This window comes from Giraffa tippelskirchi, chromosome 7, assembly GCF_054371585.1.
Source record: "Giraffa tippelskirchi isolate mGirTip1 chromosome 7, T2T-mGirTip1v1.2.pri, whole genome shotgun sequence".
NCBI classification, from domain to species: Eukaryota; Metazoa; Chordata; class Mammalia; order Artiodactyla; family Giraffidae; genus Giraffa; species Giraffa tippelskirchi.
In genome coordinates this window covers 65,477,323-65,547,352 of record NC_137281.1, presented here as the reverse complement: position 1 = coordinate 65,547,352, position 70,030 = coordinate 65,477,323, and the positions used below count along the sequence as shown (strand labels likewise).

The 70,030-nt window shown below is 55.0% G+C and overlaps 2 protein-coding genes and 2 long non-coding RNA genes across 4 annotated transcripts; 2 read left to right on the top strand and 2 right to left on the bottom strand.

Annotated features, from left to right (window-relative positions):
* Positions 1–29,055: 29,055 nt before the first annotated feature.
* Positions 29,056–61,655, bottom strand: LOC145514118 (uncharacterized). Its single transcript, XR_014059837.1, has 4 exons — positions 61,456–61,655; positions 46,180–46,291; positions 38,542–38,653; positions 29,056–31,015 (listed from the first exon to the last, which is right to left on the bottom strand). It is a non-coding gene; the product is annotated as an uncharacterized LOC145514118 (long non-coding RNA).
* On the bottom strand, positions 31,322–36,627 carry LOC145514124 (uncharacterized). The gene is made up of 2 exons (XR_014059845.1): positions 34,451–36,627; positions 31,322–34,355 (listed from the first exon to the last, which is right to left on the bottom strand). It is a non-coding gene; the product is annotated as an uncharacterized LOC145514124 (long non-coding RNA).
* On the top strand, positions 42,390–44,143 carry LOC145514100 (uncharacterized). The gene is made up of 3 exons (XM_081511189.1): positions 42,390–42,528; positions 42,928–43,240; positions 43,491–44,143. The coding sequence occupies exons 1-3, from the start codon at positions 42,394–42,396 to the stop codon at positions 44,117–44,119; spliced, it is 1,077 nt and encodes a 358-aa protein (XP_081367315.1). The 5' UTR covers positions 42,390–42,393; the 3' UTR covers positions 44,120–44,143.
* LOC145514098 (uncharacterized) lies at positions 57,644–59,419 on the top strand. Its single transcript, XM_081511187.1, has 3 exons — positions 57,644–57,804; positions 58,204–58,516; positions 58,767–59,419. Exons 1-3 carry the CDS (start codon positions 57,670–57,672, stop codon positions 59,393–59,395), a joined length of 1,077 nt encoding a protein of 358 aa, XP_081367313.1. The 5' UTR covers positions 57,644–57,669; the 3' UTR covers positions 59,396–59,419.
* Positions 61,656–70,030: the final 8,375 nt, after the last annotated feature.

The following is a 70,030-nucleotide window of genomic DNA, read 5'->3' as shown; positions in this document are numbered from 1 at the left end:
CAAATGGCCGGATCTGGGGGTTCTGTCTGGGTGCACACCTCCTTGCTGTGGCCAAGTTCCCCCCTTCTCTGAGCACCAGCTTCATCCTCTCGAAGGAGGACATCGATTGCTACCTTGGCACGTTACTCTCTTCATCCTGTGAAGACTCATTAGGCTTATCCTACAATTACTAGCTGGCCCGAAGAGATATCTCCTGAATCCAGATTAAGCTGGAGTCTCCCAGGCTCATCTGGCATGTCTTCCCTGAAGTCTGCCAAAACCCACACCCTTGCATTTCCAGGGACTCCCCTTAGCCAGCTGGGCAGAAAACCCAGCATGCTTCAAACAAGCTGACAGACAAGCGGGAGAGGACTCACGGGCAGACGGCCTCCCTCAGGTCTCGGGTGGAGCTCTGGGACCACAGCAGCAACGGGCCATCCCAGCCCCTGGGCTCAGCAGCGCCCTCATTCTCAGGCCGGCGGCTCTGCCCTGAGGGGAGCAGGAAGGTCACCAACTGCCGCAGGCGGACCTCAAGCCCCTCCCACTGCTGGAGCCTGACCTCCCCCGGCCCCACCCCTTCCCCTACCCCAGCAGGACGAGAGCTCGTCTTCCCCTGGCTTCCAACGTGAGGCCCGGCCCTGGGCCCCGATTGGGCACTGCCCCAGTCCGGAGCCAATCACAGTGGCCAGGGAGGTGGAACGCACCGATTGGCCAGGGCCAGGTCATGTGACCATGCTCCCCAGGAAACTCAGATATTACCAAGATTCCCTAACAAACCAATGAACAAAATTATCCAGTAAACGCAAACCGTACTTTTTAATGAGGCCAATGTCACAGAAAAAAAAAAAAATGCTTCACAATGAACTGCTCAAGGAAGCTACTAAATAAACTTTCAGAAAAGTTAAGTCGTTTTTTTTTTTTTTTTAATAGGGTGACGGAGAGCTATACCTTTCCCATCTATGTGAATTTAGGTTTAAACTAGATTTCCCTTGGCTATTATATAAGACAAAAAACCCCACATCACCCCCTTTCACTCCCCCCACCCCCAAAAAGTGTTTTAGTCTATTGAGTTTTTGTGTCCTCAGTTGTGTCTGATTCACGGCAACTCACGAACTCTACACAGCCAGGCTCTTCCGTCCATGGAATTCAGGGCAATTTTTTTCTGTCACAGTAAATGCCCACCCTGGGTGATCCAAAGGCAAGGGTTCAGAGGCTCCTGAGAGACTAACTCCTTTCAGCTGAGCACAGAGCTGGCTCCTCACTGGGATGCCTGTGGCCTGGGGCTCCCAGAGGGAACAGCAGCACTCGCCCCACCGTGTGGTCACTGCTGCAAGTGCAGGCTGCTCCTCACTCCCCCTTGACAGTGTCCCTGAGGGCAGAACAGTGTGAATCTACTCAAGGTGGAAATGCAAACTCCGATGCAACCAAACTTCCCACAAGGTCTCCAAAACCACTCAGGAACAGGGAATTGGAAACTGCAGGGCATGACATGAATGGAGATGGAGACTTGACACCTTACACCGAGTTCACTTCCAGTTATCCCTAGACAAAGTTTCCATGAAAACTTGTCACAAATCTAGAAGAACAATGAGCAGAAACCGGACACGTGCTTTGAGTCTTCACACACAAAACTAAAAGGCAGTCCACAAAACAACCCAGAGAATACAGTGGACTTTGCAAAATCAAAGATATCTACCGTGGGAAAGACCTCATTACAAAAGCAAAAGACAGGTCATACATCGCGAGACGAATGAGTGGAAACACAAAGCTTCTCAAGGACGTGTCTCCAAACAGACAAAGAACACCAACACAACAAGCCTGTGAAAACTAGGGAAAGGTCTGAAGGGACGCCAGACTGAGGAAGACACACACAGAGTATCCCGGATGATGTCCAGCACTGAGGGCCTGAAGAAACAACAGTCTGGTTGCACTCCCTCAGGCCTGTGTGACCCTGGATGAGGCCTCTGTTTCCCGGTGGCTCTGAGAGATGGACAGGGAGGAAGGGGAAGAGAAATCACTTGCACTTCTAATACTCACAGCAAAGTCTTCCAATGAGAAGGGAATTATCACCCCCACTGACAATGCCATTCACTGAAGTGATACCCACGAGTCCATCTAACCCAGAAGGGAAGGAAGGACCTGTTCTCACAAAACGGCGAGAGATGGAAGAAAGAAGATCAAGCCCACACCAATCACTGGAAAGAGAAGCTGTGCTCAGGGCTTGAAAGAATTCCTATTGGGAAAATGATGTCACAGCCCCACAAGGCAATCCACAGCTTCGATGCTATTCCTCCCAAAATGCCAATGCATGTTCGCACCGAACAAAGAATTGCAAAAGGGGTTACGGAAACAGAAAAGAGCCTAAATTGTCAATACAATCCGACGAAAAAGCCCCGATACGGACGTCCAAGGTTGTGTGAAAGGAAATTAGACGACCAAACTAGGATCCTCAGGAGAGTATCGGAGAAGGCGATGGCGACCCACTCCAGTACTCTTGCCTGGAAAATGCCCTGGACGGAGGAGCCTGGTAGGCTGCAGGCCATGGGGTCGCGCAGAGTCAGACACGACTGAAGTGACTTAGCCGCAGCGGCAGCAGCAGGACAGTATGCTATTGGGAATACAACAACACACACAGATCCAGATCGATGGAATAAAGTTGAGGGTCCAGAAACAAACCCCGGCATCCAAGGTCAACTCATCTCTGACACAGAAGGGGAGAATATCCAAATGGGAACAAGAAAGCCTCTTCAATCAATGTCCATGGGAAAACCAGACAGCTACATCTGAAGAACGCTATTGGTTTTGATCTCACACCACCTCAATATCGGGGAAAAACCTCACCCTAAAGACTGATGTCATGAGATAGCTAGAAAGAAGCGTAGGTCAAAGGCTCCTTAACATCAGAGTCTCCTTGCCATTTGCTGGGCGGAGGTAGAAATGGGTCTCTTCAAGTAAGGGAAAGAGGGAAACCAAGTACACCAATGGGTTTCCATCCAATGGAACCTCTTCACAACAGAGAAGCTAAGCATTCACAAATGCAAAAGATAGGAAACGGAACATGAGAGACTCCTTGCAAGTGGTGTATCTGAGAAGGGGTTCATATGGAAAGAGACGAAGAATGCACAGCACTCAGATTCCAAGAAACACCACCACCACCCTTGACCCTTCCCCCATGACCAACTCCGACCTAAAGCCTTTCTCTCCCTCTAACCTATCCCTAAAACATAACCCTCATCTAATCATATACATGTGCATTCCTAGCATCCATCCATCCACACACGAGAGAGAAAGAGGAAGACACAGACTGAATCGAGAAAGGAAAAGAGAGGGACACAGCCAGAGAGAGACACGGAACCAAAGAGAGGAAAGGAGTCGATGGTCCAGACTTTTCATCAATCTGTCTCGAAGGTAGAAGCAATGACAGCGCCCATCCACCCCAGAAGGGGGAAACGGACGGAAGGTTTGGAGAGGAAAACACAAGAACGCAGGGAGCCATTAGAAGCTCAGCCACCCGCAGAAGCCGAGCTGGGACACTTGAACAGAATCTCAATGGAAACAGAGGACCAGAAAGTTGGCTACTCTTTTCTATCAGAGAGGGAGACCTTCGAGTCTTCCTTTCGGTCCTCCAACTTGCATGCGGGGTCTCCAAACAGTCAGGAGGGGGAGTGCCTTTTCCTGGGTACCACGGCGCATCCAGGCCTCGTTCTGCCCCATTCTGTGCTGTGTCAGCCCTGGATGGAGTCTTTCTTTCTGAAGTCTCAGCGCACAAGCTCCACGTGATATCAGCCCCAGGTGGAAAGGCATGGAGCTGCTCGTAGGCCGACAGACCTAGGAAACAGATGGGAGAATGACCCCCACTCTGCAGATGGAGAGACCGGGGAAACCCTGAGGGGCATATGCTTGTCCAGGGCCACACCACTTACGAGAAGAAGGAGCCTGGTCTGAGAGCAGCGGGGTCCTCGGAGCTCAGGCCCTGGCTGCACCCAGGCCTCCCCAGGGCTGTGGGCTGGGCTGTGTGGCTGTCACTGTGCCTGCACATGGCCTAAGGGGGGTGGTCGAGCAGTCAGAAACCCAGAGATTCCCTTGCGAAGTTTTGGGGAAGGGACCTCAGCACGAACCCCAGGAAATGATGTCACCTGCCGGCAACAGAACCCAACAGAACCCGCAACCCGGGTATCCAGGCCTCCAGAGCGGAGAGGAGCCCCCAGCCAGATCACTTGCTGCCAGGATGTTCTGCTGTTTGCCCCTGCCCAGAGGCCGGGGCCTCAGGAGAGCTCACAGGCAGTGTGCGTGGGCACCCTGTCGACGTTGGCTCAGGGCACCCCCGAGAGGCCTCTGGCCCTTTGCCCGGAGAAACAGAAAGGTAACACGGGGAGCCCCAGGCGGGGCCAGGCCACCTCTCCCATGCCACCCGGAAACAGCGGGTCCTTTGCCTGTGTGTGTGGATGCGGGTTTCTCGGGGTGTGTCTCCCTCAAGGAAGCCCAGGCGGATGTGGGGTCAGAAGCCTGCGGACAAGTTGTGTCCACACCCCAGGGGAGAGCAGGCTGGGTGGGATGGGGAGAGTGCGGGCAGCGCCGGCCGCCCAGGCTGACCTCACACCCTCAGGTGGGTCTCTTTCCTCCCGGGTGGGGATCTGAGCAGACACACGTCTCTGACCCTTCTGGGAAGAGAAGTTCGAGCAGGCAGAAGCAGCGGCTCCACTGGCCAGGCCCAGCTCGGAAAACTCCCAGCACGGCTGGCTGACGGTCACTGTCGTTGCAGAGCTTCCCACGTGATGAGGCCGAGGACGGGGACACCCCGTCCACCTCCCGGAGGGAGGGGTCGGAGCACCACCCCCCCGCCCGTGAGGCCCAGTGCAGGCTCCAGGTGAGCGTGCCCACGGAGGCATCAGCCCCACCGGGGGCGAAGCGGAGGCGGGGAAGGCCTGCTGCCGAGACGCCGCCCAGGATACACCCGGCGGGCCAGTCTGAGGCGGCCACGGAGCTCAGCACACCCGGCTCCGACCCAGAGTCCCGAGAACCCCGGCCTCTGAGGCAGCAGGAGGACCTGGAGCCCAGCACGCCAGAGCACAGAGGTGAGGACGCTGGGGCTGGTGCACGGGAGTGTGTGGGGAGGGGGTGCTGAGCTACACACGGACGAGTCCCCGAAAGATGCTGCTGGGCCTGCAGCAAGCGCTGGCCTCACACCCCCACCCCCATCTTGCACACTTCAGTCCCAAAAGACATCCGACCCTGGGTACTCTTTGGGAATCTCTTGGAAGCTTTCTGTCCCGGGATACGCACATGCCAAGGCTGGCCTGTGGGCAAACTTTGCTTCTCCCCCAGCTCTAGCACTGGCCTCCAACTGGAACCAGGCTCTACTTCCCAGACCTGTCCCTACAGAGGTGGTGGCTCCAGGTGCAGGACCCAGGGATCCACCGAGGCCAGATGGAGAACCGAGACTTGCCCTCGCAGAGACACCAGGCCAGCTGGGTACTGGCCAGCACACCGGGCAGATCGGATCTCCGTGCCTGCAGGGCCCCCAGCCCCAGGCACTGACGTCCCACCCCCTCAGCCAGAACCTCCACCTCCACGTGCACCTGTACCTACTCGGGCTTTGGCAGGAGAACCCGAGGCAGAGGAGGAGTCACCGCCTCGGCAGGGAGAGCCTGCCCTGGCTCCCGCGCAACACCCAGACGCCGACGATGACTCACTCGCCCCTGCAGGAAGAACGAGCCCCCGCTCTGGGCAGAGACCCAGAGCCCTTGCCGGAAACACCACGTCCAGGGGAGCGGTCGGCTCTGCAGCCTCCATCCCTGTCTGCTCACCGTGGACGCCGGCAACTCGGTCTGCCCCCAGGGGACATGGAGTTCCTTTCCCCTGAACTGCTTTGCATTTGGTTTGTTTCCACCTTTCTGGTGATGTTTTATTTTGTGTATGGTTTCCTGTATTTCTCTTGGTTAAGTTGGGATTAGTAAACTTTTTCATCATTGTTGCAATTTGGGAACACTGTTGTGTAACTCTGGTGATACTGTGTTACCATCCCACTTTGTAGTTTCAGACCCGTTCGATCTTTATGCCCCACCCCCCAACAAAGCCTGGATTCAAGGCAAGCACGCCCTGTTCATCCCTCCCCCCGATCCTGAACACAATTTCATCTTTTCTTTCTGCATTCCTTCCTATATTCTTGGTGTCCCCAATCAATGACTCTCAGTGAAATGACTGAAGGAGTTTTTTTCGGACTCTCCACCTACTGTAAGACTCCATTGGAGAGTTCTCATTTGTATGTCATTTGAACTAGCCTTTGATAGCTGAAAGGACGGTGTACGTCCTTTCAAGATATCATGTGCCAAACGAAGCCCTTTTGGCAAATGCCATCATTATCTCCAGGCAGGCATTGCTGTTTGAAGGGTGACATCTCAGCCAGAAGGCAGAGGCTGAGCTCCTCTTGTTGCACCAGCTCCCAAAAGAAGCCAAGAAAGGGAGCTGGAACAACAAACCACCCCAACGCCCAGGAAAGCGTTCTTCACGACAGAAGGCTAGAAAATGACCCAACAACCTTGTGGCCCAGAACCCCTCTAAAAAATCACTGTTCCATAAAAAAGAGAAACACATGGGAAGTTCCAAGGAGAGGCAATGCCCATGGCCAGTGTACTTTAGAGACGGCCTGACCGCTCCGGGGAAGACACGCACCGACGGAACCCCTTGGGAAACAGCAGTGATAGTCCTCACCGTCGTAAGGGTTTCCTCTGGGGACAACCTGCCCTGGGCACCACATGAGGGAGCAGACCGGCTTCTCTTCCTCTGCCCCCACACCATTCACTCATGAAGGCAGCTCAGGTGTTCTCATGCCCTGCCTGCCTGCCTGCCTGCCTGGCTCATCCGTGAGCTGTGCCCACCTCCAGGGCAGGACTCCACCTTCTCCTCTCTGTGTACCGTGAATCTGCACACAGTGGGCTTTCAGAACCTTAGGAGACTTGAGCCATTCCCACTGGAGCCAGAACCCTCCCCAGGAAGGAAAACAGCTGTGGAGTCATTTTGGCCCCAGCACTGGTTCCCAAACCCTGGCGGCTCCTACAGCCTCTACGGTGTGATGAGGGAGGTCCCTTTTGACAGAGCTTTCCGGCTGTCAGATCTAAGCTGTTGTTTCCCTGTCAGCTGTGTCTCTTCCGTTGCAGCCAGGTGGGCCACGCTGCTCCAAAGGAGCTCACAAGCTGAGTTGCAAGGGAGGTATTGAGAGGACAGGGATGGCTACAACGTGCTGCAAACTGAGTGAGGGTCCCCACAATCCTCAGCAAAGGTCTGTGGTGTGCAAGTGGGGAGTAGAGGGCCCCCAAGTTCCAAAGGAAGGGAGGTACTCGGGAGCTAAAGCCCTTGGCTGCTGTGGTAGCAGCTGCAGATGGCAGCTCGTCCACAGCGCACTTCGAATGAGGTCATATGAGCGGGACTCTGGAAATGGCTCCGAAATCCAGAGAATGGGGTCAGGGTATGTGGGAATCCGGCGGGGGTGGGGGGTGGATGAAGGAAGGTGTCCTTCCTCTCTCCAGTGCAATTTGGTTTGGTGAGTCTCAAAGCTACCAGATGGCACTTCCCAAGTCAGGCCCCCGCAGGAATCAGGGTGGGCTGCGTGCCTCGGCCCCTGCCACAGGGACAAGCCACACCACTGGCCTCCCTGAGCTCAAATGGCCGGATCTGGGGGTTCTGTCTGGGTGCACACCTCCTTGCTGTGGCCAAGTTCCCCCCTTCTCTGAGCACCAGCTTCATCCTCTCGAAGGAGGACATCGATTGCTACCTTGGCACGTTACTCTCTTCATCCTGTGAAGACTCATTAGGCTTATCCTACAATTACTAGCTGGCCCGAAGAGATATCTCCTGAATCCAGATTAAGCTGGAGTCTCCCAGGCTCATCTGGCATGTCTTCCCTGAAGTCTGCCAAAACCCACACCCTTGCATTTCCAGGGACTCCCCTTAGCCAGCTGGGCAGAAAACCCAGCATGCTTCAAACAAGCTGACAGACAAGCGGGAGAGGACTCACGGGCAGACGGCCTCCCTCAGGTCTCGGGTGGAGCTCTGGGACCACAGCAGCAACGGGCCATCCCAGCCCCTGGGCTCAGCAGCGCCCTCATTCTCAGGCCGGCGGCTCTGCCCTGAGGGGAGCAGGAAGGTCACCAACTGCCGCAGGCGGACCTCAAGCCCCTCCCACTGCTGGAGCCTGACCTCCCCCGGCCCCACCCCTTCCCCTACCCCAGCAGGACGAGAGCTCGTCTTCCCCTGGCTTCCAACGTGAGGCCCGGCCCTGGGCCCCGATTGGGCACTGCCCCAGTCCGGAGCCAATCACAGTGGCCAGGGAGGTGGAACGCACCGATTGGCCAGGGCCAGGTCATGTGACCATGCTCCCCAGGAAACTCAGATATTACCAAGATTCCCTAACAAACCAATGAACAAAATTATCCAGTAAACGCAAACCGTACTTTTTAATGAGGCCAATGTCACAGAAAAAAAAAAAAAATGCTTCACAATGAACTGCTCAAGGAAGCTACTAAATAAACTTTCAGAAAAGTTAAGTCGTTTTTTTTTTTTTTTTAATAGGGTGACGGAGAGCTATACCTTTCCCATCTATGTGAATTTAGGTTTAAACTAGATTTCCCTTGGCTATTATATAAGACAAAAAACCCCACATCACCCCCTTTCACTCCCCCCACCCCCAAAAAGTGTTTTAGTCTATTGAGTTTTTGTGTCCTCAGTTGTGTCTGATTCACGGCAACTCACGAACTCTACACAGCCAGGCTCTTCCGTCCATGGAATTCAGGGCAATTTTTTTCTGTCACAGTAAATGCCCACCCTGGGTGATCCAAAGGCAAGGGTTCAGAGGCTCCTGAGAGACTAACTCCTTTCAGCTGAGCACAGAGCTGGCTCCTCACTGGGATGCCTGTGGCCTGGGGCTCCCAGAGGGAACAGCAGCACTCGCCCCACCGTGTGGTCACTGCTGCAAGTGCAGGCTGCTCCTCACTCCCCCTTGACAGTGTCCCTGAGGGCAGAACAGTGTGAATCTACTCAAGGTGGAAATGCAAACTCCGATGCAACCAAACTTCCCACAAGGTCTCCAAAACCACTCAGGAACAGGGAATTGGAAACTGCAGGGCATGACATGAATGGAGATGGAGACTTGACACCTTACACCGAGTTCACTTCCAGTTATCCCTAGACAAAGTTTCCATGAAAACTTGTCACAAATCTAGAAGAACAATGAGCAGAAACCGGACACGTGCTTTGAGTCTTCACACACAAAACTAAAAGGCAGTCCACAAAACAACCCAGAGAATACAGTGGACTTTGCAAAATCAAAGATATCTACCGTGGGAAAGACCTCATTACAAAAGCAAAAGACAGGTCATACATCGCGAGACGAATGAGTGGAAACACAAAGCTTCTCAAGGACGTGTCTCCAAACAGACAAAGAACACCAACACAACAAGCCTGTGAAAACTAGGGAAAGGTCTGAAGGGACGCCAGACTGAGGAAGACACACACAGAGTATCCCGGATGATGTCCAGCACTGAGGGCCTGAAGAAACAACAGTCTGGTTGCACTCCCTCAGGCCTGTGTGACCCTGGATGAGGCCTCTGTTTCCCGGTGGCTCTGAGAGATGGACAGGGAGGAAGGGGAAGAGAAATCACTTGCACTTCTAATACTCACAGCAAAGTCTTCCAATGAGAAGGGAATTATCACCCCCACTGACAATGCCATTCACTGAAGTGATACCCACGAGTCCATCTAACCCAGAAGGGAAGGAAGGACCTGTTCTCACAAAACGGCGAGAGATGGAAGAAAGAAGATCAAGCCCACACCAATCACTGGAAAGAGAAGCTGTGCTCAGGGCTTGAAAGAATTCCTATTGGGAAAATGATGTCACAGCCCCACAAGGCAATCCACAGCTTCGATGCTATTCCTCCCAAAATGCCAATGCATGTTCGCACCGAACAAAGAATTGCAAAAGGGGTTACGGAAACAGAAAAGAGCCTAAATTGTCAATACAATCCGACGAAAAAGCCCCGATACGGACGTCCAAGGTTGTGTGAAAGGAAATTAGACGACCAAACTAGGATCCTCAGGAGAGTATCGGAGAAGGCGATGGCGACCCACTCCAGTACTCTTGCCTGGAAAATGCCCTGGACGGAGGAGCCTGGTAGGCTGCAGGCCATGGGGTCGCGCAGAGTCAGACACGACTGAAGTGACTTAGCCGCAGCGGCAGCAGCAGGACAGTATGCTATTGGGAATACAACAACACACACAGATCCAGATCGATGGAATAAAGTTGAGGGTCCAGAAACAAACCCCGGCATCCAAGGTCAACTCATCTCTGACACAGAAGGGGAGAATATCCAAATGGGAACAAGAAAGCCTCTTCAATCAATGTCCATGGGAAAACCAGACAGCTACATCTGAAGAACGCTATTGGTTTTGATCTCACACCACCTCAATATCGGGGAAAAACCTCACCCTAAAGACTGATGTCATGAGATAGCTAGAAAGAAGCGTAGGTCAAAGGCTCCTTAACATCAGAGTCTCCTTGCCATTTGCTGGGCGGAGGTAGAAATGGGTCTCTTCAAGTAAGGGAAAGAGGGAAACCAAGTACACCAATGGGTTTCCATCCAATGGAACCTCTTCACAACAGAGAAGCTAAGCATTCACAAATGCAAAAGATAGGAAACGGAACATGAGAGACTCCTTGCAAGTGGTGTATCTGAGAAGGGGTTCATATGGAAAGAGACGAAGAATGCACAGCACTCAGATTCCAAGAAACACCACCACCACCCTTGACCCTTCCCCCATGACCAACTCCGACCTAAAGCCTTTCTCTCCCTCTAACCTATCCCTAAAACATAACCCTCATCTAATCATATACATGTGCATTCCTAGCATCCATCCATCCACACACGAGAGAGAAAGAGGAAGACACAGACTGAATCGAGAAAGGAAAAGAGAGGGACACAGCCAGAGAGAGACACGGAACCAAAGAGAGGAAAGGAGTCGATGGTCCAGACTTTTCATCAATCTGTCTCGAAGGTAGAAGCAATGACAGCGCCCATCCACCCCAGAAGGGGGAAACGGACGGAAGGTTTGGAGAGGAAAACACAAGAACGCAGGGAGCCATTAGAAGCTCAGCCACCCGCAGAAGCCGAGCTGGGACACTTGAACAGAATCTCAATGGAAACAGAGGACCAGAAAGTTGGCTACTCTTTTCTATCAGAGAGGGAGACCTTCGAGTCTTCCTTTCGGTCCTCCAACTTGCATGCGGGGTCTCCAAACAGTCAGGAGGGGGAGTGCCTTTTCCTGGGTACCACGGCGCATCCAGGCCTCGTTCTGCCCCATTCTGTGCTGTGTCAGCCCTGGATGGAGTCTTTCTTTCTGAAGTCTCAGCGCACAAGCTCCACGTGATATCAGCCCCAGGTGGAAAGGCATGGAGCTGCTCGTAGGCCGACAGACCTAGGAAACAGATGGGAGAATGACCCCCACTCTGCAGATGGAGAGACCGGGGAAACCCTGAGGGGCATATGCTTGTCCAGGGCCACACCACTTACGAGAAGAAGGAGCCTGGTCTGAGAGCAGCGGGGTCCTCGGAGCTCAGGCCCTGGCTGCACCCAGGCCTCCCCAGGGCTGTGGGCTGGGCTGTGTGGCTGTCACTGTGCCTGCACATGGCCTAAGGGGGGTGGTCGAGCAGTCAGAAACCCAGAGATTCCCTTGCGAAGTTTTGGGGAAGGGACCTCAGCACGAACCCCAGGAAATGATGTCACCTGCCGGCAACAGAACCCAACAGAACCCGCAACCCGGGTATCCAGGCCTCCAGAGCGGAGAGGAGCCCCCAGCCAGATCACTTGCTGCCAGGATGTTCTGCTGTTTGCCCCTGCCCAGAGGCCGGGGCCTCAGGAGAGCTCACAGGCAGTGTGCGTGGGCACCCTGTCGACGTTGGCTCAGGGCACCCCCGAGAGGCCTCTGGCCCTTTGCCCGGAGAAACAGAAAGGTAACACGGGGAGCCCCAGGCGGGGCCAGGCCACCTCTCCCATGCCACCCGGAAACAGCGGGTCCTTTGCCTGTGTGTGTGGATGCGGGTTTCTCGGGGTGTGTCTCCCTCAAGGAAGCCCAGGCGGATGTGGGGTCAGAAGCCTGCGGACAAGTTGTGTCCACACCCCAGGGGAGAGCAGGCTGGGTGGGATGGGGAGAGTGCGGGCAGCGCCGGCCGCCCAGGCTGACCTCACACCCTCAGGTGGGTCTCTTTCCTCCCGGGTGGGGATCTGAGCAGACACACGTCTCTGACCCTTCTGGGAAGAGAAGTTCGAGCAGGCAGAAGCAGCGGCTCCACTGGCCAGGCCCAGCTCGGAAAACTCCCAGCACGGCTGGCTGACGGTCACTGTCGTTGCAGAGCTTCCCACGTGATGAGGCCGAGGACGGGGACACCCCGTCCACCTCCCGGAGGGAGGGGTCGGAGCACCACCCCCCCGCCCGTGAGGCCCAGTGCAGGCTCCAGGTGAGCGTGCCCACGGAGGCATCAGCCCCACCGGGGGCGAAGCGGAGGCGGGGAAGGCCTGCTGCCGAGACGCCGCCCAGGATACACCCGGCGGGCCAGTCTGAGGCGGCCACGGAGCTCAGCACACCCGGCTCCGACCCAGAGTCCCGAGAACCCCGGCCTCTGAGGCAGCAGGAGGACCTGGAGCCCAGCACGCCAGAGCACAGAGGTGAGGACGCTGGGGCTGGTGCACGGGAGTGTGTGGGGAGGGGGTGCTGAGCTACACACGGACGAGTCCCCGAAAGATGCTGCTGGGCCTGCAGCAAGCGCTGGCCTCACACCCCCACCCCCATCTTGCACACTTCAGTCCCAAAAGACATCCGACCCTGGGTACTCTTTGGGAATCTCTTGGAAGCTTTCTGTCCCGGGATACGCACATGCCAAGGCTGGCCTGTGGGCAAACTTTGCTTCTCCCCCAGCTCTAGCACTGGCCTCCAACTGGAACCAGGCTCTACTTCCCAGACCTGTCCCTACAGAGGTGGTGGCTCCAGGTGCAGGACCCAGGGATCCACCGAGGCCAGATGGAGAACCGAGACTTGCCCTCGCAGAGACACCAGGCCAGCTGGGTACTGGCCAGCACACCGGGCAGATCGGATCTCCGTGCCTGCAGGGCCCCCAGCCCCAGGCACTGACGTCCCACCCCCTCAGCCAGAACCTCCACCTCCACGTGCACCTGTACCTACTCGGGCTTTGGCAGGAGAACCCGAGGCAGAGGAGGAGTCACCGCCTCGGCAGGGAGAGCCTGCCCTGGCTCCCGCGCAACACCCAGACGCCGACGATGACTCACTCGCCCCTGCAGGAAGAACGAGCCCCCGCTCTGGGCAGAGACCCAGAGCCCTTGCCGGAAACACCACGTCCAGGGGAGCGGTCGGCTCTGCAGCCTCCATCCCTGTCTGCTCACCGTGGACGCCGGCAACTCGGTCTGCCCCCAGGGGACATGGAGTTCCTTTCCCCTGAACTGCTTTGCATTTGGTTTGTTTCCACCTTTCTGGTGATGTTTTATTTTGTGTATGGTTTCCTGTATTTCTCTTGGTTAAGTTGGGATTAGTAAACTTTTTCATCATTGTTGCAATTTGGGAACACTGTTGTGTAACTCTGGTGATACTGTGTTACCATCCCACTTTGTAGTTTCAGACCCGTTCGATCTTTATGCCCCACCCCCCAACAAAGCCTGGATTCAAGGCAAGCACGCCCTGTTCATCCCTCCCCCCGATCCTGAACACAATTTCATCTTTTCTTTCTGCATTCCTTCCTATATTCTTGGTGTCCCCAATCAATGACTCTCAGTGAAATGACTGAAGGAGTTTTTTTCGGACTCTCCACCTACTGTAAGACTCCATTGGAGAGTTCTCATTTGTATGTCATTTGAACTAGCCTTTGATAGCTGAAAGGACGGTGTACGTCCTTTCAAGATATCATGTGCCAAACGAAGCCCTTTTGGCAAATGCCATCATTATCTCCAGGCAGGCATTGCTGTTTGAAGGGTGACATCTCAGCCAGAAGGCAGAGGCTGAGCTCCTCTTGTTGCACCAGCTCCCAAAAGAAGCCAAGAAAGGGAGCTGGAACAACAAACCACCCCAACGCCCAGGAAAGCGTTCTTCACGACAGAAGGCTAGAAAATGACCCAACAACCTTGTGGCCCAGAACCCCTCTAAAAAATCACTGTTCCATAAAAAAGAGAAACACATGGGAAGTTCCAAGGAGAGGCAATGCCCATGGCCAGTGTACTTTAGAGACGGCCTGACCGCTCCGGGGAAGACACGCACCGACGGAACCCCTTGGGAAACAGCAGTGATAGTCCTCACCGTCGTAAGGGTTTCCTCTGGGGACAACCTGCCCTGGGCACCACATGAGGGAGCAGACCGGCTTCTCTTCCTCTGCCCCCACACCATTCACTCATGAAGGCAGCTCAGGTGTTCTCATGCCCTGCCTGCCTGCCTGCCTGCCTGGCTCATCCGTGAGCTGTGCCCACCTCCAGGGCAGGACTCCACCTTCTCCTCTCTGTGTACCGTGAATCTGCACACAGTGGGCTTTCAGAACCTTAGGAGACTTGAGCCATTCCCACTGGAGCCAGAACCCTCCCCAGGAAGGAAAACAGCTGTGGAGTCATTTTGGCCCCAGCACTGGTTCCCAAACCCTGGCGGCTCCTACAGCCTCTACGGTGTGATGAGGGAGGTCCCTTTTGACAGAGCTTTCCGGCTGTCAGATCTAAGCTGTTGTTTCCCTGTCAGCTGTGTCTCTTCCGTTGCAGCCAGGTGGGCCACGCTGCTCCAAAGGAGCTCACAAGCTGAGTTGCAAGGGAGGTATTGAGAGGACAGGGATGGCTACAACGTGCTGCAAACTGAGTGAGGGTCCCCACAATCCTCAGCAAAGGTCTGTGGTGTGCAAGTGGGGAGTAGAGGGCCCCCAAGTTCCAAAGGAAGGGAGGTACTCGGGAGCTAAAGCCCTTGGCTGCTGTGGTAGCAGCTGCAGATGGCAGCTCGTCCACAGCGCACTTCGAATGAGGTCATATGAGCGGGACTCTGGAAATGGCTCCGAAATCCAGAGAATGGGGTCAGGGTATGTGGGAATCCGGCGGGGGTGGGGGGTGGATGAAGGAAGGTGTCCTTCCTCTCTCCAGTGCAATTTGGTTTGGTGAGTCTCAAAGCTACCAGATGGCACTTCCCAAGTCAGGCCCCCGCAGGAATCAGGGTGGGCTGCGTGCCTCGGCCCCTGCCACAGGGACAAGCCACACCACTGGCCTCCCTGAGCTCAAATGGCCGGATCTGGGGGTTCTGTCTGGGTGCACACCTCCTTGCTGTGGCCAAGTTCCCCCCTTCTCTGAGCACCAGCTTCATCCTCTCGAAGGAGGACATCGATTGCTACCTTGGCACGTTACTCTCTTCATCCTGTGAAGACTCATTAGGCTTATCCTACAATTACTAGCTGGCCCGAAGAGATATCTCCTGAATCCAGATTAAGCTGGAGTCTCCCAGGCTCATCTGGCATGTCTTCCCTGAAGTCTGCCAAAACCCACACCCTTGCATTTCCAGGGACTCCCCTTAGCCAGCTGGGCAGAAAACCCAGCATGCTTCAAACAAGCTGACAGACAAGCGGGAGAGGACTCACGGGCAGACGGCCTCCCTCAGGTCTCGGGTGGAGCTCTGGGACCACAGCAGCAACGGGCCATCCCAGCCCCTGGGCTCAGCAGCGCCCTCATTCTCAGGCCGGCGGCTCTGCCCTGAGGGGAGCAGGAAGGTCACCAACTGCCGCAGGCGGACCTCAAGCCCCTCCCACTGCTGGAGCCTGACCTCCCCCGGCCCCACCCCTTCCCCTACCCCAGCAGGACGAGAGCTCGTCTTCCCCTGGCTTCCAACGTGAGGCCCGGCCCTGGGCCCCGATTGGGCACTGCCCCAGTCCGGAGCCAATCACAGTGGCCAGGGAGGTGGAACGCACCGATTGGCCAGGGCCAGGTCATGTGACCATGCTCCCCAGGAAACTCAGATATTACCAAGATTCCCTAACAAACCAATGAACAAAATTATCCAGTAAACGCAAACCGTACTTTTTAATGAGGCCAATGTCACAGAAAAAAAAAAAAATGCTTCACAATGAACTGCTCAAGGAAGCTACTAAATAAACTTTCAGAAAAGTTAAGTCGTTTTTTTTTTTTTTTAATAGGGTGACGGAGAGCTATACCTTTCCCATCTATGTGAATTTAGGTTTAAACTAGATTTCCCTTGGCTATTATATAAGACAAAAAACCCCACATCACCCCCTTTCACTCCCCCCACCCCCAAAAAGTGTTTTAGTCTATTGAGTTTTTGTGTCCTCAGTTGTGTCTGATTCACGGCAACTCACGAACTCTACACAGCCAGGCTCTTCCGTCCATGGAATTCAGGGCAATTTTTTTCTGTCACAGTAAATGCCCACCCTGGGTGATCCAAAGGCAAGGGCTCAGAGGCTCCTGAGAGACTAACTCCTTTCAGCTGAGCACAGAGCTGGCTCCTCACTGGGATGCCTGTGGCCTGGGGCTCCCAGAGGGAACAGCAGCACTCGCCCCACCGTGTGGTCACTGCTGCAAGTGCAGGCTGCTCCTCACTCCCCCTTGACAGTGTCCCTGAGGGCAGAACAGTGTGAATCTACTCAAGGTGGAAATGCAAACTCCGATGCAACCAAACTTCCCACAAGGTCTCCAAAACCACTCAGGAACAGGGAATTGGAAACTGCAGGGCATGACATGAATGGAGATGGAGACTTGACACCTTACACCGAGTTCACTTCCAGTTATCCCTAGACAAAGTTTCCATGAAAACTTGTCACAAATCTAGAAGAACAATGAGCAGAAACCGGACACGTGCTTTGAGTCTTCACACACAAAACTAAAAGGCAGTCCACAAAACAACCCAGAGAATACAGTGGACTTTGCAAAATCAAAGATATCTACCGTGGGAAAGACCTCATTACAAAAGCAAAAGACAGGTCATACATCGCGAGACGAATGAGTGGAAACACAAAGCTTCTCAAGGACGTGTCTCCAAACAGACAAAGAACACCAACACAACAAGCCTGTGAAAACTAGGGAAAGGTCTGAAGGGACGCCAGACTGAGGAAGACACACACAGAGTATCCCGGATGATGTCCAGCACTGAGGGCCTGAAGAAACAACAGTCTGGTTGCACTCCCTCAGGCCTGTGTGACCCTGGATGAGGCCTCTGTTTCCCGGTGGCTCTGAGAGATGGACAGGGAGGAAGGGGAAGAGAAATCACTTGCACTTCTAATACTCACAGCAAAGTCTTCCAATGAGAAGGGAATTATCACCCCCACTGACAATGCCATTCACTGAAGTGATACCCACGAGTCCATCTAACCCAGAAGGGAAGGAAGGACCTGTTCTCACAAAACGGCGAGAGATGGAAGAAAGAAGATCAAGCCCACACCAATCACTGGAAAGAGAAGCTGTGCTCAGGGCTTGAAAGAATTCCTATTGGGAAAATGATGTCACAGCCCCACAAGGCAATCCACAGCTTCGATGCTATTCCTCCCAAAATGCCAATGCATGTTCGCACCGAACAAAGAATTGCAAAAGGGGTTACGGAAACAGAAAAGAGCCTAAATTGTCAATACAATCCGACGAAAAAGCCCCGATACGGACGTCCAAGGTTGTGTGAAAGGAAATTAGACGACCAAACTAGGATCCTCAGGAGAGTATCGGAGAAGGCGATGGCGACCCACTCCAGTACTCTTGCCTGGAAAATGCCCTGGACGGAGGAGCCTGGTAGGCTGCAGGCCATGGGGTCGCGCAGAGTCAGACACGACTGAAGTGACTTAGCCGCAGCGGCAGCAGCAGGACAGTATGCTATTGGGAATACAACAACACACACAGATCCAGATCGATGGAATAAAGTTGAGGGTCCAGAAACAAACCCCGGCATCCAAGGTCAACTCATCTCTGACACAGAAGGGGAGAATATCCAAATGGGAACAAGAAAGCCTCTTCAATCAATGTCCATGGGAAAACCAGACAGCTACATCTGAAGAACGCTATTGGTTTTGATCTCACACCACCTCAATATCGGGGAAAAACCTCACCCTAAAGACTGATGTCATGAGATAGCTAGAAAGAAGCGTAGGTCAAAGGCTCCTTAACATCAGAGTCTCCTTGCCATTTGCTGGGCGGAGGTAGAAATGGGTCTCTTCAAGTAAGGGAAAGAGGGAAACCAAGTACACCAATGGGTTTCCATCCAATGGAACCTCTTCACAACAGAGAAGCTAAGCATTCACAAATGCAAAAGATAGGAAACGGAACATGAGAGACTCCTTGCAAGTGGTGTATCTGAGAAGGGGTTCATATGGAAAGAGACGAAGAATGCACAGCACTCAGATTCCAAGAAACACCACCACCACCCTTGACCCTTCCCCCATGACCAACTCCGACCTAAAGCCTTTCTCTCCCTCTAACCTATCCCTAAAACATAACCCTCATCTAATCATATACATGTGCATTCCTAGCATCCATCCATCCACACACGAGAGAGAAAGAGGAAGACACAGACTGAATCGAGAAAGGAAAAGAGAGGGACACAGCCAGAGAGAGACACGGAACCAAAGAGAGGAAAGGAGTCGATGGTCCAGACTTTTCATCAATCTGTCTCGAAGGTAGAAGCAATGACAGCGCCCATCCACCCCAGAAGGGGGAAACGGACGGAAGGTTTGGAGAGGAAAAGACAAGAACGCAGGGAGCCATTAGAAGCTCAGCCACCCGCAGAAGCCGAGCTGGGACACTTGAACAGAATCTCAATGGAAACAGAGGACCAGAAAGTTGGCTACTCTTTTCTATCAGAGAGGGAGACCTTCGAGTCTTCCTTTCGGTCCTCCAACTTGCATGCGGGGTCTCCAAACAGTCAGGAGGGGGAGTGCCTTTTCCTGGGTACCACGGCGCATCCAGGCCTCGTTCTGCCCCATTCTGTGCTGTGTCAGCCCTGGATGGAGTCTTTCTTTCTGAAGTCTCAGCGCACAAGCTCCACGTGATATCAGCCCCAGGTGGAAAGGCATGGAGCTGCTCGTAGGCCGACAGACCTAGGAAACAGATGGGAGAATGACCCCCACTCTGCAGATGGAGAGACCGGGGAAACCCTGAGGGGCATATGCTTGTCCAGGGCCACACCACTTACGAGAAGAAGGAGCCTGGTCTGAGAGCAGCGGGGTCCTCGGAGCTCAGGCCCTGGCTGCACCCAGGCCTCCCCAGGGCTGTGGGCTGGGCTGTGTGGCTGTCACTGTGCCTGCACATGGCCTAAGGGGGGTGGTCGAGCAGTCAGAAACCCAGAGATTCCCTTGCGAAGTTTTGGGGAAGGGACCTCAGCACGAACCCCAGGAAATGATGTCACCTGCCGGCAACAGAACCCAACAGAACCCGCAACCCGGGTATCCAGGCCTCCAGAGCGGAGAGGAGCCCCCAGCCAGATCACTTGCTGCCAGGATGTTCTGCTGTTTGCCCCTGCCCAGAGGCCGGGGCCTCAGGAGAGCTCACAGGCAGTGTGCGTGGGCACAATGTCGACGTTGGCTCAGGGCACCCCCGAGAGGCCTCTGGCCCTTTGCCCGGAGAAACAGAAAGGTAACACGGGGAGCCCCAGGCGGGGCCAGGCCACCTCTCCCATGCCACCCGGAAACAGCGGGTCCTTTGCCTGTGTGTGTGGATGCGGGTTTCTCGGGGTGTGTCTCCCTCAAGGAAGCCCAGGCGGATGTGGGGTCAGAAGCCTGCGGACAAGTTGTGTCCACACCCCAGGGGAGAGCAGGCTGGGTGGGATGGGGAGAGTGCGGGCAGCGCCGGCCGCCCAGGCTGACCTCACACCCTCAGGTGGGTCTCTTTCCTCCCGGGTGGGGATCTGAGCAGACACACGTCTCTGACCCTTCTGGGAAGAGAAGTTCGAGCAGGCAGAAGCAGCGGCTCCACTGGCCAGGCCCAGCTCGGAAAACTCCCAGCACGGCTGGCTGACGGTCACTGTCGTTGCAGAGCTTCCCACGTGATGAGGCCGAGGACGGGGACACCCCGTCCACCTCCCGGAGGGAGGGGTCGGAGCACCACCCCCCCGCCCGTGAGGCCCAGTGCAGGCTCCAGGTGAGCGTGCCCACGGAGGCATCAGCCCCACCGGGGGCGAAGCGGAGGCGGGGAAGGCCTGCTGCCGAGACACCACCCAGGATACACCCGGCGGCCCAGTCTGAGGCGGCCACGGAGCTCAGCACACCCGGCTCCGACCCAGAGTCCCGAGAACCCCGGCCTCTGAGGCAGCAGGAGGACCTGGAGCCCAGCACGCCAGAGCACAGAGGTGAGGACGCTGGGGCTGGTGCACGGGAGTGTGTGGGGAGGGGGTGCTGAGCTACACACGGACGAGTCCCCGAAAGATGCTGCTGGGCCTGCAGCAAGCGCTGGCCTCACACCCCCACCCCCATCTTGCACACTTCAGTCCCAAAAGACATCCGACCCTGGGTATTCTTTGGGAATCTCTTGGAAGCTTTCTGTCCCGGGATACGCACATGCCAAGGCTGGCCTGTGGGCAAACTTTGCTTCTCCCCCAGCTCTAGCACTGGCCTCCAACTGGAACCAGGCTCTACTTCCCAGACCTGTCCCTACAGAGGTGGTGGCTCCAGGTGCAGGACCCAGGGATCCACCGAGGCCAGATGGAGATCCGAGACTTGCCCTCACAGAGACACCAGGCCAGCTGGGTACTGGCCAGCACACCGGGCAGATCGGATCTCCGTGCCTGCAGGGCCCCCAGCCCCAGGCACTGATGTCCCACCCCCTCAGCCAGAACCTCCACCTCCACGTGCACCTGTACCTGCTCGGGCTTTGGCAGGAGAACCCGAGGCAGAGGAAGAGTCACCGCCTCGGCAGGGAGAGCCTGCCCTGGCTCCCGCGCAACACCCAGACGCCGACGATGACTCACTCGCCCCTGCAGGAAGAACGAGCCCCCGCTCTGGGCAGAGACCCAGAGCCCTTGCCGGAAACACCACGTCCAGGGGAGCGGTCGGCTCTGCAGCCTCCATCCCTGTCTGCTCACCGTGGACGCCGGCAACTCGGTCTGCCCCCAGGGGACATGGAGTTCCTTTCCCCTGAACTGCTTTGCATTTGGTTTGTTTCCACCTTTCTGGTGATGTTTTATTTTGTGTATGGTTTCCTGTATTTCTCTTGGTTAAGTTGGGATTAGTAAACTTTTTCATCATTGTTGCAATTTGGGAACACTGTTGTGTAACTCTGGTGATACTGTGTTACCATCCCACTTTGTAGTTTCAGACCCGTTCGATCTTTATGCCCCACCCCCCAACAAAGCCTGGATTCAAGGCAAGCACGCCCTGTTCATCCCTCCCCCCGATCCTGAACACAATTTCATCTTTTCTTTCTGCATTCCTTCCTATATTCTTGGTGTCCCCAATCAATGACTCTCAGTGAAATGACTGAAGGAGTTTTTTTCGGACTCTCCACCTACTGTAAGACTCCATTGGAGAGTTCTCATTTGTATGTCATTTGAACTAGCCTTTGATAGCTGAAAGGACGGTGTACGTCCTTTCAAGATATCATGTGCCAAACGAAGCCCTTTTGGCAAATGCCATCATTATCTCCAGGCAGGCATTGCTGTTTGAAGGGTGACATCTCAGCCAGAAGGCAGAGGCTGAGCTCCTCTTGTTGCACCAGCTCCCAAAAGAAGCCAAGAAAGGGAGCTGGAACAACAAACCACCCCAACGCCCAGGAAAGCGTTCTTCACGACAGAAGGCTAGAAAATGACCCAACAACCTTGTGGCCCAGAACCCCTCTAAAAAATCACTGTTCCATAAAAAAGAGAAACACATGGGAAGTTCCAAGGAGAGGCAATGCCCATGGCCAGTGTACTTTAGAGACGGCCTGACCGCTCCGGGGAAGACACGCACCGACGGAACCCCTTGGGAAACAGCAGTGATAGTCCTCACCGTCGTAAGGGTTTCCTCTGGGGACAACCTGCCCTGGGCACCACATGAGGGAGCAGACCGGCTTCTCTTCCTCTGCCCCCACACCATTCACTCATGAAGGCAGCTCAGGTGTTCTCATGCCCTGCCTGCCTGCCTGCCTGCCTGGCTCATCCGTGAGCTGTGCCCACCTCCAGGGCAGGACTCCACCTTCTCCTCTCTGTGTACCGTGAATCTGCACACAGTGGGCTTTCAGAACCTTAGGAGACTTGAGCCATTCCCACTGGAGCCAGAACCCTCCCCAGGAAGGAAAACAGCTGTGGAGTCATTTTGGCCCCAGCACTGGTTCCCAAACCCTGGCGGCTCCTACAGCCTCTACGGTGTGATGAGGGAGGTCCCTTTTGACAGAGCTTTCCGGCTGTCAGATCTAAGCTGTTGTTTCCCTGTCAGCTGTGTCTCTTCCGTTGCAGCCAGGTGGGCCACGCTGCTCCAAAGGAGCTCACAAGCTGAGTTGCAAGGGAGGTATTGAGAGGACAGGGATGGCTACAACGTGCTGCAAACTGAGTGAGGGTCCCCACAATCCTCAGCAAAGGTCTGTGGTGTGCAAGTGGGGAGTAGAGGGCCCCCAAGTTCCAAAGGAAGGGAGGTACTCGGGAGCTAAAGCCCTTGGCTGCTGTGGTAGCAGCTGCAGATGGCAGCTCGTCCACAGCGCACTTCGAATGAGGTCATATGAGCGGGACTCTGGAAATGGCTCCGAAATCCAGAGAATGGGGTCAGGGTATGTGGGAATCCGGCGGGGGTGGGGGGTGGATGAAGGAAGGTGTCCTTCCTCTCTCCAGTGCAATTTGGTTTGGTGAGTCTCAAAGCTACCAGATGGCACTTCCCAAGTCAGGCCCCCGCAGGAATCAGGGTGGGCTGCGTGCCTCGGCCCCTGCCACAGGGACAAGCCACACCACTGGCCTCCCTGAGCTCAAATGGCCGGATCTGGGGGTTCTGTCTGGGTGCACACCTCCTTGCTGTGGCCAAGTTCCCCCCTTCTCTGAGCACCAGCTTCATCCTCTCGAAGGAGGACATCGATTGCTACCTTGGCACGTTACTCTCTTCATCCTGTGAAGACTCATTAGGCTTATCCTACAATTACTAGCTGGCCCGAAGAGATATCTCCTGAATCCAGATTAAGCTGGAGTCTCCCAGGCTCATCTGGCATGTCTTCCCTGAAGTCTGCCAAAACCCACACCCTTGCATTTCCAGGGACTCCCCTTAGCCAGCTGGGCAGAAAACCCAGCATGCTTCAAACAAGCTGACAGACAAGCGGGAGAGGACTCACGGGCAGACGGCCTCCCTCAGGTCTCGGGTGGAGCTCTGGGACCACAGCAGCAACGGGCCATCCCAGCCCCTGGGCTCAGCAGCGCCCTCATTCTCAGGCCGGCGGCTCTGCCCTGAGGGGAGCAGGAAGGTCACCAACTGCCGCAGGCGGACCTCAAGCCCCTCCCACTGCTGGAGCCTGACCTCCCCCGGCCCCACCCCTTCCCCTACCCCAGCAGGACGAGAGCTCGTCTTCCCCTGGCTTCCAACGTGAGGCCCGGCCCTGGGCCCCGATTGGGCACTGCCCCAGTCCGGAGCCAATCACAGTGGCCAGGGAGGTGGAACGCACCGATTGGCCAGGGCCAGGTCATGTGACCATGCTCCCCAGGAAACTCAGATATTACCAAGATTCCCTAACAAACCAATGAACAAAATTATCCAGTAAACGCAAACCGTACTTTTTAATGAGGCCAATGTCACAGAAAAAAAAAAAAATGCTTCACAATGAACTGCTCAAGGAAGCTACTAAATAAACTTTCAGAAAAGTTAAGTCGTTTTTTTTTTTTTTTAATAGGGTGACGGAGAGCTATACCTTTCCCATCTATGTGAATTTAGGTTTAAACTAGATTTCCCTTGGCTATTATATAAGACAAAAAACCCCACATCACCCCCTTTCACTCCCCCCACCCCCAAAAAGTGTTTTAGTCTATTGAGTTTTTGTGTCCTCAGTTGTGTCTGATTCACGGCAACTCACGAACTCTACACAGCCAGGCTCTTCCGTCCATGGAATTCAGGGCAATTTTTTTCTGTCACAGTAAATGCCCACCCTGGGTGATCCAAAGGCAAGGGCTCAGAGGCTCCTGAGAGACTAACTCCTTTCAGCTGAGCACAGAGCTGGCTCCTCACTGGGATGCCTGTGGCCTGGGGCTCCCAGAGGGAACAGCAGCACTCGCCCCACCGTGTGGTCACTGCTGCAAGTGCAGGCTGCTCCTCACTCCCCCTTGACAGTGTCCCTGAGGGCAGAACAGTGTGAATCTACTCAAGGTGGAAATGCAAACTCCGATGCAACCAAACTTCCCACAAGGTCTCCAAAACCACTCAGGAACAGGGAATTGGAAACTGCAGGGCATGACATGAATGGAGATGGAGACTTGACACCTTACACCGAGTTCACTTCCAGTTATCCCTAGACAAAGTTTCCATGAAAACTTGTCACAAATCTAGAAGAACAATGAGCAGAAACCGGACACGTGCTTTGAGTCTTCACACACAAAACTAAAAGGCAGTCCACAAAACAACCCAGAGAATACAGTGGACTTTGCAAAATCAAAGATATCTACCGTGGGAAAGACCTCATTACAAAAGCAAAAGACAGGTCATACATCGCGAGACGAATGAGTGGAAACACAAAGCTTCTCAAGGACGTGTCTCCAAACAGACAAAGAACACCAACACAACAAGCCTGTGAAAACTAGGGAAAGGTCTGAAGGGACGCCAGACTGAGGAAGACACACACAGAGTATCCCGGATGATGTCCAGCACTGAGGGCCTGAAGAAACAACAGTCTGGTTGCACTCCCTCAGGCCTGTGTGACCCTGGATGAGGCCTCTGTTTCCCGGTGGCTCTGAGAGATGGACAGGGAGGAAGGGGAAGAGAAATCACTTGCACTTCTAATACTCACAGCAAAGTCTTCCAATGAGAAGGGAATTATCACCCCCACTGACAATGCCATTCACTGAAGTGATACCCACGAGTCCATCTAAGCCAGAAGGGAAGGAAGGACCTGTTCTCACAAAACGGCGAGAGATGGAAGAAAGAAGATCAAGCCCACACCAATCACTGGAAAGAGAAGCTGTGCTCAGGGCTTGAAAGAATTCCTATTGGGAAAATGATGTCACAGCCCCACAAGGCAATCCACAGCTTCGATGCTATTCCTCCCAAAATGCCAATGCATGTTCGCACCGAACAAAGAATTGCAAAAGGGGTTACGGAAACAGAAAAGAGCCTAAATTGTCAATACAATCCGACGAAAAAGCCCCGATACGGACGTCCAAGGTTGTGTGAAAGGAAATTAGACGACCAAACTAGGATCCTCAGGAGAGTATCGGAGAAGGCGATGGCGACCCACTCCAGTACTCTTGCCTGGAAAATGCCCTGGACGGAGGAGCCTGGTAGGCTGCAGGCCATGGGGTCGCGCAGAGTCAGACACGACTGAAGTGACTTAGCCGCAGCGGCAGCAGCAGGACAGTATGCTATTGGGAATACAACAACACACACAGATCCAGATCGATGGAATAAAGTTGAGGGTCCAGAAACAAACCCCGGCATCCAAGGTCAACTCATCTCTGACACAGAAGGGGAGAATATCCAAATGGGAACAAGAAAGCCTCTTCAATCAATGTCCATGGGAAAACCAGACAGCTACATCTGAAGAACGCTATTGGTTTTGATCTCACACCACCTCAATATCGGGGAAAAACCTCACCCTAAAGACTGATGTCATGAGATAGCTAGAAAGAAGCGTAGGTCAAAGGCTCCTTAACATCAGAGTCTCCTTGCCATTTGCTGGGCGGAGGTAGAAATGGGTCTCTTCAAGTAAGGGAAAGAGGGAAACCAAGTACACCAATGGGTTTCCATCCAATGGAACCTCTTCACAACAGAGAAGCTAAGCATTCACAAATGCAAAAGATAGGAAACGGAACATGAGAGACTCCTTGCAAGTGGTGTATCTGAGAAGGGGTTCATATGGAAAGAGACGAAGAATGCACAGCACTCAGATTCCAAGAAACACCACCACCACCCTTGACCCTTCCCCCATGACCAACTCCGACCTAAAGCCTTTCTCTCCCTCTAACCTATCCCTAAAACATAACCCTCATCTAATCATATACATGTGCATTCCTAGCATCCATCCATCCACACACGAGAGAGAAAGAGGAAGACACAGACTGAATCGAGAAAGGAAAAGAGAGGGACACAGCCAGAGAGAGACACGGAACCAAAGAGAGGAAAGGAGTCGATGGTCCAGACTTTTCATCAATCTGTCTCGAAGGTAGAAGCAATGACAGCGCCCATCCACCCCAGAAGGGGGAAACGGACGGAAGGTTTGGAGAGGAAAACACAAGAACGCAGGGAGCCATTAGAAGCTCAGCCACCCGCAGAAGCCGAGCTGGGACACTTGAACAGAATCTCAATGGAAACAGAGGACCAGAAAGTTGGCTACTCTTTTCTATCAGAGAGGGAGACCTTCGAGTCTTCCTTTCGGTCCTCCAACTTGCATGCGGGGTCTCCAAACAGTCAGGAGGGGGAGTGCCTTTTCCTGGGTACCACGGCGCATCCAGGCCTCGTTCTGCCCCATTCTGTGCTGTGTCAGCCCTGGATGGAGTCTTTCTTTCTGAAGTCTCAGCGCACAAGCTCCACGTGATATCAGCCCCAGGTGGAAAGGCATGGAGCTGCTCGTAGGCCGACAGACCTAGGAAACAGATGGGAGAATGACCCCCACTCTGCAGATGGAGAGACCGGGGAAACCCTGAGGGGCATATGCTTGTCCAGGGCCACACCACTTACGAGAAGAAGGAGCCTGGTCTGAGAGCAGCGGGGTCCTCGGAGCTCAGGCCCTGGCTGCACCCAGGCCTCCCCAGGGCTGTGGGCTGGGCTGTGTGGCTGTCACTGTGCCTGCACATGGCCTAAGGGGGGTGGTCGAGCAGTCAGAAACCCAGAGATTCCCTTGCGAAGTTTTGGGGAAGGGACCTCAGCACGAACCCCAGGAAATGATGTCACCTGCCGGCAACAGAACCCAACAGAACCCGCAACCCGGGTATCCAGGCCTCCAGAGCGGAGAGGAGCCCCCAGCCAGATCACTTGCTGCCAGGATGTTCTGCTGTTTGCCCCTGCCCAGAGGCCGGGGCCTCAGGAGAGCTCACAGGCAGTGTGCGTGGGCACCCTGTCGACGTTGGCTCAGGGCACCCCCGAGAGGCCTCTGGCCCTTTGCCCGGAGAAACAGAAAGGTAACACGGGGAGCCCCAGGCGGGGCCAGGCCACCTCTCCCATGCCACCCGGAAACAGCGGGTCCTTTGCCTGTGTGTGTGGATGCGGGTTTCTCGGGGTGTGTCTCCCTCAAGGAAGCCCAGGCGGATGTGGGGTCAGAAGCCTGCGGACAAGTTGTGTCCACACCCCAGGGGAGAGCAGGCTGGGTGGGATGGGGAGAGTGCGGGCAGCGCCGGCCGCCCAGGCTGACCTCACACCCTCAGGTGGGTCTCTTTCCTCCCGGGTGGGGATCTGAGCAGACACACGTCTCTGACACTTCTGGGAAGAGAAGTTCGAGCAGGCAGAAGCAGCGGCTCCACTGGCCAGGCCCAGCTCGGAAAACTCCCAGCACGGCTGGCTGACGGTCACTGTCGTTGCAGAGCTTCCCACGTGATGAGGCCAAGGACGGGGACACCCCGTCCACCTCCCGGAGGGAGGGGTCGGAGCACCACCCCCCCGCCCGTGAGGCCCAGTGCAGGCTCCAGGTGAGCGTGCCCACGGAGGCATCAGCCCCACCGGGGGCGAAGCGGAGGCGGGGAAGGCCTGCTGCCGAGACGCCGCCCAGGATACACCCGGCGGGCCAGTCTGAGGCTGCCACGGAGCTCAGCACACCCGGCTCCGACCCAGAGTCCCGAGAACCCCGGCCTCTGAGGCAGCAGGAGGACCTGGAGCCCAGCACGCCAGAGCACAGAGGTGAGGACGCTGGGGCTGGTGCACGGGAGTGTGTGGGGAGGGGGTGCTGAGCTACACACGGACGAGTCCCCGAAAGATGCTGCTGGGCCTGCAGCAAGCGCTGGCCTCACACCCCCACCCCCATCTTGCACACTTCAGTCCCAAAAGACATCCGACCCTGGGTACTCTTTGGGAATCTCTTGGAAGCTTTCTGTCCCGGGATACGCACATGCCAAGGCTGGCCTGTGGGCAAACTTTGCTTCTCCCCCAGCTCTAGCACTGGCCTCCAACTGGAACCAGGCTCTACTTCCCAGACCTGTCCCTACAGAGGTGGTGGCTCCAGGTGCAGGACCCAGGGATCCACCGAGGCCAGATGGAGAACCGAGACTTGCCCTCGCAGAGACACCAGGCCAGCTGGGTACTGGCCAGCACACCGGGCAGATCGGATCTCCGTGCCTGCAGGGCCCCCAGCCCCAGGCACTGACGTCCCACCCCCTCAGCCAGAACCTCCACCTCCACGTGCACCTGTACCTGCTCGGGCTTTGGCAGGAGAACCCGAGGCAGAGGAGGAGTCACCGCCTCGGCAGGGAGAGCCTGCCCTGGCTCCCGCGCAACACCCAGACGCCGACGATGACTCACTCGCCCCTGCAGGAAGAACGAGCCCCCGCTCTGGGCAGAGACCCAGAGCCCTTGACGGAAACACCACGTCCAGGGGAGCGGTTGGCTCTGCAGCCTCCATCCCTGTCTGCTCACCGTGGACGCCGGCAACTCGGTCTGCCCCCAGGGGACATGGAGTTCCTTTCCCCTGAACTGCTTTGCATTTGGTTTGTTTCCACCTTTCTGGTGATGTTTTATTTTGTGTATGGTTTCCTGTATTTCTCTTGGTTAAGTTGGGATTAGTAAACTTTTTCATCATTGTTGCAATTTGGGAACACTGTTGTGTAACTCTGGTGATACTGTGTTACCATCCCACTTTGTAGTTTCAGACCCGTTCGATCTTTATGCCCCACCCCCCAACAAAGCCTGGATTCAAGGCAAGCACGCCCTGTTCATCCCTCCCCCCGATCCTGAACACAATTTCATCTTTTCTTTCTGCATTCCTTCCTATATTCTTGGTGTCCCCAATCAATGACTCTCAGTGAAATGACTGAAGGAGTTTTTTTCGGACTCTCCACCTACTGTAAGACTCCATTGGAGAGTTCTCATTTGTATGTCATTTGAACTAGCCTTTGATAGCTGAAAGGACGGTGTACGTCCTTTCAAGATATCATGTGCCAAACGAAGCCCTTTTGGCAAATGCCATCATTATCTCCAGGCAGGCATTGCTGTTTGAAGGGTGACATCTCAGCCAGAAGGCAGAGGCTGAGCTCCTCTTGTTGCACCAGCTCCCAAAAGAAGCCAAGAAAGGGAGCTGGAACAACAAACCACCCCAACGCCCAGGAAAGCGTTCTTCACGACAGAAGGCTAGAAAATGACCCAACAACCTTGTGGCCCAGAACCCCTCTAAAAAATCACTGTTCCATAAAAAAGAGAAACACATGGGAAGTTCCAAGGAGAGGCAATGCCCATGGCCAGTGTACTTTAGAGACGGCCTGACCGCTCCGGGGAAGACACGCACCGACGGAACCCCTTGGGAAACAGCAGTGATAGTCCTCACCGTCGTAAGGGTTTCCTCTGGGGACAACCTGCCCTGGGCACCACATGAGGGAGCAGACCGGCTTCTCTTCCTCTGCCCCCACACCATTCACTCATGAAGGCAGCTCAGGTGTTCTCATGCCCTGCCTGCCTGCCTGCCTGCCTGGCTCATCCGTGAGCTGTGCCCACCTCCAGGGCAGGACTCCACCTTCTCCTCTCTGTGTACCGTGAATCTGCACACAGTGGGCTTTCAGAACCTTAGGAGACTTGAGCCATTCCCACTGGAGCCAGAACCCTCCCCAGGAAGGAAAACAGCTGTGGAGTCATTTTGGCCCCAGCACTGGTTCCCAAACCCTGGCGGCTCCTACAGCCTCTACGGTGTGATGAGGGAGGTCCCTTTTGACAGAGCTTTCCGGCTGTCAGATCTAAGCTGTTGTTTCCCTGTCAGCTGTGTCTCTTCCGTTGCAGCCAGGTGGGCCACGCTGCTCCAAAGGAGCTCACAAGCTGAGTTGCAAGGGAGGTATTGAGAGGACAGGGATGGCTACAACGTGCTGCAAACTGAGTGAGGGTCCCCACAATCCTCAGCAAAGGTCTGTGGTGTGCAAGTGGGGAGTAGAGGGCCCCCAAGTTCCAAAGGAAGGGAGGTACTCGGGAGCTAAAGCCCTTGGCTGCTGTGGTAGCAGCTGCAGATGGCAGCTCGTCCACAGCGCACTTCGAATGAGGTCATATGAGCGGGACTCTGGAAATGGCTCCGAAATCCAGAGAATGGGGTCAGGGTATGTGGGAATCCGGCGGGGGTGGGGGGTGGATGAAGGAAGGTGTCCTTCCTCTCTCCAGTGCAATTTGGTTTGGTGAGTCTCAAAGCTACCAGATGGCACTTCCCAAGTCAGGCCCCCGCAGGAATCAGGGTGGGCTGCGTGCCTCGGCCCCTGCCACAGGGACAAGCCACACCACTGGCCTCCCTGAGCTCAAATGGCCGGATCTGGGGGTTCTGTCTGGGTGCACACCTCCTTGCTGTGGCCAAGTTCCCCCCTTCTCTGAGCACCAGCTTCATCCTCTCGAAGGAGGACATCGATTGCTACCTTGGCACGTTACTCTCTTCATCCTGTGAAGACTCATTAGGCTTATCCTACAATTACTAGCTGGCCCGAAGAGATATCTCCTGAATCCAGATTAAGCTGGAGTCTCCCAGGCTCATCTGGCATGTCTTCCCTGAAGTCTGCCAAAACCCACACCCTTGCATTTCCAGGGACTCCCCTTAGCCAGCTGGGCAGAAAACCCAGCATGCTTCAAACAAGCTGACAGACAAGCGGGAGAGGACTCACGGGCAGACGGCCTCCCTCAGGTCTCGGGTGGAGCTCTGGGACCACAGCAGCAACGGGCCATCCCAGCCCCTGGGCTCAGCAGCGCCCTCATTCTCAGGCCGGCGGCTCTGCCCTGAGGGGAGCAGGAAGGTCACCAACTGCCGCAGGCGGACCTCAAGCCCCTCCCACTGCTGGAGCCTGACCTCCCCCGGCCCCACCCCTTCCCCTACCCCAGCAGGACGAGAGCTCGTCTTCCCCTGGCTTCCAACGTGAGGCCCGGCCCTGGGCCCCGATTGGGCACTGCCCCAGTCCGGAGCCAATCACAGTGGCCAGGGAGGTGGAACGCACCGATTGGCCAGGGCCAGGTCATGTGACCATGCTCCCCAGGAAACTCAAATATTACCAAGATTCCCTAACAAACCAATGAACAAAATTATCCAGTAAACGCAAACCGTACTTTTTAATGAGGCCAATGTCACAGAAAAAAAAAAAAATGCTTCACAATGAACTGCTCAAGGAAGCTACTAAATAAACTTTCAGAAAAGTTAAGTCGTTTTTTTTTTTTTTTTTAATAGGGTGACGGAGAGCTATACCTTTCCCATCTATGTGAATTTAGGTTTAAACTAGATTTCCCTTGGCTATTATATAAGACAAAAAACCCCACATCACCCCCTTTCACTCCCCCCACCCCCAAAAAGTGTTTTAGTCTATTGAGTTTTTGTGTCCTCAGTTGTGTCTGATTCACGGCAACTCACGAACTCTACACAGCCAGGCTCTTCCGTCCATGGAATTCAGGGCAATTTTTTTCTGTCACAGTAAATGCCCACCCTGGGTGATCCAAAGGCAAGGGCTCAGAGGCTCCTGAGAGACTAACTCCTTTCAGCTGAGCACAGAGCTGGCTCCTCACTGGGATGCCTGTGGCCTGGGGCTCCCAGAGGGAACAGCAGCACTCGCCCCACCGTGTGGTCACTGCTGCAAGTGCAGGCTGCTCCTCACTCCCCCTTGACAGTGTCCCTGAGGGCAGAACAGTGTGAATCTACTCAAGGTGGAAATGCAAACTCCGATGCAACCAAACTTCCCACAAGGTCTCCAAAACCACTCAGGAACAGGGAATTGGAAACTGCAGGGCATGACATGAATGGAGATGGAGACTTGACACCTTACACCGAGTTCACTTCCAGTTATCCCTAGACAAAGTTTCCATGAAAACTTGTCACAAATCTAGAAGAACAATGAGCAGAAACCGGACACGTGCTTTGAGTCTTCACACACAAAACTAAAAGGCAGTCCACAAAACAACCCAGAGAATACAGTGGACTTTGCAAAATCAAAGATATCTACCGTGGGAAAGACCTCATTACAAAAGCAAAAGACAGGTCATACATCGCGAGACGAATGAGTGGAAACACAAAGCTTCTCAAGGACGTGTCTCCAAACAGACAAAGAACACCAACACAACAAGCCTGTGAAAACTAGGGAAAGGTCTGAAGGGACGCCAGACTGAGGAAGACACACACAGAGTATCCCGGATGATGTCCAGCACTGAGGGCCTGAAGAAACAACAGTCTGGTTGCACTCCCTCAGGCCTGTGTGACCCTGGATGAGGCCTCTGTTTCCCGGTGGCTCTGAGAGATGGACAGGGAGGAAGGGGAAGAGAAATCACTTGCACTTCTAATACTCACAGCAAAGTCTTCCAATGAGAAGGGAATTATCACCCCCACTGACAATGCCATTCACTGAAGTGATACCCACGAGTCCATCTAACCCAGAAGGGAAGGAAGGACCTGTTCTCACAAAACGGCGAGAGATGGAAGAAAGAAGATCAAGCCCACACCAATCACTGGAAAGAGAAGCTGTGCTCAGGGCTTGAAAGAATTCCTATTGGGAAAATGATGTCACAGCCCCACAAGGCAATCCACAGCTTCGATGCTATTCCTCCCAAAATGCCAATGCATGTTCGCACCGAACAAAGAATTGCAAAAGGGGTTACGGAAACAGAAAAGAGCCTAAATTGTCAATACAATCCGACGAAAAAGCCCCGATACGGACGTCCAAGGTTGTGTGAAAGGAAATTAGACGACCAAACTAGGATCCTCAGGAGAGTATCGGAGAAGGCGATGGCGACCCACTCCAGTACTCTTGCCTGGAAAATGCCCTGGACGGAGGAGCCTGGTAGGCTGCAGGCCATGGGGTCGCGCAGAGTCAGACATGACTGAAGTGACTTAGCCGCAGCGGCAGCAGCAGGACAGTATGCTATTGGGAATACAACAACACACACAGATCCAGATCGATGGAATAAAGTTGAGGGTCCAGAAACAAACCCCGGCATCCAAGGTCAACTCATCTCTGACACAGAAGGGGAGAATATCCAAATGGGAACAAGAAAGCCTCTTCAATCAATGTCCATGGGAAAACCAGACAGCTACATCTGAAGAACGCTATTGGTTTTGATCTCACACCACCTCAATATCGGGGAAAAACCTCACCCTAAAGACTGATGTCATGAGATAGCTAGAAAGAAGCGTAGGTCAAAGGCTCCTTAACATCAGAGTCTCCTTGCCATTTGCTGGGCGGAGGTAGAAATGGGTCTCTTCAAGTAAGGGAAAGAGGGAAACCAAGTACACCAATGGGTTTCCATCCAATGGAACCTCTTCACAACAGAGAAGCTAAGCATTCACAAATGCAAAAGATAGGAAACGGAACATGAGAGACTCCTTGCAAGTGGTGTATCTGAGAAGGGGTTCATATGGAAAGAGACGAAGAATGCACAGCACTCAGATTCCAAGAAACACCACCACCACCCTTGACCCTTCCCCCATGACCAACTCCGACCTAAAGCCTTTCTCTCCCTCTAACCTATCCCTAAAACATAACCCTCATCTAATCATATACATGTGCATTCCTAGCATCCATCCATCCACACACGAGAGAGAAAGAGGAAGACACAGACTGAATCGAGAAAGGAAAAGAGAGGGACACAGCCAGAGAGAGACACGGAACCAAAGAGAGGAAAGGAGTCGATGGTCCAGACTTTTCATCAATCTGTCTCGAAGGTAGAAGCAATGACAGCGCCCATCCACCCCAGAAGGGGGAAACGGACGGAAGGTTTGGAGAGGAAAAGACAAGAACGCAGGGAGCCATTAGAAGCTCAGCCACCCGCAGAAGCCGAGCTGGGACACTTGAACAGAATCTCAATGGAAACAGAGGACCAGAAAGTTGGCTACTCTTTTCTATCAGAGAGGGAGACCTTCGAGTCTTCCTTTCGGTCCTCCAACTTGCATGCGGGGTCTCCAAACAGTCAGGAGGGGGAGTGCCTTTTCCTGGGTACCACGGCGCATCCAGGCCTCGTTCTGCCCCATTCTGTGCTGTGTCAGCCCTGGATGGAGTCTTTCTTTCTGAAGTCTCAGCGCACAAGCTCCACGTGATATCAGCCCCAGGTGGAAAGGCATGGAGCTGCTCGTAGGCCGACAGACCTAGGAAACAGATGGGAGAATGACCCCCACTCTGCAGATGGAGAGACCGGGGAAACCCTGAGGGGCATATGCTTGTCCAGGGCCACACCACTTACGAGAAGAAGGAGCCTGGTCTGAGAGCAGCGGGGTCCTCGGAGCTCAGGCCCTGGCTGCACCCAGGCCTCCCCAGGGCTGTGGGCTGGGCTGTGTGGCTGTCACTGTGCCTGCACATGGCCTAAGGGGGGTGGTCGAGCAGTCAGAAACCCAGAGATTCCCTTGCGAAGTTTTGGGGAAGGGACCTCAGCACGAACCCCAGGAAATGATGTCACCTGCCGGCAACAGAACCCAACAGAACCCGCAACCCGGGTATCCAGGCCTCCAGAGCGGAGAGGAGCCCCCAGCCAGATCACTTGCTGCCAGGATGTTCTGCTGTTTGCCCCTGCCCAGAGGCCGGGGCCTCAGGAGAGCTCACAGGCAGTGTGCGTGGGCACCCTGTCGACGTTGGCTCAGGGCACCCCCGAGAGGCCTCTGGCCCTTTGCCCGGAGAAACAGAAAGGTAACACGGGGAGCCCCAGGCGGGGCCAGGCCACCTCTCCCATGCCACCCGGAAACAGCGGGTCCTTTGCCTGTGTGTGTGGATGCGGGTTTCTCGGGGTGTGTCTCCCTCAAGGAAGCCCAGGCGGATGTGGGGTCAGAAGCCTGCGGACAAGTTGTGTCCACACCCCAGGGGAGAGCAGGCTGGGTGGGATGGGGAGAGTGCGGGCAGCGCCGGCCGCCCAGGCTGACCTCACACCCTCAGGTGGGTCTCTTTCCTCCCGGGTGGGGATCTGAGCAGACACACGTCTCTGACCCTTCTGGGAAGAGAAGTTCGAGCAGGCAGAAGCAGCGGCTCCACTGGCCAGGCCCAGCTCGGAAAACTCCCAGCACGGCTGGCTGACGGTCACTGTCGTTGCAGAGCTTCCCACGTGATGAGGCCGAGGACGGGGACACCCCGTCCACCTCCCGGAGGGAGGGGTCGGAGCACCACCCCCCCGCCCGTGAGGCCCAGTGCAGGCTCCAGGTGAGCGTGCCCACGGAGGCATCAGCCCCACCGGGGGCGAAGCGGAGGCGGGGAAGGCCTGCTGCCGAGACACCACCCAGGATACACCCGGCGGGCCAGTCTGAGGCGGCCACGGAGCTCAGCACACCCGGCTCCGACCCAGAGTCCCGAGAACCCCGGCCTCTGAGGCAGCAGGAGGACCTGGAGCCCAGCACGCCAGAGCACAGAGGTGAGGACGCTGGGGCTGGTGCACGGGAGTGTGTGGGGAGGGAGTGCTGAGCTACACACGGACGAGTCCCCGAAAGATGCTGCTGGGCCTGCAGCAAGCGCTGGCCTCACACCCCCACCCCCATCTTGCACACTTCAGTCCCAAAAGACATCCGACCCTGGGTATTCTTTGGGAATCTCTTGGAAGCTTTCTGTCCCGGGATACGCACATGCCAAGGCTGGCCTGTGGGCAAACTTTGCTTCTCCCCCAGCTCTAGCACTGGCCTCCAACTGGAACCAGGCTCTACTTCCCAGACCTGTCCCTACAGAGGTGGTGGCTCCAGGTGCAGGACCCAGGGATCCACCGAGGCCAGATGGAGATCCGAGACTTGCCCTCACAGAGACACCAGGCCAGCTGGGTACTGGCCAGCACACCGGGCAGATCGGATCTCCGTGCCTGCAGGGCCCCCAGCCCCAGGCACTGATGTCCCACCCCCTCAGCCAGAACCTCCACCTCCACGTGCACCTGTACCTGCTCGGGCTTTGGCAGGAGAACCCGAGGCAGAGGAAGAGTCACCGCCTCGGCAGGGAGAGCCTGCCCTGGCTCCCGCGCAACACCCAGACGCCGACGATGACTCACTCGCCCCTGCAGGAAGAACGAGCCCCCGCTCTGGGCAGAGACCCAGAGCCCTTGCCGGAAACACCACGTCCAGGGGAGCGGTCGGCTCTGCAGCCTCCATCCCTGTCTGCTCACCGTGGACGCCGGCAACTCGGTCTGCCCCCAGGGGACATGGAGTTCCTTTCCCCTGAACTGCTTTGCATTTGGTTTGTTTCCACCTTTCTGGTGATGTTTTATTTTGTGTATGGTTTCCTGTATTTCTCTTGGTTAAGTTGGGATTAGTAAACTTTTTCATCATTGTTGCAATTTGGGAACACTGTTGTGTAACTCTGGTGATACTGTGTTACCATCCCACTTTGTAGTTTCAGACCCGTTCGATCTTTATGCCCCACCCCCCAACAAAGCCTGGATTCAAGGCAAGCACGCCCTGTTCATCCCTCCCCCCGATCCTGAACACAATTTCATCTTTTCTTTCTGCATTCCTTCCTATATTCTTGGTGTCCCCAATCAATGACTCTCAGTGAAATGACTGAAGGAGTTTTTTTCGGACTCTCCACCTACTGTAAGACTCCATTGGAGAGTTCTCATTTGTATGTCATTTGAACTAGCCTTTGATAGCTGAAAGGACGGTGTACGTCCTTTCAAGATATCATGTGCCAAACGAAGCCCTTTTGGCAAATGCCATCATTATCTCCAGGCAGGCATTGCTGTTTGAAGGGTGACATCTCAGCCAGAAGGCAGAGGCTGAGCTCCTCTTGTTGCACCAGCTCCCAAAAGAAGCCAAGAAAGGGAGCTGGAACAACAAACCACCCCAACGCCCAGGAAAGCGTTCTTCACGACAGAAGGCTAGAAAATGACCCAACAACCTTGTGGCCCAGAACCCCTCTAAAAAATCACTGTTCCATAAAAAAGAGAAACACATGGGAAGTTCCAAGGAGAGGCAATGCCCATGGCCAGTGTACTTCAGAGACGGCCTGACCGCTCCGGGGAAGACACGCACCGACGGAACCCCTTGGGAAACAGCAGTGATAGTCCTCACCGTCGTAAGGGTTTCCTCTGGGGACAACCTGCCCTGGGCACCACATGAGGGAGCAGACCGGCTTCTCTTCCTCTGCCCCCACACCATTCACTCATGAAGGCAGCTCAGGTGTTCTCATGCCCTGCCTGCCTGCCTGCCTGCCTGGCTCATCCGTGAGCTGTGCCCACCTCCAGGGCAGGACTCCACCTTCTCCTCTCTGTGTACCGTGAATCTGCACACAGTGGGCTTTCAGAACCTTAGGAGACTTGAGCCATTCCCACTGGAGCCAGAACCCTCCCCAGGAAGGAAAACAGCTGTGGAGTCATTTTGGCCCCAGCACTGGTTCCCAAACCCTGGCGGCTCCTACAGCCTCTACGGTGTGATGAGGGAGGTCCCTTTTGACAGAGCTTTCCGGCTGTCAGATCTAAGCTGTTGTTTCCCTGTCAGCTGTGTCTCTTCCGTTGCAGCCAGGTGGGCCACGCTGCTCCAAAGGAGCTCACAAGCTGAGTTGCAAGGGAGGTATTGAGAGGACAGGGATGGCTACAACGTGCTGCAAACTGAGTGAGGGTCCCCACAATCCTCAGCAAAGGTCTGTGGTGTGCAAGTGGGGAGTAGAGGGCCCCCAAGTTCCAAAGGAAGGGAGGTACTCGGGAGCTAAAGCCCTTGGCTGCTGTGGTAGCAGCTGCAGATGGCAGCTCGTCCACAGCGCACTTCGAATGAGGTCATATGAGCGGGACTCTGGAAATGGCTCCAAAATCCAGAGAATGGGGTCAGGGTATGTGGGAATCCGGCGGGGGTGGGGGGTGGATGAAGGAAGGTGTCCTTCCTCTCTCCAGTGCAATTTGGTTTGGTGAGTCTCAAAGCTACCAGATGGCACTTCCCAAGTCAGGCCCCCACAGGAATCAGGGTGGGCTGCGTGCCTCGGCCCCTGCCACAGGGACAAGCCACACCACTGGCCTCCCTGAGCTCAAATGGCCGGATCTGGGGGTTCTGTCTGGGTGCACACCTCCTTGCTGTGGCCAAGTTCCCCCCTTCTCTGAGCACCAGCTTCATCCTCTCGAAGGAGGACATCGATTGCTACCTTGGCACGTTACTCTCTTCATCCTGTGAAGACTCATTAGGCTTATCCTACAATTACTAGCTGGCCCGAAGACATATCTCCTGAATCCAGATTAAGCTGGAGTCTCCCAGGCTCATCTGGCATGTCTTCCCTGAAGTCTGCCAAAACCCACACCCTTGCATTTCCAGGGACTCCCCTTAGCCAGCTGGGCAGAAAACCCAGCATGCTTCAAACAAGCTGACAGACAAGCGGGAGAGGACTCACGGGCAGACGGCCTCCCTCAGGTCTCGGGTGGAGCTCTGGGACCACAGCAGCAACGGGCCATCCCAGCCCCTGGGCTCAGCAGCGCCCTCATTCTCAGGCCGGCGGCTCTGCCCTGAGGGGAGCAGGAAGGTCACCAACTGCCGCAGGCGGACCTCAAGCCCCTCCCACTGCTGGAGCCTGACCTCCCCCGGCCCCACCCCTTCCCCTACCCCAGCAGGACGAGAGCTCGTCTTCCCCTGGCTTCCAACGTGAGGCCCGGCCCTGGGCCCCGATTGGGCACTGCCCCAGTCCGGAGCCAATCACAGTGGCCAGGGAGGTGGAACGCACCGATTGGCCAGGGCCAGGTCATGTGACCATGCTCCCCAGGAAACTCAAATATTACCAAGATTCCCTAACAAACCAATGAACAAAATTATCCAGTAAACGCAAACCGTACTTTTTAATGAGGCCAATGTCACAGAAAAAAAAAAAAAAAGCTTCACAATGAACTGCTCAAGGAAGCTACTAAATAAACTTTCAGAAAAGTTAAGTCGTTTTTTTTTTTTTTTTAATAGGGTGACGGAGAGCTATACCTTTCCCATCTATGTGAATTTAGGTTTAAACTAGATTTCCCTTGGCTATTATATAAGACAAAAAACCCCACATCACCCCCTTTCACTCCCCCCACCCCCAAAAAGTGTTTTAGTCTATTGAGTTTTTGTGTCCTCAGTTGTGTCTGATTCACGGCAACTCACGAACTCTACACAGCCAGGCTCTTCCGTCCATGGAATTCAGGGCAATTTTTTTCTGTCACAGTAAATGCCCACCCTGGGTGATCCAAAGGCAAGGGCTCAGAGGCTCCTGAGAGACTAACTCCTTTCAGCTGAGCACAGAGCTGGCTCCTCACTGGGATGCCTGTGGCCTGGGGCTCCCAGAGGGAACAGCAGCACTCGCCCCACCGTGTGGTCACTGCTGCAAGTGCAGGCTGCTCCTCACTCCCCCTTGACAGTGTCCCTGAGGGCAGAACAGTGTGAATCTACTCAAGGTGGAAATGCAAACTCCGATGCAACCAAACTTCCCACAAGGTCTCCAAAACCACTCAGGAACAGGGAATTGGAAACTGCAGGGCATGACATGAATGGAGATGGAGACTTGACACCTTACACCGAGTTCACTTCCAGTTATCCCTAGACAAAGTTTCCATGAAAACTTGTCACAAATCTAGAAGAACAATGAGCAGAAACCGGACACGTGCTTTGAGTCTTCACACACAAAACTAAAAGGCAGTCCACAAAACAACCCAGAGAATACAGTGGACTTTGCAAAATCAAAGATATCTACCGTGGGAAAGACCTCATTACAAAAGCAAAAGACAGGTCATACATCGCGAGACGAATGAGTGGAAACACAAAGCTTCTCAAGGACGTGTCTCCAAACAGACAAAGAACACCAACACAACAAGCCTGTGAAAACTAGGGAAAGGTCTGAAGGGACGCCAGACTGAGGAAGACACACACAGAGTATCCCGGATGATGTCCAGCACTGAGGGCCTGAAGAAACAACAGTCTGGTTGCACTCCCTCAGGCCTGTGTGACCCTGGATGAGGCCTCTGTTTCCCGGTGGCTCTGAGAGATGGACAGGGAGGAAGGGGAAGAGAAATCACTTGCACTTCTAATACTCACAGCAAAGTCTTCCAATGAGAAGGGAATTATCACCCCCACTGACAATGCCATTCACTGAAGTGATACCCACGAGTCCATCTAACCCAGAAGGGAAGGAAGGACCTGTTCTCACAAAACGGCGAGAGATGGAAGAAAGAAGATCAAGCCCACACCAATCACTGGAAAGAGAAGCTGTGCTCAGGGCTTGAAAGAATTCCTATTGGGAAAATGATGTCACAGCCCCACAAGGCAATCCACAGCTTCGATGCTATTCCTCCCAAAATGCCAATGCATGTTCGCACCGAACAAAGAATTGCAAAAGGGGTTACGGAAACAGAAAAGAGCCTAAATTGTCAATACAATCCGACGAAAAAGCCCCGATACGGACGTCCAAGGTTGTGTGAAAGGAAATTAGACGACCAAACTAGGATCCTCAGGAGAGTATCGGAGAAGGCGATGGCGACCCACTCCAGTACTCTTGCCTGGAAAATGCCCTGGACGGAGGAGCCTGGTAGGCTGCAGGCCATGGGGTCGCGCAGAGTCAGACACGACTGAAGTGACTTAGCCGCAGCGGCAGCAGCAGGACAGTATGCTATTGGGAATACAACAACACACACAGATCCAGATCGATGGAATAAAGTTGAGGGTCCAGAAACAAACCCCGGCATCCAAGGTCAACTCATCTCTGACACAGAAGGGGAGAATATCCAAATGGGAACAAGAAAGCCTCTTCAATCAATGTCCATGGGAAAACCAGACAGCTACATCTGAAGAACGCTATTGGTTTTGATCTCACACCACCTCAATATCGGGGAAAAACCTCACCCTAAAGACTGATGTCATGAGATAGCTAGAAAGAAGCGTAGGTCAAAGGCTCCTTAACATCAGAGTCTCCTTGCCATTTGCTGGGCGGAGGTAGAAATGGGTCTCTTCAAGTAAGGGAAAGAGGGAAACCAAGTACACCAATGGGTTTCCATCCAATGGAACCTCTTCACAACAGAGAAGCTAAGCATTCACAAATGCAAAAGATAGGAAACGGAACATGAGAGACTCCTTGCAAGTGGTGTATCTGAGAAGGGGTTCATATGGAAAGAGACGAAGAATGCACAGCACTCAGATTCCAAGAAACACCACCACCACCCTTGACCCTTCCCCCATGACCAACTCCGACCTAAAGCCTTTCTCTCCCTCTAACCTATCCCTAAAACATAACCCTCATCTAATCATATACATGTGCATTCCTAGCATCCATCCATCCACACACGAGAGAGAAAGAGGAAGACACAGACTGAATCGAGAAAGGAAAAGAGAGGGACACAGCCAGAGAGAGACACGGAACCAAAGAGAGGAAAGGAGTCGATGGTCCAGACTTTTCATCAATCTGTCTCGAAGGTAGAAGCAATGACAGCGCCCATCCACCCCAGAAGGGGGAAACGGACGGAAGGTTTGGAGAGGAAAAGACAAGAACGCAGGGAGCCATTAGAAGCTCAGCCACCCGCAGAAGCCGAGCTGGGACACTTGAACAGAATCTCAATGGAAACAGAGGACCAGAAAGTTGGCTACTCTTTTCTATCAGAGAGGGAGACCTTCGAGTCTTCCTTTCGGTCCTCCAACTTGCATGCGGGGTCTCCAAACAGTCAGGAGGGGGAGTGCCTTTTCCTGGGTACCACGGCGCATCCAGGCCTCGTTCTGCCCCATTCTGTGCTGTGTCAGCCCTGGATGGAGTCTTTCTTTCTGAAGTCTCAGCGCACAAGCTCCACGTGATATCAGCCCCAGGTGGAAAGGCATGGAGCTGCTCGTAGGCCGACAGACCTAGGAAACAGATGGGAGAATGACCCCCACTCTGCAGATGGAGAGACCGGGGAAACCCTGAGGGGCATATGCTTGTCCAGGGCCACACCACTTACGAGAAGAAGGAGCCTGGTCTGAGAGCAGCGGGGTCCTCGGAGCTCAGGCCCTGGCTGCACCCAGGCCTCCCCAGGGCTGTGGGCTGGGCTGTGTGGCTGTCACTGTGCCTGCACATGGCCTAAGGGGGGTGGTCGAGCAGTCAGAAACCCAGAGATTCCCTTGCGAAGTTTTGGGGAAGGGACCTCAGCACGAACCCCAGGAAATGATGTCACCTGCCGGCAACAGAACCCAACAGAACCCGCAACCCGGGTATCCAGGCCTCCAGAGCGGAGAGGAGCCCCCAGCCAGATCACTTGCTGCCAGGATGTTCTGCTGTTTGCCCCTGCCCAGAGGCCGGGGCCTCAGGAGAGCTCACAGGCAGTGTGCGTGGGCACCCTGTCGACGTTGGCTCAGGGCACCCCCGAGAGGCCTCTGGCCCTTTGCCCGGAGAAACAGAAAGGTAACACGGGGAGCCCCAGGCGGGGCCAGGCCACCTCTCCCATGCCACCCGGAAACACCGGGTCCTTTGCCTGTGTGTGTGGATGCGGGTTTCTCGGGGTGTGTCTCCCTCAAGGAAGCCCAGGCGGATGTGGGGTCAGAAGCCTGCGGACAAGTTGTGTCCACACCCCAGGGGAGAGCAGGCTGGGTGGGATGGGGAGAGTGCGGGCAGCGCCGGCCGCCCAGGCTGACCTCACACCCTCAGGTGGGTCTCTTTCCTCCCGGGTGGGGATCTGAGCAGACACACGTCTCTGACCCTTCTGGGAAGAGAAGTTCGAGCAGGCAGAAGCAGCGGCTCCACTGGCCAGGCCCAGCTTGGAAAACTCCCAGCACGGCTGGCTGACGGTCACTGTCGTTGCAGAGCTTCCCACGTGATGAGGCCGAGGACGGGGACACCCCGTCCACCTCCCGGAGGGAGGGGTCGGAGCACCACCCCCCCGCCCGTGAGGCCCAGTGCAGGCTCCAGGTGAGCGTGCCCACGGAGGCATCAGCCCCACCGGGGGCGAAGCGGAGGCGGGGAAGGCCTGCTGCCGAGACACCACCCAGGATACACCCGGCGGCCCAGTCTGAGGCGGCCACGGAGCTCAGCACACCCGGCTCCGACCCAGAGTCCCGAGAACCCCGGCCTCTGAGGCAGCAGGAGGACCTGGAGCCCAGCACGCCAGAGCACAGAGGTGAGGACGCTGGGGCTGGTGCACGGGAGTGTGTGGGGAGGGGGTGCTGAGCTACACACGGACGAGTCCCCGAAAGATGCTGCTGGGCCTGCAGCAAGCGCTGGCCTCACACCCCCACCCCCATCTTGCACACTTCAGTCCCAAAAGACATCCGACCCTGGGTATTCTTTGGGAATCTCTTGGAAGCTTTCTGTCCCGGGATACGCACATGCCAAGGCTGGCCTGTGGGCAAACTTTGCTTCTCCCCCAGCTCTAGCACTGGCCTCCAACTGGAACCAGGCTCTACTTCCCAGACCTGTCCCTACAGAGGTGGTGGCTCCAGGTGCAGGACCCAGGGATCCACCGAGGCCAGATGGAGATCCGAGACTTGCCCTCACAGAGACACCAGGCCAGCTGGGTACTGGCCAGCACACCGGGCAGATCGGATCTCCGTGCCTGCAGGGCCCCCAGCCCCAGGCACTGATGTCCCACCCCCTCAGCCAGAACCTCCACCTCCACGTGCACCTGTACCTGCTCGGGCTTTGGCAGGAGAACCCGAGGCAGAGGAAGAGTCACCGCCTCGGCAGGGAGAGCCTGCCCTGGCTCCCGCGCAACACCCAGACGCCGACGATGACTCACTCGCCCCTGCAGGAAGAACGAGCCCCCGCTCTGGGCAGAGACCCAGAGCCCTTGCCGGAAACACCACGTCCAGGGGAGCGGTCGGCTCTGCAGCCTCCATCCCTGTCTGCTCACCGTGGACGCCGGCAACTCGGTCTGCCCCCAGGGGACATGGAGTTCCTTTCCCCTGAACTGCTTTGCATTTGGTTTGTTTCCACCTTTCTGGTGATGTTTTATTTTGTGTATGGTTTCCTGTATTTCTCTTGGTTAAGTTGGGATTAGTAAACTTTTTCATCATTGTTGCAATTTGGGAACACTGTTGTGTAACTCTGGTGATACTGTGTTACCATCCCACTTTGTAGTTTCAGACCCGTTCGATCTTTATGCCCCACCCCCCAACAAAGCCTGGATTCAAGGCAAGCACGCCCTGTTCATCCCTCCCCCCGATCCTGAACACAATTTCATCTTTTCTTTCTGCATTCCTTCCTATATTCTTGGTGTCCCCAATCAATGACTCTCAGTGAAATGACTGAAGGAGTTTTTTTCGGACTCTCCACCTACTGTAAGACTCCATTGGAGAGTTCTCATTTGTATGTCATTTGAACTAGCCTTTGATAGCTGAAAGGACGGTGTACGTCCTTTCAAGATATCATGTGCCAAACGAAGCCCTTTTGGCAAATGCCATCATTATCTCCAGGCAGGCATTGCTGTTTGAAGGGTGACATCTCAGCCAGAAGGCAGAGGCTGAGCTCCTCTTGTTGCACCAGCTCCCAAAAGAAGCCAAGAAAGGGAGCTGGAACAACAAACCACCCCAACGCCCAGGAAAGCGTTCTTCACGACAGAAGGCTAGAAAATGACCCAACAACCTTGTGGCCCAGAACCCCTCTAAAAAATCACTGTTCCATAAAAAAGAGAAACACATGGGAAGTTCCAAGGAGAGGCAATGCCCATGGCCAGTGTACTTTAGAGACGGCCTGACCGCTCCGGGGAAGACACGCACCGACGGAACCCCTTGGGAAACAGCAGTGATAGTCCTCACCGTCGTAAGGGTTTCCTCTGGGGACAACCTGCCCTGGGCACCACATGAGGGAGCAGACCGGCTTCTCTTCCTCTGCCCCCACACCATTCACTCATGAAGGCAGCTCAGGTGTTCTCATGCCCTGCCTGCCTGCCTGCCTGCCTGGCTCATCCGTGAGCTGTGCCCACCTCCAGGGCAGGACTCCACCTTCTCCTCTCTGTGTACCGTGAATCTGCACACAGTGGGCTTTCAGAACCTTAGGAGACTTGAGCCATTCCCACTGGAGCCAGAACCCTCCCCAGGAAGGAAAACAGCTGTGGAGTCATTTTGGCCCCAGCACTGGTTCCCAAACCCTGGCGGCTCCTACAGCCTCTACGGTGTGATGAGGGAGGTCCCTTTTGACAGAGCTTTCCGGCTGTCAGATCTAAGCTGTTGTTTCCCTGTCAGCTGTGTCTCTTCCGTTGCAGCCAGGTGGGCCACGCTGCTCCAAAGGAGCTCACAAGCTGAGTTGCAAGGGAGGTATTGAGAGGACAGGGATGGCTACAACGTGCTGCAAACTGAGTGAGGGTCCCCACAATCCTCAGCAAAGGTCTGTGGTGTGCAAGTGGGGAGTAGAGGGCCCCCAAGTTCCAAAGGAAGGGAGGTACTCGGGAGCTAAAGCCCTTGGCTGCTGTGGTAGCAGCTGCAGATGGCAGCTCGTCCACAGCGCACTTCGAATGAGGTCATATGAGCGGGACTCTGGAAATGGCTCCAAAATCCAGAGAATGGGGTCAGGGTATGTGGGAATCCGGCGGGGGTGGGGGGTGGATGAAGGAAGGTGTCCTTCCTCTCTCCAGTGCAATTTGGTTTGGTGAGTCTCAAAGCTACCAGATGGCACTTCCCAAGTCAGGCCCCCGCAGGAATCAGGGTGGGCTGCGTGCCTCGGCCCCTGCCACAGGGACAAGCCACACCAGTGGCCTCCCTGAGCTCAAATGGCCGGATCTGGGGGTTCTGTCTGGGTGCACACCTCCTTGCTGTGGCCAAGTTCCCCCCTTCTCTGAGCACCAGCTTCATCCTCTCGAAGTAGGACATCGATTGCTACCTTGGCACGTTACTCTCTTCATCCTGTGAAGACTCATTAGGCTTATCCTACAATTACTAGCTGGCCCGAAGAGATATCTCCTGAATCCAGATTAAGCTGGAGTCTCCCAGGCTCATCTGGCATGTCTTCCCTGAAGTCTGCCAAAACCCACACCCTTGCATTTCCAGGGACTCCCCTTAGCCAGCTGGGCAGAAAACCCAGCATGCTTCAAACAAGCTGACAGACAAGCGGGAGAGGACTCACGGGCAGACGGCCTCCCTCAGGTCTCGGGTGGAGCTCTGGGACCACAGCAGCAACGGGCCATCCCAGCCCCTGGGCTCAGCAGCTCCCTCATTCTCAGGCCGGCGGCTCTGCCCTGAGGGGAGCAGGAAGGTCACCAACTGCCGCAGGCGGACCTCAAGCCCCTCCCACTGCTGGAGCCTGACCTCCCCCGGCCCCACCCCTTCCCCTACCCCAGCAGGACGAGAGCTCGTCTTCCCCTGGCTTCCAACGTGAGGCCCGGCCCTGGGCCCCGATTGGGCACTGCCCCAGTCCGGAGCCAATCACAGTGGCCAGGGAGGTGGAACGCACCGATTGGCCAGGGCCAGGTCATGTGACCATGCTCCCCAGGAAACTCAAATATTACCAAGATTCCCTAACAAACCAATGAACAAAATTATCCAGTAAACGCAAACCGTACTTTTTAATGAGGCCAATGTCACAGAAAAAAAAAAAAAAAGCTTCACAATGAACTGCTCAAGGAAGCTACTAAATAAACTTTCAGAAAAGTTAAGTCGTTTTTTTTTTTTTTTTTAATAGGGTGACGGAGAGCTATACCTTTCCCATCTATGTGAATTTAGGTTTAAACTAGATTTCCCTTGGCTATTATATAAGACAAAAAACCCCACATCACCCCCTTTCACTCCCCCCACCCCCAAAAAGTGTTTTAGTCTATTGAGTTTTTGTGTCCTCAGTTGTGTCTGATTCACGGCAACTCACGAACTCTACACAGCCAGGCTCTTCCGTCCATGGAATTCAGGGCAATTTTTTTCTGTCACAGTAAATGCCCACCCTGGGTGATCCAAAGGCAAGGGCTCAGAGGCTCCTGAGAGACTAACTCCTTTCAGCTGAGCACAGAGCTGGCTCCTCACTGGGATGCCTGTGGCCTGGGGCTCCCAGAGGGAACAGCAGCACTCGCCCCACCGTGTGGTCACTGCTGCAAGTGCAGGCTGCTCCTCACTCCCCCTTGACAGTGTCCCTGAGGGCAGAACAGTGTGAATCTACTCAAGGTGGAAATGCAAACTCCGATGCAACCAAACTTCCCACAAGGTCTCCAAAACCACTCAGGAACAGGGAATTGGAAACTGCAGGGCATGACATGAATGGAGATGGAGACTTGACACCTTACACCGAGTTCACTTCCAGTTATCCCTAGACAAAGTTTCCATGAAAACTTGTCACAAATCTAGAAGAACAATGAGCAGAAACCGGACACGTGCTTTGAGTCTTCACACACAAAACTAAAAGGCAGTCCACAAAACAACCCAGAGAATACAGTGGACTTTGCAAAATCAAAGATATCTACCGTGGGAAAGACCTCATTACAAAAGCAAAAGACAGGTCATACATCGCGAGACGAATGAGTGGAAACACAAAGCTTCTCAAGGACGTGTCTCCAAACAGACAAAGAACACCAACACAACAAGCCTGTGAAAACTAGGGAAAGGTCTGAAGGGACGCCAGACTGAGGAAGACACACACAGAGTATCCCGGATGATGTCCAGCACTGAGGGCCTGAAGAAACAACAGTCTGGTTGCACTCCCTCAGGCCTGTGTGACCCTGGATGAGGCCTCTGTTTCCCGGTGGCTCTGAGAGATGGACAGGGAGGAAGGGGAAGAGAAATCACTTGCACTTCTAATACTCACAGCAAAGTCTTCCAATGAGAAGGGAATTATCACCCCCACTGACAATGCCATTCACTGAAGTGATACCCACGAGTCCATCTAACCCAGAAGGGAAGGAAGGACCTGTTCTCACAAAACGGCGAGAGATGGAAGAAAGAAGATCAAGCCCACACCAATCACTGGAAAGAGAAGCTGTGCTCAGGGCTTGAAAGAATTCCTATTGGGAAAATGATGTCACAGCCCCACAAGGCAATCCACAGCTTCGATGCTATTCCTCCCAAAATGCCAATGCATGTTCGCACCGAACAAAGAATTGCAAAAGGGGTTACGGAAACAGAAAAGAGCCTAAATTGTCAATACAATCCGACGAAAAAGCCCCGATACGGACGTCCAAGGTTGTGTGAAAGGAAATTAGACGACCAAACTAGGATCCTCAGGAGAGTATCGGAGAAGGCGATGGCGACCCACTCCAGTACTCTTGCCTGGAAAATGCCCTGGACGGAGGAGCCTGGTAGGCTGCAGGCCATGGGGTCGCGCAGAGTCAGACACGACTGAAGTGACTTAGCCGCAGCGGCAGCAGCAGGACAGTATGCTATTGGGAATACAACAACACACACAGATCCAGATCGATGGAATAAAGTTGAGGGTCCAGAAACAAACCCCGGCATCCAAGGTCAACTCATCTCTGACACAGAAGGGGAGAATATCCAAATGGGAACAAGAAAGCCTCTTCAATCAATGTCCATGGGAAAACCAGACAGCTACATCTGAAGAACGCTATTGGTTTTGATCTCACACCACCTCAATATCGGGGAAAAACCTCACCCTAAAGACTGATGTCATGAGATAGCTAGAAAGAAGCGTAGGTCAAAGGCTCCTTAACATCAGAGTCTCCTTGCCATTTGCTGGGCGGAGGTAGAAATGGGTCTCTTCAAGTAAGGGAAAGAGGGAAACCAAGTACACCAATGGGTTTCCATCCAATGGAACCTCTTCACAACAGAGAAGCTAAGCATTCACAAATGCAAAAGATAGGAAACGGAACATGAGAGACTCCTTGCAAGTGGTGTATCTGAGAAGGGGTTCATATGGAAAGAGACGAAGAATGCACAGCACTCAGATTCCAAGAAACACCACCACCACCCTTGACCCTTCCCCCATGACCAACTCCGACCTAAAGCCTTTCTCTCCCTCTAACCTATCCCTAAAACATAACCCTCATCTAATCATATACATGTGCATTCCTAGCATCCATCCATCCACACACGAGAGAGAAAGAGGAAGACACAGACTGAATCGAGAAAGGAAAAGAGAGGGACACAGCCAGAGAGAGACACGGAACCAAAGAGAGGAAAGGAGTCGATGGTCCAGACTTTTCATCAATCTGTCTCGAAGGTAGAAGCAATGACAGCGCCCATCCACCCCAGAAGGGGGAAACGGACGGAAGGTTTGGAGAGGAAAAGACAAGAACGCAGGGAGCCATTAGAAGCTCAGCCACCCGCAGAAGCCGAGCTGGGACACTTGAACAGAATCTCAATGGAAACAGAGGACCAGAAAGTTGGCTACTCTTTTCTATCAGAGAGGGAGACCTTCGAGTCTTCCTTTCGGTCCTCCAACTTGCATGCGGGGTCTCCAAACAGTCAGGAGGGGGAGTGCCTTTTCCTGGGTACCACGGCGCATCCAGGCCTCGTTCTGCCCCATTCTGTGCTGTGTCAGCCCTGGATGGAGTCTTTCTTTCTGAAGTCTCAGCGCACAAGCTCCACGTGATATCAGCCCCAGGTGGAAAGGCATGGAGCTGCTCGTAGGCCGACAGACCTAGGAAACAGATGGGAGAATGACCCCCACTCTGCAGATGGAGAGACCGGGGAAACCCTGAGGGGCATATGCTTGTCCAGGGCCACACCACTTACGAGAAGAAGGAGCCTGGTCTGAGAGCAGCGGGGTCCTCGGAGCTCAGGCCCTGGCTGCACCCAGGCCTCCCCAGGGCTGTGGGCTGGGCTGTGTGGCTGTCACTGTGCCTGCACATGGCCTAAGGGGGGTGGTCGAGCAGTCAGAAACCCAGAGATTCCCTTGCGAAGTTTTGGGGAAGGGACCTCAGCACGAACCCCAGGAAATGATGTCACCTGCCGGCAACAGAACCCAACAGAACCCGCAACCCGGGTATCCAGGCCTCCAGAGCGGAGAGGAGCCCCCAGCCAGATCACTTGCTGCCAGGATGTTCTGCTGTTTGCCCCTGCCCAGAGGCCGGGGCCTCAGGAGAGCTCACAGGCAGTGTGCGTGGGCACCCTGTCGACGTTGGCTCAGGGCACCCCCGAGAGGCCTCTGGCCCTTTGCCCGGAGAAACAGAAAGGTAACACGGGGAGCCCCAGGCGGGGCCAGGCCACCTCTCCCATGCCACCCGGAAACAGCGGGTCCTTTGCCTGTGTGTGTGGATGCGGGTTTCTCGGGGTGTGTCTCCCTCAAGGAAGCCCAGGCGGATGTGGGGTCAGAAGCCTGCGGACAAGTTGTGTCCACACCCCAGGGGAGAGCAGGCTGGGTGGGATGGGGAGAGTGCGGGCAGCGCCGGCCGCCCAGGCTGACCTCACACCCTCAGGTGGGTCTCTGTCCTCCCGGGTGGGGATCTGAGCAGACACACGTCTCTGACCCTTCTGGGAAGAGAAGTTCGAGCAGGCAGAAGCAGCGGCTCCACTGGCCAGGCCCAGCTCGGAAAACTCCCAGCACGGCTGGCTGACGGTCACTGTCGTTGCAGAGCTTCCCACGTGATGAGGCCGAGGACGGGGACACCCCGTCCACCTCCCGGAGGGAGGGGTCGGAGCACCACCCCCCCGCCCGTGAGGCCCAGTGCAGGCTCCAGGTGAGCGTGCCCACGGAGGCATCAGCCCCACCGGGGGCGAAGCGGAGGCGGGGAAGGCCTGCTGCCGAGACACCACCCAGGATACACCCGGCGGGCCAGTCTGAGGCGGCCACGGAGCTCAGCACACCCGGCTCCGACCCAGAGTCCCGAGAACCCCGGCCTCTGAGGCAGCAGGAGGACCTGGAGCCCAGCACGCCAGAGCACAGAGGTGAGGACGCTGGGGCTGGTGCACGGGAGTGTGTGGGGAGGGGGTGCTGAGCTACACACGGACGAGTCCCCGAAAGATGCTGCTGGGCCTGCAACAAGCGCTGGCCTCACACCCCCACCCCCATCTTGCACACTTCAGTCCCAAAAGACATCCGACCCTGGGTATTCTTTGGGAATCTCTTGGAAGCTTTCTGTCCCGGGATACGCACATGCCAAGGCTGGCCTGTGGGCAAACTTTGCTTCTCCCCCAGCTCTAGCACTGGCCTCCAACTGGAACCAGGCTCTACTTCCCAGACCTGTCCCTACAGAGGTGGTGGCTCCAGGTGCAGGACCCAGGGATCCACCGAGGCCAGATGGAGATCCGAGACTTGCCCTCACAGAGACACCAGGCCAGCTGGGTACTGGCCAGCACACCGGGCAGATCGGATCTCCGTGCCTGCAGGGCCCCCAGCCCCAGGCACTGATGTCCCACCCCCTCAGCCAGAACCTCCACCTCCACGTGCACCTGTACCTGCTCGGGCTTTGGCAGGAGAACCCGAGGCAGAGGAAGAGTCACCGCCTCGGCAGGGAGAGCCTGCCCTGGCTCCCGCGCAACACCCAGACGCCGACGATGACTCACTCGCCCCTGCAGGAAGAACGAGTCCCCGCTCTGGGCAGAGACCCAGAGCCCTTGCCGGAAACACCACGTCCAGGGGAGCGGTCGGCTCTGCAGCCTCCATCCCTGTCTGCTCACCGTGGACGCCGGCAACTCGGTCTGCCCCCAGGGGACATGGAGTTCCTTTCCCCTGAACTGCTTTGCATTTGGTTTGTTTCCACCTTTCTGGTGATGTTTTATTTTGTGTATGGTTTCCTGTATTTCTCTTGGTTAAGTTGGGATTAGTAAACTTTTTCATCATTGTTGCAATTTGGGAACACTGTTGTGTAACTCTGGTGATACTGTGTTACCATCCCACTTTGTAGTTTCAGACCCGTTCGATCTTTATGCCCCACCCCCCAACAAAGCCTGGATTCAAGGCAAGCACGCCCTGTTCATCCCTCCCCCCGATCCTGAACACAATTTCATCTTTTCTTTCTGCATTCCTTCCTATATTCTTGGTGTCCCCAATCAATGACTCTCAGTGAAATGACTGAAGGAGTTTTTTTCGGACTCTCCACCTACTGTAAGACTCCATTGGAGAGTTCTCATTTGTATGTCATTTGAACTAGCCTTTGATAGCTGAAAGGACGGTGTACGTCCTTTCAAGATATCATGTGCCAAACGAAGCCCTTTTGGCAAATGCCATCATTATCTCCAGGCAGGCATTGCTGTTTGAAGGGTGACATCTCAGCCAGAAGGCAGAGGCTGAGCTCCTCTTGTTGCACCAGCTCCCAAAAGAAGCCAAGAAAGGGAGCTGGAACAACAAACCACCCCAACGCCCAGGAAAGCGTTCTTCACGACAGAAGGCTAGAAAATGACCCAACAACCTTGTGGCCCAGAACCCCTCTAAAAAATCACTGTTCCATAAAAAAGAGAAACACATGGGAAGTTCCAAGGAGAGGCAATGCCCATGGCCAGTGTACTTTAGAGACGGCCTGACCGCTCCGGGGAAGACACGCACCGACGGAACCCCTTGGGAAACAGCAGTGATAGTCCTCACCGTCGTAAGGGTTTCCTCTGGGGACAACCTGCCCTGGGCACCACATGAGGGAGCAGACCGGCTTCTCTTCCTCTGCCCCCACACCATTCACTCATGAAGGCAGCTCAGGTGTTCTCATGCCCTGCCTGCCTGCCTGCCTGCCTGGCTCATCCGTGAGCTGTGCCCACCTCCAGGGCAGGACTCCACCTTCTCCTCTCTGTGTACCGTGAATCTGCACACAGTGGGCTTTCAGAACCTTAGGAGACTTGAGCCATTCCCACTGGAGCCAGAACCCTCCCCAGGAAGGAAAACAGCTGTGGAGTCATTTTGGCCCCAGCACTGGTTCCCAAACCCTGGCGGCTCCTACAGCCTCTACGGTGTGAAGAGGGAGGTCCCTTTTGACAGAGCTTTCCGGCTGTCAGATCTAAGCTGTTGTTTCCCTGTCAGCTGTGTCTCTTCCGTTGCAGCCAGGTGGGCCACGCTGCTCCAAAGGAGCTCACAAGCTGAGTTGCAAGGGAGGTATTGAGAGGACAGGGATGGCTACAACGTGCTGCAAACTGAGTGAGGGTCCCCACAATCCTCAGCAAAGGTCTGTGGTGTGCAAGTGGGAAGTAGAGGGCCCCCACGTTCCAAAGGAAGGGAGGTACTCGGGAGCTAAAGCCCTTGGCTGCTGTTGTAGCAGCTGCAGATGGCAGCTCGTCCACAGCGCACTTCGAATGAGGTCATATGAGCGGGACTCTGGAAATGGCTCCGAAATCCAGAGAAAGGGGTCAGGGTATGTGGGAATCCGGCGGGGGTGGGGGGTGGATGAAGGAAGGTGTCCTTCCTCTCTCCAGTGCAATTTGGTTTGGTGAGTCTCAAAGCTACCAGATGGCACTTCCCAAGTCAGGCCCCCGCAGGAATCAGGGTGGGCTGCGTGCCTCAGCCCCTGCCACAGGGACAAGCCACACCAGTGGCCTCCCTGAGCTCAAATGGCCGGATCTGGGGGTTCTGTCTGGGTGCACACCTCCTTGCTGTGGCCAAGTTCCCCCCTTCTCTGAGCACCAGCTTCATCCTCTCGAAGGAGGACATCGATTGCTACCTTGGCACGTTACTCTCTTCATCCTGTGAAGACTCATTAGGCTTATCCTACAATTACTAGCTGGCCCGAAGAGATATCTCCTGAATCCAGATTAAGCTGGAGTCTCCCAGGCTCATCTGGCATGTCTTCCCTGAAGTCTGCCAAAACCCACACCCTTGCATTTCCAGGGACTCCCCTTAGCCAGCTGGGCAGAAAACCCAGCATGCTTCAAACAAGCTGACAGACAAGCGGGAGAGGACTCACGGGCAGACGGCCTCCCTCAGGTCTCGGGTGGAGCTCTGGGACCACAGCAGCAACGGGCCATCCCAGCCCCTGGGCTCAGCAGCGCCCTCATTCTCAGGCCGGCGGCTTTGCCCTGAGGGGAGCAGGAAGGTCACCAACTGCCGCAGGCGGACCTCAAGCCCCTCCCACTGCTGGAGCCTGACCTCCCCCGGCCCCACCCCTTCCCCTACCCCAGCAGGACGAGAGCTCGTCTTCCCCTGGCTTCCAACGTGAGGCCCGGCCCTGGGCCCCGATTGGGCACTGCCCCAGTCCGGAGCCAATCACAGTGGCCAGGGAGGTGGAACGCACCGATTGGCCAGGGCCAGGTCATGTGACCATGCTCCCCAGGAAACTCAAATATTACCAAGATTCCCTAACAAACCAATGAACAAAATTATCCAGTAAACGCAAACCGTACTTTTTAATGAGGCCAATGTCACAGAAAAAAAAAAAAAATGCTTCACAATGAACTGCTCAAGGAAGCTACTAAATAAACTTTCAGAAAAGTTAAGTCGTTTTTTTTTTTTTTTAATAGGGTGACGGAGAGCTATACCTTTCCCATCTATGTGAATTTAGGTTTAAACTAGATTTCCCTTGGCTATTATATAAGACAAAAAACCCCACATCACCCCCTTTCACTCCCCCCACCCCCAAAAAGTGTTTTAGTCTATTGAGTTTTTCTGTCCTCAGTTGTGTCTGATTCACGGCAACTCACGAACTCTACACAGCCAGGCTCTTCCGTCCATGGAATTCAGGGCAATTTTTTTCTGTCACAGTAAATGCCCACCCTGGGTGATCCAAAGGCAAGGGCTCAGAGGCTCCTGAGAGACTAACTCCTTTCAGCTGAGCACAGAGCTGGCTCCTCACTGGGATGCCTGTGGCCTGGGGCTCCCAGAGGGAACAGCAGCACTCGCCCCACCGTGTGGTCACTGCTGCAAGTGCAGGCTGCTCCTCACTCCCCCTTGACAGTGTCCCTGAGGGCAGAACAGTGTGAATCTACTCAAGGTGGAAATGCAAACTCCGATGCAACCAAACTTCCCACAAGGTCTCCAAAACCACTCAGGAACAGGGAATTGGAAACTGCAGGGCATGACATGAATGGAGATGGAGACTTGACACCTTACACCGAGTTCACTTCCAGTTATCCCTAGACAAAGTTTCCATGAAAACTTGTCACAAATCTAGAAGAACAATGAGCAGAAACCGGACACGTGCTTTGAGTCTTCACACACAAAACTAAAAGGCAGTCCACAAAACAACCCAGAGAATACAGTGGACTTTGCAAAATCAAAGATATCTACCGTGGGAAAGACCTCATTACAAAAGCAAAAGACAGGTCATACATCGCGAGACGAATGAGTGGAAACACAAAGCTTCTCAAGGACGTGTCTCCAAACAGACAAAGAACACCAACACAACAAGCCTGTGAAAACTAGGGAAAGGTCTGAAGGGACGCCAGACTGAGGAAGACACACACAGAGTATCCCGGATGATGTCCAGCACTGAGGGCCTGAAGAAACAACAGTCTGGTTGCACTCCCTCAGGCCTGTGTGACCCTGGATGAGGCCTCTGTTTCCCGGTGGCTCTGAGAGATGGACAGGGAGGAAGGGGAAGAGAAATCACTTGCACTTCTAATACTCACAGCAAAGTCTTCCAATGAGAAGGGAATTATCACCCCCACTGACAATGCCATTCACTGAAGTGATACCCACGAGTCCATCTAACCCAGAAGGGAAGGAAGGACCTGTTCTCACAAAACGGCGAGAGATGGAAGAAAGAAGATCAAGCCCACACCAATCACTGGAAAGAGAAGCTGTGCTCAGGGCTTGAAAGAATTCCTATTGGGAAAATGATGTCACAGCCCCACAAGGCAATCCACAGCTTCGATGCTATTCCTCCCAAAATGCCAATGCATGTTCGCACCGAACAAAGAATTGCAAAAGGGGTTACGGAAACAGAAAAGAGCCTAAATTGTCAATACAATCCGACGAAAAAGCCCCGATACGGACGTCCAAGGTTGTGTGAAAGGAAATTAGACGACCAAACTAGGATCCTCAGGAGAGTATCGGAGAAGGCGATGGCGACCCACTCCAGTACTCTTGCCTGGAAAATGCCCTGGACGGAGGAGCCTGGTAGGCTGCAGGCCATGGGGTCGCGCAGAGTCAGACACGACTGAAGTGACTTAGCCGCAGCGGCAGCAGCAGGACAGTATGCTATTGGGAATACAACAACACACACAGATCCAGATCGATGGAATAAAGTTGAGGGTCCAGAAACAAACCCCGGCATCCAAGGTCAACTCATCTCTGACACAGAAGGGGAGAATATCCAAATGGGAACAAGAAAGCCTCTTCAATCAATGTCCATGGGAAAACCAGACAGCTACATCTGAAGAACGCTATTGGTTTTGATCTCACACCACCTCAATATCGGGGAAAAACCTCACCCTAAAGACTGATGTCATGAGATAGCTAGAAAGAAGCGTAGGTCAAAGGCTCCTTAACATCAGAGTCTCCTTGCCATTTGCTGGGCGGAGGTAGAAATGGGTCTCTTCAAGTAAGGGAAAGAGGGAAACCAAGTACACCAATGGGTATCCATCCAATGGAACCTCTTCACAACAGAGAAGCTAAGCATTCACAAATGCAAAAGATAGGAAACGGAACATGAGAGACTCCTTGCAAGTGGTGTATCTGAGAAGGGGTTCATATGGAAAGAGACGAAGAATGCACAGCACTCAGATTCCAAGAAACACCACCACCACCCTTGACCCTTCCCCCATGACCAACTCCGACCTAAAGCCTTTCTCTCCCTCTAACCTATCCCTAAAACATAACCCTCATCTAATCATATACATGTGCATTCCTAGCATCCATCCATCCACACACGAGAGAGAAAGAGGAAGACACAGACTGAATCGAGAAAGGAAAAGAGAGGGACACAGCCAGAGAGAGACACGGAACCAAAGAGAGGAAAGGAGTCGATGGTCCAGACTTTTCATCAATCTGTCTCGAAGGTAGAAGCAATGATAGCGCCCATCCACTCCAGAAGGGGGAAACGGACGGAAGGTTTGGAGAGGAAAAGACAAGAACGCAGGGAGCCATTAGAAGCTCAGCCACCCGCAGAAGCCGAGCTGGGACACTTGAACAGAATCTCAATGGAAACAGAGGACCAGAAAGTTGGCTACTCTTTTCTATCAGAGAGGGAGACCTTCGAGTCTTCCTTTCGGTCCTCCAACTTGCATGCGGGGTCTCCAAACAGTCAGGAGGGGGAGTGCCTTTTCCTGGGTACCACGGCGCATCCAGGCCTCGTTCTGCCCCATTCTGTGCTGTGTCAGCCCTGGATGGAGTCTTTCTTTCTGAAGTCTCAGCGCACAAGCTCCACGTGATATCAGCCCCAGGTGGAAAGGCATGGAGCTGCTCGTAGGCCGACAGACCTAGGAAACAGATGGGAGAATGACCCCCACTCTGCAGATGGAGAGACCGGGGAAACCCTGAGGGGCATATGCTTGTCCAGGGCCACACCACTTACGAGAAGAAGGAGCCTGGTCTGAGAGCAGCGGGGTCCTCGGAGCTCAGGCCCTGGCTGCACCCAGGCCTCCCCAGGGCTGTGGGCTGGGCTGTGTGGCTGTCACTGTGCCTGCACATGGCCTAAGGGGGGTGGTCGAGCAGTCAGAAACCCAGAGATTCCCTTGCGAAGTTTTGGGGAAGGGACCTCAGCACGAACCCCAGGAAATGATGTCACCTGCCGGCAACAGAACCCAACAGAACCCGCAACCCGGGTATCCAGGCCTCCAGAGCGGAGAGGAGCCCCCAGCCAGATCACTTGCTGCCAGGATGTTCTGCTGTTTGCCCCTGCCCAGAGGCCGGGGCCTCAGGAGAGCTCACAGGCAGTGTGCGTGGGCACCCTGTCGACGTTGGCTCAGGGCACCCCCGAGAGGCCTCTGGCCCTTTGCCCGGAGAAACAGAAAGGTAACACGGGGAGCCCCAGGCGGGGCCAGGCCACCTCTCCCATGCCACCCGGAAACAGCGGGTCCTTTGCCTGTGTGTGTGGATGCGGGTTTCTCGGGGTGTGTCTCCCTCAAGGAAGCCCAGGCGGATGTGGGGTCAGAAGCCTGCGGACAAGTTGTGTCCACACCCCAGGGGAGAGCAGGCTGGGTGGGATGGGGAGAGTGCGGGCAGCGCCGGCCGCCCAGGCTGACCTCACACCCTCAGGTGGGTCTCTTTCCTCCCGGGTGGGGATCTGAGCAGACACACGTCTCTGACCCTTCTGGGAAGAGAAGTTCGAGCAGGCAGAAGCAGCGGCTCCACTGGCCAGGCCCAGCTCGGAAAACTCCCAGCACGGCTGGCTGACCGTCACTGTCATTGCAGAGCTTCCCACGTGATGAGGCCGAGGACGGGGACACCCCGTCCACCTCCCGGAGGGAGGGGTCGGAGCACCACCCCCCCGCCCGTGAGGCCCAGTGCAGGCTCCAGGTGAGCGTGCCCACGGAGGCATCAGCCCCACCGGGGGCGAAGCGGAGGCGGGGAAGGCCTGCTGCCGAGACACCACCCAGGATACACCCGGCGGCCCAGTCTGAGGCGGCCACGGAGCTCAGCACACCCGGCTCCGACCCAGAGTCCCGAGAACCCCGGCCTCTGAGGCAGCAGGAGGACCTGGAGCCCAGCACGCCAGAGCACAGAGGTGAGGACGCTGGGGCTGGTGCACGGGAGTGTGTGGGGAGGGGGTGCTGAGCTACACACGGACGAGTCCCCGAAAGATGCTGCTGGGCCTGCAGCAAGCGCTGGCCTCACACCCCCACCCCCATCTTGCACACTTCAGTCCCAAAAGACATCCGACCCTGGGTATTCTTTGGGAATCTCTTGGAAGCTTTCTGTCCCGGGATACGCACATGCCAAGGCTGGCCTGTGGGCAAACTTTGCTTCTCCCCCAGCTCTAGCACTGGCCTCCAACTGGAACCAGGCTCTACTTCCCAGACCTGTCCCTACAGAGGTGGTGGCTCCAGGTGCAGGACCCAGGGATCCACCGAGGCCAGATGGAGATCCGAGACTTGCCCTCACAGAGACACCAGGCCAGCTGGGTACTGGCCAGCACACCGGGCAGATCGGATCTCCGTGCCTGCAGGGCCCCCAGCCCCAGGCACTGATGTCCCACCCCCTCAGCCAGAACCTCCACCTCCACGTGCACCTGTACCTGCTCGGGCTTTGGCAGGAGAACCCGAGGCAGAGGAAGAGTCACCGCCTCGGCAGGGAGAGCCTGCCCTGGCTCCCGCGCAACACCCAGACGCCGACGATGACTCACTCGCCCCTGCAGGAAGAACGAGCCCCCGCTCTGGGCAGAGACCCAGAGCCCTTGCCGGAAACACCACGTCCAGGGGAGCGGTCGGCTCTGCAGCCTCCATCCCTGTCTGCTCACCGTGGACGCCGGCAACTCGGTCTGCCCCCAGGGGACATGGAGTTCCTTTCCCCTGAACTGCTTTGCATTTGGTTTGTTTCCACCTTTCTGGTGATGTTTTATTTTGTGTATGGTTTCCTGTATTTCTCTTGGTTAAGTTGGGATTAGTAAACTTTTTCATCATTGTTGCAATTTGGGAACACTGTTGTGTAACTCTGGTGATACTGTGTTACCATCCCAATTTGTAGTTTCAGACCCGTTCGATCTTTATGCCCCACCCCCCAACAAAGCCTGGATTCAAGGCAAGCACGCCCTGTTCATCCCTCCCCCCGATCCTGAACACAATTTCATCTTTTCTTTCTGCATTCCTTCCTATATTCTTGGTGTCCCCAATCAATGACTCTCAGTGAAATGACTGAAGGAGTTTTTTTCGGACTCTCCACCTACTGTAAGACTCCATTGGAGAGTTCTCATTTGTATGTCATTTGAACTAGCCTTTGATAGCTGAAAGGACGGTGTACGTCCTTTCAAGATATCATGTGCCAAACGAAGCCCTTTTGGCAAATGCCATCATTATCTCCAGGCAGGCATTGCTGTTTGAAGGGTGACATCTCAGCCAGAAGGCAGAGGCTGAGCTCCTCTTGTTGCACCAGCTCCCAAAAGAAGCCAAGAAAGGGAGCTGGAACAACAAACCACCCCAACGCCCAGGAAAGCGTTCTTCACGACAGAAGGCTAGAAAATGACCCAACAACCTTGTGGCCCAGAACCCCTCTAAAAAATCACTGTTCCATAAAAAAGAGAAACACATGGGAAGTTCCAAGGAGAGGCAATGCCCATGGCCAGTGTACTTTAGAGACGGCCTGACCGCTCCGGGGAAGACACGCACCGACGGAACCCCTTGGGAAACAGCAGTGATAGTCCTCACCGTCGTAAGGGTTTCCTCTGGGGACAACCTGCCCTGGGCACCACATGAGGGAGCAGACCGGCTTCTCTTCCTCTGCCCCCACACCATTCACTCATGAAGGCAGCTCAGGTGTTCTCATGCCCTGCCTGCCTGCCTGCCTGCCTGGCTCATCCGTGAGCTGTGCCCACCTCCAGGGCAGGACTCCACCTTCTCCTCTCTGTGTACCGTGAATCTGCACACAGTGGGCTTTCAGAACCTTAGGAGACTTGAGCCATTCCCACTGGAGCCAGAACCCTCCCCAGGAAGGAAAACAGCTGTGGAGTCATTTTGGCCCCAGCACTGGTTCCCAAACCCTGGCGGCTCCTACAGCCTCTACGGTGTGAAGAGGGAGGTCCCTTTTGACAGAGCTTTCCGGCTGTCAGATCTAAGCTGTTGTTTCCCTGTCAGCTGTGTCTCTTCCGTTGCAGCCAGGTGGGCCACGCTGCTCCAAAGGAGCTCACAAGCTGAGTTGCAAGGGAGGTATTGAGAGGACAGGGATGGCTACAACGTGCTGCAAACTGAGTGAGGGTCCCCACAATCCTCAGCAAAGGTCTGTGGTGTGCAAGTGGGGAGTAGAGGGCCCCCAAGTTCCAAAGGAAGGGAGGTACTCGGGAGCTAAAGCCCTTGGCTGCTGTGGTAGCAGCTGCACATGGCAGCTCGGCCACAGTGCACTTCGAATGAGGTCATATGAGCGGGACTCTGGAAATGGCTCCGAAATCCAGAGAAAGGGGTCAGGGTATGTGGGAATCCGGCGGGGGTGGGGGGTGGATGAAGGAAGGTGTCCTTCCTCTCTCCAGTGCAATTTGGTTTGGTGAGTCTCAAAGCTACCAGATGGCACTTCCCAAGTCAGGCCCCCGCAGGAATCAGGGTGGGCTGCGTGCCTCGGCCCCTGCCACAGGGACAAGCCACACCAGTGGCCTCCCTGAGCTCAAATGGCCGGATCTGGGGGTTCTGTCTGGGTGCACACCTCCTTGCTGTGGCCAAGTTCCCCCCTTCTCTGAGCACCAGCTTCATCCTCTCGAAGGAGGACATCGATTGCTACCTTGGCACGTTACTCTCTTCATCCTGTGAAGACTCATTAGGCTTATCCTACAATTACTAGCTGGCCCGAAGAGATATCTCCTGAATCCAGATTAAGCTGGAGTCTCCCAGGCTCATCTGGCATGTCTTCCCTGAAGTCTGCCAAAACCCACACCCTTGCATTTCCAGGGACTCCCCTTAGCCAGCTGGGCAGAAAACCCAGCATGCTTCAAACAAGCTGACAGACAAGCGGGAGAGGACTCACGGGCAGACGGCCTTCCTCAGGTCTCGGGTGGAGCTCTGGGACCACAGCAGCAACGGGCCATCCCAGCCCCTGGGCTCAGCAGCGCCCTCATTCTCAGGCCGGCGGCTCTGCCCTGAGGGGAGCAGGAAGGTCACCAACTGCCGCAGGCGGACCTCAAGCCCCTCCCACTGCTGGAACCTGACCTCCCCCGGCCCCACCCCTTCCCCTACCCCAGCAGGACGAGAGCTCGTCTTCCCCTGGCTTCCAACGTGAGGCCCGGCCCTGGGCCCCGATTGGGCACTGCCCCAGTCCGGAGCCAATCACAGTGGCCAGGGAGGTGGAACGCACCGATTGGCCAGGGCCAGGTCATGTGACCATGCTCCCCAGGAAACTCAAATATTACCAAGATTCCCTAACAAACCAATGAACAAAATTATCCAGTAAACGCAAACCGTACTTTTTAATGAGGCCAATGTCACAGAAAAAAAAAAAAAATGCTTCACAATGAACTGCTCAAGGAAGCTACTAAATAAACTTTCAGAAAAGTTAAGTCGTTTTTTTTTTTTTTTAATAGGGTGACGGAGAGCTATACCTTTCCCATCTATGTGAATTTAGGTTTAAACTAGATTTCCCTTGGCTATTATATAAGACAAAAAACCCCACATCACCCCCTTTCACTCCCCCCACCCCCAAAAAGTGTTTTAGTCTATTGAGTTTTTGTGTCCTCAGTTGTGTCTGATTCACGGCAACTCACGAACTCTACACAGCCAGGCTCTTCCGTCCATGGAATTCAGGGCAATTTTTTTCTGTCACAGTAAGTGCCCACCCTGGGTGATCCAAAGGCAAGGGCTCAGAGGCTCCTGAGAGACTAACTCCTTTCAGCTGAGCACAGAGCTGGCTCCTCACTGGGATGCCTGTGGCCTGGGGCTCCCAGAGGGAACAGCAGCACTCGCCCCACCGTGTGGTCACTGCTGCAAGTGCAGGCTGCTCCTCACTCCCCCTTGACAGTGTCCCTGAGGGCAGAACAGTGTGAATCTACTCAAGGTGGAAATGCAAACTCCGATGCAACCAAACTTCCCACAAGGTCTCCAAAACCACTCAGGAACAGGGAATTGGAAACTGCAGGGCATGACATGAATGGAGATGGAGACTTGACACCTTACACCGAGTTCACTTCCAGTTATCCCTAGACAAAGTTTCCATGAAAACTTGTCACAAATCTAGAAGAACAATGAGCAGAAACCGGACACGTGCTTTGAGTCTTCACACACAAAACTAAAAGGCAGTCCACAAAACAACCCAGAGAATACAGTGGACTTTGCAAAATCAAAGATATCTACCGTGGGAAAGACCTCATTACAAAAGCAAAAGACAGGTCATACATCGCGAGACGAATGAGTGGAAACACAAAGATTCTCAAGGACGTGTCTCCAAAGAGACAAAGAACACCAACACAACAAGCCTGTGAAAACTAGGGAAAGGTCTGAAGGGACGCCAGACTGAGGAAGACACACACAGAGTATCTCGGATGATGTCCAGCACTGAGGGCCTGAAGAAACAACAGTCTGGTTGCACTCCCTCAGGCCTGTGTGACCCTGGATGAGGCCTCTGTTTCCCGGTGGCTCTGAGAGATGGACAGGGAGGAAGGGGAAGAGAAATCACTTGCACTTCTAATACTCACAGCAAAGTCTTCCAATGAGAAGGGAATTATCACCCCCACTGACAATGCCATTCACTGAAGTGATACCCACGAGTCCATCTAACCCAGAAGGGAAGGAAGGACCTGTTCTCACAAAACGGCGAGAGATGGAAGAAAGAAGATCAAGCCCACACCAATCACTGGAAAGAGAAGCTGTGCTCAGGGCTTGAAAGAATTCCTATTGGGAAAATGATGTCACAGCCCCACAAGGCAATCCACAGCTTCGATGCTATTCCTCCCAAAATGCCAATGCATGTTCGCACCGAACAAAGAATTGCAAAAGGGGTTACGGAAACAGAAAAGAGCCTAAATTGTCAATACAATCCGACGAAAAAGCCCCGATACGGACGTCCAAGGTTGTGTGAAAGGAAATTAGACGACCAAACTAGGATCCTCAGGAGAGTATCGGAGAAGGCGATGGCGACCCACTCCAGTACTCTTGCCTGGAAAATGCCCTGGACGGAGGAGCCTGGTAGGCTGCAGGCCATGGGGTCGCGCAGAGTCAGACACGACTGAAGTGACTTAGCCGCAGCGGCAGCAGCAGGACAGTATGCTATTGGGAATACAACAACACACACAGATCCAGATCGATGGAATAAAGTTGAGGGTCCAGAAACAAACCCCGGCATCCAAGGTCAACTCATCTCTGACACAGAAGGGGAGAATATCCAAATGGGAACAAGAAAGCCTCTTCAATCAATGTCCATGGGAAAACCAGACAGCTACATCTGAAGAACGCTATTGGTTTTGATCTCACACCACCTCAATATCGGGGAAAAACCTCACCCTAAAGACTGATGTCATGAGATAGCTAGAAAGAAGCGTAGGTCAAAGGCTCCTTAACATCAGAGTCTCCTTGCCATTTGCTGGGCGGAGGTAGAAATGGGTCTCTTCAAGTAAGGGAAAGAGGGAAACCAAGTACACCAATGGGTTTCCATCCAATGGAACCTCTTCACAACAGAGAAGCTAAGCATTCACAAATGCAAAAGATAGGAAACGGAACATGAGAGACTCCTTGCAAGTGGTGTATCTGAGAAGGGGTTCATATGGAAAGAGACGAAGAATGCACAGCACTCAGATTCCAAGAAACACCACCACCACCCTTGACCCTTCCCCCATGACCAACTCCGACCTAAAGCCTTTCTCTCCCTCTAACCTATCCCTAAAACATAACCCTCATCTAATCATATACATGTGCATTCCTAGCATCCATCCATCCACACACGAGAGAGAAAGAGGAAGACACAGACTGAATCGAGAAAGGAAAAGAGAGGGACACAGCCAGAGAGAGACACGGAACCAAAGAGAGGAAAGGAGTCGATGGTCCAGACTTTTCATCAATCTGTCTCGAAGGTAGAAGCAATGACAGCGCCCATCCACCCCAGAAGGGGGAAACGGACGGAAGGTTTGGAGAGGAAAACACAAGAACGCAGGGAGCCATTAGAAGCTCAGCCACCCGCAGAAGCCGAGCTGGGACACTTGAACAGAATCTCAATGGAAACAGAGGACCAGAAAGTTGGCTACTCTTTTCTATCAGAGAGGGAGACCTTCGAGTCTTCCTTTCGGTCCTCCAACTTGCATGCGGGGTCTCCAAACAGTCAGGAGGGGGAGTGCCTTTTCCTGGGTACCACGGCGCATCCAGGCCTCGTTCTGCCCCATTCTGTGCTGTGTCAGCCCTGGATGGAGTCTTTCTTTCTGAAGTCTCAGCGCACAAGCTCCACGTGATATCAGCCCCAGGTGGAAAGGCATGGAGCTGCTCGTAGGCCGACAGACCTAGGAAACAGATGGGAGAATGACCCCCACTCTGCAGATGGAGAGACCGGGGAAACCCTGAGGGGCATATGCTTGTCCAGGGCCACACCACTTATGAGAAGAAGGAGCCTGGTCTGAGAGCAGCGGGGTCCTCGGAGCTCAGGCCCTGGCTGCACCCAGGCCTCCCCAGGGCTGTGGGCTGGGCTGTGTGGCTGTCACTGTGCCTGCACATGGCCTAAGGGGGGTGGTCGAGCAGTCAGAAACCCAGAGATTCCCTTGCGAAGTTTTGGGGAAGGGACCTCAGCACGAACCCCAGGAAATGATGTCACCTGCCGGCAACAGAACCCAACAGAACCCGCAACCCGGGTATCCAGGCCTCCAGAGCGGAGAGGAGCCCCCAGCCAGATCACTTGCTGCCAGGATGTTCTGCTGTTTGCCCCTGCCCAGAGGCCGGGGCCTCAGGAGAGCTCACAGGCAGTGTGCGTGGGCACCCTGTCGACGTTGGCTCAGGGCACCCCCGAGAGGCCTCTGGCCCTTTGCCCGGAGAAACAGAAAGGTAACACGGGGAGCCCCAGGCGGGGCCAGGCCACCTCTCCCATGCCACCCGGAAACAGCGGGTCCTTTGCCTGTGTGTGTGGATGCGGGTTTCTCGGGGTGTGTCTCCCTCAAGGAAGCCCAGGCGGATGTGGGGTCAGAAGCCTGCGGACAAGTTGTGTCCACACCCCAGGGGAGAGCAGGCTGGGTGGGATGGGGAGAGTGCGGGCAGCGCCGGCCGCCCAGGCTGACCTCACACCCTCAGGTGGGTCTCTTTCCTCCCGGGTGGGGATCTGAGCAGACACACGTCTCTGACCCTTCTGGGAAGAGAAGTTCGAGCAGGCAGAAGCAGCGGCTCCACTGGCCAGGCCCAGCTCGGAAAACTCCCAGCACGGCTGGCTGACGGTCACTGTCGTTGCAGAGCTTCCCACGTGATGAGGCCGAGGACGGGGACACCCCGTCCACCTCCCGGAGGGAGGGGTCGGAGCACCACCCCCCCGCCCGTGAGGCCCAGTGCAGGCTCCAGGTGAGCGTGCCCACGGAGGCATCAGCCCCACCGGGGGCGAAGCGGAGGCGGGGAAGGCCTGCTGCCGAGACGCCGCCCAGGATACACCCGGCGGGCCAGTCTGAGGCTGCCACGGAGCTCAGCACACCCGGCTCCGACCCAGAGTCCGGAGAACCCCGGCCTCTGAGGCAGCAGGAGGACCTGGAGCCCAGCACGCCAGAGCACAGAGGTGAGGACGCTGGGGCTGGTGCACGGGAGTGTGTGGGGAGGGGGTGCTGAGCTACACACGGACGAGTCCCCGAAAGATGCTGCTGGGCCTGCAACAAGTGCTGGCCTCACACCCCCACCCCCATCTTGCACACTTCAGTCCCAAAAGACATCCGACCCTGGGTACTCTTTGGGAATCTCTTGGAAGCTTTCTGTCCCGGGATACGCACATGCCAAGGCTGGCCTGTGGGCAAACTTTGCTTCTCCCCCAGCTCTAGCACTGGCCTCCAACTGGAACCAGGCTCTACTTCCCAGACCTGTCCCTACAGAGGTGGTGGCTCCAGGTGCAGGACCCAGGGATCCACCGAGGCCAGATGGAGAACCGAGACTTGCCCTCGCAGAGACACCAGGCCAGCTGGGTACTGGCCAGCACACCGGGCAGATCGGATCTCCGTGCCTGCAGGGCCCCCAGCCCCAGGCACTGACGTCCCACCCCCTCAGCCAGAACCTCCACCTCCACGTGCACCTGTACCTGCTCGGGCTTTGGCAGGAGAACCCGAGGCAGAGGAGGAGTCACCGCCTCGGCAGGGAGAGCCTGCCCTGGCTCCCGCGCAACACCCAGACGCCGACGATGACTCACTCGCCCCTGCAGGAAGAACGAGCCCCCGCTCTGGGCAGAGACCCAGAGCCCTTGACGGAAACACCACGTCCAGGGGAGCGGTCGGCTCTGCAGCCTCCATCCCTGTCTGCTCACCGTGGACGCCGGCAACTCGGTCTGCCCCCAGGGGACATGGAGTTCCTTTCCCCTGAACTGCTTTGCATTTGGTTTGTTTCCACCTTTCTGGTGATGTTTTATTTTGTGTATGGTTTCCTGTATTTCTCTTGGTTAAGTTGGGATTAGTAAACTTTTTCATCATTGTTGCAATTTGGGAACACTGTTGTGTAACTCTGGTGATACTGTGTTACCATCCCAATTTGTAGTTTCAGACCCGTTCGATCTTTATGCCCCACCCCCCAACAAAGCCTGGATTCAAGGCAAGCACGCCCTGTTCATCCCTCCCCCCGATCCTGAACACAATTTCATCTTTTCTTTCTGCATTCCTTCCTATATTCTTGGTGTCCCCAATCAATGACTCTCAGTGAAATGACTGAAGGAGTTTTTTTCGGACTCTCCACCTACTGTAAGACTCCATTGGAGAGTTCTCATTTGTATGTCATTTGAACTAGCCTTTGATAGCTGAAAGGACGGTGTACGTCCTTTCAAGATATCATGTGCCAAACGAAGCCCTTTTGGCAAATGCCATCATTATCTCCAGGCAGGCATTGCTGTTTGAAGGGTGACATCTCAGCCAGAAGGCAGAGGCTGAGCTCCTCTTGTTGCACCAGCTCCCAAAAGAAGCCAAGAAAGGGAGCTGGAACAACAAACCACCCCAACGCCCAGGAAAGCGTTCTTCACGACAGAAGGCTAGAAAATGACCCAACAACCTTGTGGCCCAGAACCCCTCTAAAAAATCACTGTTCCATAAAAAAGAGAAACACATGGGAAGTTCCAAGGAGAGGCAATGCCCATGGCCAGTGTACTTTAGAGACGGCCTGACCGCTCCGGGGAAGACACGCACCGACGGAACCCCTTGGGAAACAGCAGTGATAGTCCTCACCGTCGTAAGGGTTTCCTCTGGGGACAACCTGCCCTGGGCACCACATGAGGGAGCAGACCGGCTTCTCTTCCTCTGCCCCCACACCATTCACTCATGAAGGCAGCTCAGGTGTTCTCATGCCCTGCCTGCCTGCCTGCCTGCCTGGCTCATCCGTGAGCTGTGCCCACCTCCAGGGCAGGACTCCACCTTCTCTTCTCTGTGTACCGTGAATCTGCACACAGTGGGCTTTCAGAACCTTAGGAGACTTGAGCCATTCCCACTGGAGCCAGAACCCTCCCCAGGAAGGAAAACAGCTGTGGAGTCATTTTGGCCCCAGCACTGGTTCCCAAACCCTGGCGGCTCCTACAGCCTCTACGGTGTGAAGAGGGAGGTCCCTTTTGACAGAGCTTTCCGGCTGTCAGATCTAAGCTGTTGTTTCCCTGTCAGCTGTGTCTCTTCCGTTGCAGCCAGGTGGGCCACGCTGCTCCAAAGGAGATCACAAGCTGAGTTGCAAGGGAGGTATTGAGAGGACAGGGATGGCTACAACGTGCTGCAAACTGAGTGAGGGTCCCCACAATCCTCAGCAAAGGTCTGTGGTGTGCAAGTGGGGAGTAGAGGGCCCCCAAGTTCCAAAGGAAGGGAGGTACTCGGGAGCTAAAGCCCTTGGCTGCTGTGATAGCAGCTGCACATGGCAGCTCGGCCACAGTGCACTTCGAATGAGGTCATATGAGCGGGACTCTGGAAATGGCTCCGAAATCCAGAGAAAGGGGTCAGGGTATGTGGGAATCCGGCGGGGGTGGGGGGTGGATGAAGGAAGGTGTCCTTCCTCTCTCCAGTGCAATTTGGTTTGGTGAGTCTCAAAGCTACCAGATGGCACTTCCCAAGTCAGGCCCCCGCAGGAATCAGGGTGGGCTGCGTGCCTCGGCCCCTGCCACAGGGACAAGCCACACCACTGGCCTCCCTGAGCTCAAATGGCCGGATCTGGGGGTTCTGTCTGGGTGCACACCTCCTTGCTGTGGCCAAGTTCCCCCCTTCTCTGAGCACCAGCTTCATCCTCTCGAAGGAGGACATCGATTGCTACCTTGGCACGTTACTCTCTTCATCCTGTGAAGACTCATTAGGCTTATCCTACAATTACTAGCTGGCCCGAAGAGATATCTCCTGAATCCAGATTAAGCTGGAGTCTCCCAGGCTCATCTGGCATGTCTTCCCTGAAGTCTGCCAAAACCCACACCCTTGCATTTCCAGGGACTCCCCTTAGCCAGCTGGGCAGAAAACCCAGCATGCTTCAAACAAGCTGACAGACAAGCGGGAGAGGACTCACGGGCAGACGGCCTCCCTCAGGTCTCGGGTGGAGCTCTGGGACCACAGCAGCAACGGGCCATCCCAGCCCCTGGGCTCAGCAGCGCCCTCATTCTCAGGCCGGCGGCTCTGCCCTGAGGGGAGCAGGAAGGTCACCAACTGCCGCAGGCGGACCTCAAGCCCCTCCCACTGCTGGAGCCTGACCTCCCCCGGCCCCACCCCTTCCCCTACCCCAGCAGGACGAGAGCTCGTCTTCCCCTGGCTTCCAACGTGAGGCCCGGCCCTGGGCCCCGATTGGGCACTGCCCCAGTCCGGAGCCAATCACAGTGGCCAGGGAGGTGGAACGCACCGATTGGCCAGGGCCAGGTCATGTGACCATGCTCCCCAGGAAACTCAAATATTACCAAGATTCCCTAACAAACCAATGAACAAAATTATCCAGTAAACGCAAACCGTACTTTTTAATGAGGCCAATGTCACAGAAAAAAAAAAAAAGAGCTTCACAATGAACTGCTCAAGGAAGCTACTAAATAAACTTTCAGAAAATTAAGTCGTTTTTTTTTTTTTTTAATAGGGTGACGGAGAGCTATACCTTTCCCATCTATGTGAATTTAGGTTTAAACTAGATTTCCCTTGGCTATTATATAAGACAAAAAACCCCACATCACCCCCTTTCACTCCCCCCACCCCCAAAAAGTGTTTTAGTCTATTGAGTTTTTGTGTCCTCAGTTGTGTCTGATTCACGGCAACTCACGAACTCTACACAGCCAGGCTCTTCCGTCCATGGAATTCAGGGCAATTTTTTTCTGTCACAGTAAATGCCCACCCTGGGTGATCCAAAGGCAAGGGCTCAGAGGCTCCTGAGAGAATAACTCCTTTCAGCTGAGCACAGAGCTGGCTCCTCACTGGGATGCCTGTGGCCTGGGGCTCCCAGAGGGGACAGCAGCACTCGCCCCACCG

Excerpts from the sequence above, each read along its gene's own strand:
- LOC145514098 (XM_081511187.1), top strand. The coding sequence starts at position 57,670 with ATGTTCTGCTGTTTGCCCCTGCCCAGAGGCCGGGGCCTCAGGAGAGCT. Across the intron at positions 57,805-58,203 it reads TTGCCCGGAGAAACAGAAAG|AGCTTCCCACGTGATGAGGC; the intron begins GTAACACGGGGA and ends CTGTCATTGCAG. Across the intron at positions 58,517-58,766 it reads CAGCACGCCAGAGCACAGAG|CTCTAGCACTGGCCTCCAAC; the intron begins GTGAGGACGCTG and ends CTTCTCCCCCAG.
- LOC145514100 (XM_081511189.1), top strand. The coding sequence starts at position 42,394 with ATGTTCTGCTGTTTGCCCCTGCCCAGAGGCCGGGGCCTCAGGAGAGCT. Across the intron at positions 42,529-42,927 it reads TTGCCCGGAGAAACAGAAAG|AGCTTCCCACGTGATGAGGC; the intron begins GTAACACGGGGA and ends CTGTCGTTGCAG. Across the intron at positions 43,241-43,490 it reads CAGCACGCCAGAGCACAGAG|CTCTAGCACTGGCCTCCAAC; the intron begins GTGAGGACGCTG and ends CTTCTCCCCCAG.